Raw genomic sequence first — 68,672 nt, 5'->3', positions numbered from 1 at the left:
ATATGTATTTTTTATGTATGTCGCTTTGGATAAAAGCGTCTGCCAAATACTTAACATAAACATATATAAACACCTGAAAGTTTTTATGTCTTTAATTACCCCACTCTCCCTACACAATCTGGACTGTGGTCCTAACTTTTACCCCTGTTGGCTTATACAATCTTTATCTTCATCATTTATTTCAACTTTATGTTATTCAAGTATGACATTTTTAAATGTAATTAATTTCATTGACAATCAATTCTATTATGGTCATACTCTTGTTTGCTAGCGGCTACGATTTCAGTACTATTGAAGATCTTTGCTCCTTCTCAACTCTGTGGTAATATTCTTTTCACAAAATACAACCAATAGTTCGTTAATGTTGAATCTTACTTGTGAAAAGTAATCCCCCGATTCCTATTTTCAACAGTCCGCTCATTTGAGCAGGAAAACGCTGAACACCATCTTTGTTTTTTATCTGTCAACTGTCAGTTTAGGCTGCTCGCCGGCTCCTCATCACCACTTCAAGATGGCTGCCGAATTTCTCTCGTCACAGCAGCCAATGCTGCGTCTAATTGCAAGATGTCTATGTTTAAAATAGCTATGACGTCATAAGAAAGCGCCATGTTTACATTTTTATTTTGTAATTTTTTTAAATTTTATAAACTTTTAATTATAAATTGCAACATTTACAAACAGTTGAGAAATAATAGTCAAAATAAGTACAAAAACAGTACAAAACAGCGCCAGGGGGTTGTAAACTCAAAGTAACTAAAATAGAATGCAATATATACATATATATATATATATATATATATATATATATATATATATATATATATATATATATATATATATATATATATACTAAGTGCAAAGCCATAGGCTCACACAATTTCAGTAAATAATTTACATTTGGAACACAGCATCATCGTTTTCACAGCTTTTTGGTTGTTAGAGGTAGAGAGTGTTTTAACATATAGTTCCAATTCTTGTTTAATGTTTACATTTCTATGTCCTCACTTAGCCTCCTCAATCCACGCCAGAGCTGCCCGAACTGTTGCCTGTGAAACATGAGCCACAAGAGGTGGAGCATGGACACTCTGAAGAGCAGACATCTGAAAATAGTATGTTTTTAAGAAAAAACTATTATTCTACTTAGACGTTCCTCAGGGTATCCAAATGTTTAAACCAGATTTGATCCAGATTTAGTGGGAAGCCGTTTAAATGCGTGAGTAGGATCTGATCCAGATTGTGTTTTTGCAAAATAATTTGAGTGCATGCGTACAATGTCAAAAGATGTACTTTTAATCCAGGTCTAATCGAGACGTACAAGAAAGCTATTCAGATGTGTACATCTAAACCAGATTTAGTCCAGATTTGCAGGAATTATGTTTAAGAGTGTGTGTAATTGGGGTCAGGCTCTGTAAATATAACTGAGCTATTTGAGGTGTGTGTGCGGAGTCAGAAAATGAAAATGTAATCCAGAATTGACATAGATGTAGAAGAAAGCGATTTGGATTTGTACTTCCAAACCAGATTCGTTCCAGATTTGCAAGAAAATGTAAATTAAATGTAAATTTAATCTGGATCAGGTCTAGATTGTGTGAGTGATTTGACTTGTGTGTGTGCAGTGTCAGAAAATGTAAACGTAATCCATATCTGATCCAGATTAAAGAGGAAACTATTCAGATGTGTACAATTGTACATCTAAGCTAGATGTGTTGGGAAGTTGTTTGAACGTGGTGTCAGATGCTGTAAATTTACCTTGGATTATATCTAGATTTGACCTTGATCAGACTGTGTAAACATAATCTGGATTAGATCCAGATTGGGTTTTTGTAAAATAATTTGCGTGTGTGTGTGTGTGTACACACAATGTCAGAAAATGTACTTTTGATCCAGGTCTAATCGAGACGTACAAGAAAGCTATTCATATGTGTACATCTAAACCAGATTTAGTCCAGATTTGCAGGAAAGATGTTTGAGAGTGTGTGTGTGTATTTGGGCTCAGACGCTGTAAATATAATCTGGATCTCATGTAGATTATTTGAGAAATTTGACGTGTGTGTGTGTGTGCGGAAATGTAATCCGGAACTGATATCGATGTAGAAGAAAGCTATTTGGATTTGTACTTCCAAACCAGATTTGTTCCAGATTTGCAAAAAAACTGTTTAAGCATGTGTGTGGTTGTATGTGGGGGGGTCACACGCTATAAATTTAATCTGGATCAGATCTAGATTGTGTGCAGTGTCAGAAGATGTAAACGTAATCCATATCCGATCTAGATTAAAAAAGAAACTATTCAGATGTGTACAATTGTACAGCTAAACTGGGTTTGTTGGAATGTTGTTTCAATGTGGTGTCAGATGCTGTAAATTGAACTTGGATCATATTTGACCTTGATCAAACTGTGTCTGTGTAAACATAATCTGGATTAGATACAAATTGTGTTTTTGTCAAATTTGCGCTAGTGCGTACAATGTCAGAAGATGTACTTTTAATCCAGGTCTAATCTAAACGTACAAGAAAGCTATTCAGGTGTGTGGATCTAAACCAGATTTAGTCCAGATTTGCAGGGAAGACTATTGAGAGTGTGTGTATTTGGGGTCAAACGCTGTGCATATAATTGAGCAATTTGACGTGTGTGTGCGGAGTCAGAAGATGGAAATGTATTCTGGAACTGATATAGATGTAGAAGAAAGCGATTTGGATTTGTACTTCCAAACCAAATTTGCAAAAAAAATTAAATTACCGGTAAATGTAAATTTAATCAGGATCTGATCTAGATTGTGAGTGATTTGAATTGTGTGTGCAGTGTCAGAAGATGTAAAAGTAATCCATATCCGATGTAGATTAAAAAAGAAACTATTCAGATGTGTACAATTGTACATCTAAACTAGATGTGTTGGGAAGTTGTTTGAATGTGGTGTCTGATGCTGTAAATTTAACTTGGATCACATTTGACCTTGATCAAACTGTGTCTGTGTAAACATAATCTGGATTTCATCCAGATTGTGTTTTTGTTAAAATAATTTGTGTGTGTGCTTACAATGTCAGAAGATGTACCGTTAATCCACGTCTAATGTAGACGTACAAGAAAGCTATTCAGATGTGTACATCGAAACCAGATTTAGTCCAGATTTGCAGGAAAGATGCCCATGAGCTCACTTTTGAGTTTCATGGCAAAGGCTGTGATTTCTTAGTTTTTTATTTTTAATAAATTTGCAGTTGAGATGTTTCATGAGAACGGAGTGTGTGTACGTGCCTTTAAGAGGCAGTGCCTCTTATATATATATATATATATATATATATATATATATATATATATATATATATATATGTCTTAATAAGGTTATCCAAAAAATAGTGCTCGATACCGTAGTAGAGCGCAATATATGTATGTGTGGGAAAAAAATCACAAGACTATTTCATCTCTACAGGCCTGTTTCATGAGGGGGGGTACCCTCAATCATCAGGAGATTTTAATGGGAGCATTCGCATATCATGGTTTATATAGGGCACAGAGCCCACAGAGCACACAGCCCCTACGCCAGCCTGTACCCACCCACTCTGTGCCCTATATAAACCATGATATGCGAATGCTCCCATTAAAATCTCCTGATGATTGAGGGTACCCCCCCTCATGAAACAGGCCTGTAGAGATGAAATAGTCTTGTGATTTTTTTCCCCACACATACATATATATATATATATATATATATATATATATATATATATATATATATATATATATTTATTCACTGTAACATGCGGCCATCTTAGAGCAGCCAGAACTGCAATGTGGCCCTCAATGGGAAAAAACACCCCTGCCTTAAATCATTTAAAATAATTTACCTTCTTGTTTTTCTGCTAAAATCCTGTCAACAGACACCCAGAAAAGTCCAGGCGTGAGCCAGGATTCGGGCCATCGCCTTCAGTCGGTTTTCCCCGACTCCTTCGTAAACGCATCGCCATCCTTCCTGGCACCTGCAAGCAGAGGCGCACAGTGGCATCGGCATCTCACACCCGGACACGCGCACCAAGAACCTGCCAAAGTCCTACCCCAAAATGTCGCCCAGCCCCTCAGGAGCGTGAAGATGCACAACTTTAGGAATTCGGCCGCCAAGAGGTTCGGCTGCCTGCAGTGCGGCAAGAGCTTCCGGTGCTACAGCCAGCTCGAGATCCACCAGAGGAGTCACACGGGGGAGAAGCCTTTTAGATGCATGCTTTGCGGCAAGAGATACGCGCAAAAGGGACATTTGTACACTCACCAGCGCACTCACACGGGGGAGAAGCCCTACCGCTGTCCCATATGCGGAAAGGGCTTCATTCAGAAATGCACCCTGGACATGCACCAGCGAACCCACACCGGAGAGAAACCCTTTGTTTGCGTGCAATGCGGGAAGGGTTTCACAAAGAACTGCAACCTGAAAAAGCACCTTTTAGTGCACCTGGATCCAGATTTGCAAGTTTATGGCAATCCGTCAACGTGAGGGGAAGCTTTCCCTCTCCAGGTAAATGTACTGAAAACAAAAATGACAATAAGAAAGTTATCAGTACAACAATATAACATGATATGTGCAACAGTTTAAATGAAACTATTGTGTATGAAGAGTTATTTAGTATTTTTTTGTTTTGCTGTCAATAAAGGTACATTTTTAAAGCAAGTAAACGAACACATTCAATTATTACAATTTAACCCTCAAGAAACATTTAATTTGAATGATCTTCAAAGCCCAACAGGACATAAAAGGGCATAAAAACATTTTGGATTTCAATGTTTTTTTTGGTACTTTTCTTTTGCTATAATTTGTCCTAAACAAAATATCACACGTCATTTTTAATTGTTTTAACATTGATTTTTTTAGAAGGCGCTTTGATTCGAAAATTGGTATAATCAGTCATGTCATAAAAATGTGTATGCATCACAACTTTGAAATCATTTGACCGAAAGGCCTTCAAAGTGTTAAAATATATATTTTTTTGAATGCACATTTGGAATTTTTGTTTGGGCTTACCTCAAACAAGCCCATACAAAAACAACAAAAAAAGCACCAAAAAAATAATAATTTAAATCCAAAATGTTTTTATGCCTTTTGATAAATTAAGGATTTATATGTCCTGTTTGGCTTTGGGCTATTGTAGAATAACTGCCAGTGTATCGTAGACTAGTGAGAAAATTGGACATTGAAATGTTTTTTATTTTTTATTTTATATGAAAAAAACCCTCTTAGGAAAAATCAAGTATACTAATGGAGTAACACAACTAAAAATATGGACAAAATACATCACAAATTTACTAAAAAGACACAAAAGTTCAGTCTTTGTCATTTAAAAATAAAAATAAAAATAAACAACTACAGGGAATGTCATGTATTCAAAATATAAAGAGGAAAAAGTCAGTACAAAATAAGTAAATGGAAAAACAAAAGAAAAACTACATCCTTATTAATATGTATAGAGAAAATCAGTCATCTGATCCTAACTCTTTAGCGCCCCCAAGTGGCTCCCTGGAGCATTAAAAAAAAAAGCATTGAAATAGGAAAAAGATGGGAACAATAAATGTTATGTTTTAGTATGGTTTTTGTTTGAGGACAAACACGACACAAACCGTCACAATTTTTAGAACTACCTCTGTTGAATATGTTTGTGTGTATGCTTCACTGGTGGGAGTATTTGGTGAACATCGTGTTGTCCTACTAATTTTGGCGGTTCTTGAACTCACCATAGTGTGGACTGTGACACAACAGTTTGTTTACATGTCAAATCTTCCACTCCTTTTGTCTCATTTTGTCCACCAAACGTTTAATGCTGTGCGTGAATGCACAAAGGTGCGCTTTGTTGATGTTATTGACTTGTTGGAGTGCTAATCAGGCATATTTGGTCAAGCTAATCAATGCTAACATGCTATTTAGGCAAGCTGTATGTACATAATGCATCATTATGCCTCATGTTTTGATAGTAGGCTCTTACAGCTAATATAGGCACTTACATCATGTGTTGCCTTCATTATAACACTTATATAAGACTTTTAAAGTCATTTTGATAGTAGGCTAATATAGCTAATATAGACACTTACGTCATGTGTTGCCTTCATTATAACACTTATATACGGCTTTTAATTTTTTGTGGCTCCAGACAGATTTTTTTATTTAATTTTTGGTCCAATATGGCTCTTTCAACATTTTGGGCTGCCGACCCCTGACCCCTATCCTAACTGTATAAAGCATTTCCCACTCATTATTTCATTTTCATAATTCAAGAAGAGATAGCGTGCGTAATAAGAGTCTATCCCAGCTGCACACGGACGGAAGGCGGGGTAAACCCTGGACAAGTCGCCTCCTCATCACAAGGCCAATACAGATATATATATATATATATATATGGTCAGGAAAAAACAAGAGGCTATATCATCCCTGCAAGCCTGTTTTGCAGGTTTTAGTTAGTTAAGTTAAAGTTAAAGTACCAATGATTGTCACACACACTAGGTGTGGTGAAATTTGTTCACCCCCAGGGAGGTGAGGGGAGCAGTGAGCAGCAGCGGTGACCGCGCTCGGGAATCATTTTTGGTGATTTAAACCCCAATTCCAACCCTTGATGCTGAGTGCCAAGCAGGGATGATATAGCCTCTTGTGTTTTTTGCAACATTCACACTCACATTCAACACACAAGGGCCTATTTAGCGTTCTTGCATGTAAAAATGGCAGGTATTCAATAGAACCAGTAGGTGGCAGTAAAAGCCAACGATGCTGAAAACAAGTGCTTTTGGAAGGCTGTCGAAATAAAGTCATGGGTAAATGAGTGAATCATGTTCAGATAAAATAATTATGTATTTATAGGAGAAAAATTATGGTTTTAGAAGAATTAATAAGTTAATTCTCGACAATTATGTTTTTATACCACATTAACTAGGGATGTCCGATAATGGCTTTTTGCAGATATCCGATATTCCGATATTGTCCAACTCTTAATTACTGATATCGATATCAACCAATACCGATATATAGTCGTGGAATTAACACATTATGCCTAATTTGGACAACCAGGTATGGTGAAGATAAGGTCCTTTAAAAAAAAAAAAATAATAAGATAAATAAATTAAAAACATTTTCTTGAATAAAAAAATAAAGTAAAGCAATATAAAAACAGTTATATAGAAACTAGTAATTAATGAAAATGAGTAAAATTAACTGTTAAAGGTTAGTACTATTAGTGGACCAGCAGCACGCACAATCATGTGTGCTTACGGACTGTATCCCTTGCAGACTGTATTGATATATATTGATATATAATGTAGGAATCAGAATATTAATAACAGAAATAACCTTTTTGTGTGAATGGGGGAGGGTTTTTTTTGGGTTGGTGTACTAATTGTAAGTGTATCTTGTGTTTTTTATATTGATTTAATAAAAAAATAAAAAACCGATACTAATTAAAAAAAACGATACCGATAATTTCCGATATTACATTTTAAAGCATTTATCGGCCGATAATATCAGCATGCCGATATTATCGGACATATCGGACAAACAAATGTTTAGCCGAATTTAGTTTTTTCGCTGGTGTAAAAACGATTGTTAATGTCATTAAATGTCATTAAAAACGATTGTTAATGTCATTAACAATCGTTTTTACACCAGCGGGGAAAAAACGATTGTTAATGTCATTAACAATCGTTTTTACACGACCAAAAAAACAAAATTCGGCTAAACATTTGTTTTATTTTGATATTCTGTGCTGCCTTCAGCACGGCTCGGAAAGGGCAAAGTCGTCAATCCCACAATACACGGCGGCCCAAGAATATCACGGTTTTGAGGGAAGCATATTAAAAGATGGGACAATTATTGTTAAAATTATGACTACACCATAAATAGTGCTGATTTTAACACCAGAAGAAAATATAATGGATTCAAACATACAGTAAACTCGTGTTTTATTTTGATGTCCTTTGCTGCCTTCACGCCCCGCTCGGAAAGGGCAAAGCCAGCGCTCCCACAATGCACCGCGGCCCAGCTAACGGCTAACTGTCAGAGTGAGTATCCCACTCTCCTTGCTTTTGTCCGACACATGAGGGACGTGGCGGGGACAATTCCACTCGCCCAGCTCATCTCCGCCGACATGATGTGCAACACAACCAACCGGAGTTTCCGAATGCAGCTCGCGGCCATAATGGAGAAGCTGACCAAGACGGCCTTGGTGGAGATCGGAAACCTGGCGGACGAATGCTCCTCCGTCCTCCTGGGCGAGATCTCCCTGCACAAAAGCGAGAACGAGGCCCTGAAGAGGAGGTGTTACTCCCTGGAGGTGCAGCTGAGGGCCGCCCGGGAGGCGCACTACTACCCCGCACACGTCAACAGCGTCAGTCGGAGGATTCCGGAAAGTCAAGAGGCTCATAAATCTGGTGCGTCTATTTTCTCCTCTTCATTTGTGTGCCCATCCAGAAAGTGTCACAAAACTCAATTCAACCCTTAATCTGATTCTGCTGTAAAATAAATACGGATCTGATTCACTTTGTGTATTTGAAAGCAAGCTATTTTGAATGTAGGATCAGAATCTGTAAATGTAGTCTTTCTTCGAAAGCAATCTAAATGAAGAGTTAAAAACAATATGGCGTAAAATGTATACTGCGATATATGTATAAACATTTATATATACATACACACACACAGGTGTGTGTGTATATATATATATATATATATATATATATATATATATATACAATTGCTTGTGTTTGCAATTTTAGAACATTCACAGCAAGCTGCATTCAGGAGGTAAGATATATATATATATATATATATATATATAACACGTGTATGTGTGTGTATATATATATACACGTGTATGTATATATATATATATATATATATATATATATATATATAACACCTGTGTGTGTGTGTGTGTGTATATATATATATACACGTGTGTATATATATATATATACACACCCGTGTATATACACACACACACACACACGTATATATATAAACACCATGTGTGTGTATATATACATACACATTCTTTACTTCTTTACTTAGGCCTTAGTATTCCCTGAGGAACATAGGCCGCCCACGAAAGCCTTCCATATATATACATACATGTGTGTGTGTGTGTATATATATATATATATATATATATATATATATATATATATATATATATATATATATATATATATATATATATATATACATATACATACGTGATTACCTCATTGAATCACTGACCTCAACCGCATGACTCCCTCACTTATGATTTCATCCACATTGGAATGTTACTTGCTGTACGTCCTTTTAAATACCTCCTTCAAGGCCATTAAAGGTGGGGCTGCGAATCTTTGGGTGTCCCACGATTCGATTCATTATCGATTCTTGGGGTCAGGATTCGATTCAAAATCGATTTTTTTCGATTCAAGGCGATTCTCGATTCAAAAACGATAATTTCCCGATTCAAAACGATTCTCTATTCATTCAATACATAGGATTTCAGCAGGATCTACCCCAGTCTGCTGACATGCAAGCAGAGTAGTAGATTTTTAATTTTAACTATTAAATGAACCAAAAATATGACTTATTTTATCTTTGTGAAAATATTGGACACAGTGTGTTGTCAAGCTTATGAGATGCGATGCAAGTGTAAGATACTGTGACACTATTGTTCTTTTTTATTTTTTTTATAAATGTCTAATGATAATGTCAATGAGGGATTTTTAATTACTGCTATGTTGAAATTGTAACTAATATTGATACTGTTGTTGATTATATTAATTTGTGTTTCACTACTTTTAGTTTGTTCTGTGTCGTGTTTGTGTCTCCTCAATTGCTCTGAGTGTTGCTGGGTCGGGTTTGGTTTTGGAACTGGATTGCAATGTTATGGTATTGCTGTGTATTGTTTTGTTGGATTGGTTAATTAAAAAAAATAAAATCGATTTTTGAAAAATGAGAGTCCAGGGTGTACCCCGCCTTCCGCCCGATTGTAGCTGAGATAGGCTCCAGCGCCCCCCGCGACCCCAAAAGGGAATAAGCGGTAGAAAATGGATGGATGGATGGAATCGATACTGAATCGTACAACGTGAGAATGGCGATTTGAATTCAAATCGATTTTTTCCCACACCCCTAGTATATATATATATATAACACCTGTGTGTGTGTGTGTGTGTGTGTGTGTGTGTGTGTGTGTGTGTGTGTGTGTGTGTGTGAGTGTATATATACACGTGTATATATACAACGTGTATACACACACACACATATATATATATATATATATATATATATATGTATGTACACATACTTTACTTAGGCCTTAGTATTCCCTGAGGAACATAGGCCGCCGACGAAAGCCTTCCATATATATACATACATGTGTGTGTGTGTGTGAGTGTGTATATATATATATATATATATATATACACAGACGTAAATACCTTATTGAATCGCTGACCTCAACCGCATGGCCCCCTCACTTATGATTTCATCCACATGGCATGTTACTTGCTGTACGTCCTTTTAAATACCTCCTTCAAGGCCATTGAAGGTCTAGTTAGTAAAAGCTACAATTGTAAGATTCTTACTGAAACTACCTCGTCACATTTTATTTTTATTTTTTTACAACAAACAATACAGTGTGTTCTTTGTATTTGTGTACGTTTTAAATGCACGCTTGGTATTGTTTTTTCCTGACGAATGGTGCAATTTATTCCCTGCAATGAATGCCTTGTATGGATAAATGGTCAAAATGGGATTTAAAAATTGTCATTGTGAGATTTTTCTTTTCGATTGATCACCATAAACCACACTGATCACCATAAACCACAAACTACCTTGTCATCAACACATTGCCTGGGTTTTGTTGCATTTTACATAAGAGAATAGAGCCTCTTGTCTTCCTGCTGCCCCGCGCTTGCATGTTTAACACTAACGCCCCTAGTCACTACATTTTCATTGTGTGATGTTACAATTTGTGCAACCGTTTGATGAATTTTTCATTCTAAACAAAGCAGACTTGTTTTTTTGAGGGATGCTTTATTTAATAAATATCTTACCTCCTGAATGCAGCTTGTTGTGAATGTTCTAAAATTGCGCAAACAAGCAATTGTATACGTGTGTGTGTGTGTGTGTGTGTATATATATATATAAATGTATATATGTGTGTATACATGTGTGTGTGTGTGTATATATATATATTTATGTATGTGCGTGTGTATATATGTATGTACCGTATATGTCTCTCTCTCTCTCTCTCTATATATATATATATATATATATATATATATATATATATATATATATGTATGTGTATATATGTATGTGTGTGTGTGTCTATATATATATATGTGTGTGTGTCTATATATATATATATATATATATATATATATATATATATATATATATATATATATATATATATATATATATATATATATTCTACCGCTTGTCCTATCTCAGCTGCATTTGGGCGGAAGGCCCTGGACAAGTCGCCACCTCATATGTATGTTTTAATTGTACAGCAATTACAAAACCAATGTTTTGCATCCAATCTGATGAAGCTTGAGAGGTGCTGCAAAGAGGAATGGGCCAAACTGCCCTAAGATAGGTGTGCCAAGCTTGTGGCTTCTTATTCAAAAATACTTGAAATTGTAATTGCTGCCAAAGGTGCATTGACAAAGTATTGAGCAAAGGGCCTGAAAGGGTTTTTATTTTTAATACATTTGCAAACATTTCTAAATTTGTGTTTTTCTGTCAAGATGGGGCGCTGAAGGTACATAAATGAGAAATAAAAGTAATTTTTTGATGTTAGCAAATGGCGGCAATGAAACAAAGATTACAAAATTTAAAGGGGTCCTGGGAATTTTCACGGTCCTCGATACATATTCGATACCATAATAAGAAATCTAAACCCATCTGGTTTTAAATTCACTACTTTATTGAATATTGATATTTAAGGTCACTGTACTTGAACATCTTTTTGCACAGAATTCAAATTGCAGTATCTGTTTGCTAAGAGGTAAGTACACATTTAAAAAAGAACAGCAGTGGCCTATAGCTTCCCAGTTTATGAAACAAACCATACCGTGCTTATAAATATGCTCATGAATAACAACAATAGTCCACCAAAAACAATAGTATGTTGTAATAATTTATGATTTTTTAAATTGTATTTCTCCTATGTGCCTAGAAGAGCCTAATAAAAAGAGCTGCGTTTAGCAAATGTCCCTCAGGCCACACTTTGCCTCTCTAAAGAAAGAAGTCAACCTGTGGTTGCCAAACAAAGTGTCTCAAAGCTTTGTTTTCCTAGCACTAATAAAAATGACAAAGGCTGGTTTGCACACTTCTGGGCTTGTGGTGACGAATCTCCACTGACCACTTGTATTTGATTACCTAACAAATGCATGACACAAGATACACTTCTCCTTCATTTTTTAAAATTTACCTCTACTTGCTAACTATAGCGACCTAGTTGCTAAAGTGCATCACATATCATTTCTGGTTCGTCTTATTCTCTGGAAAACCATGTGCAGTTATGCTAAACTGCCACATTGCCATTATTTGTTTATGAGCAACGATGAAACGGGCGCACTAAATCTGCATTTGTGACGGGCTACCACGAATAAGTCAAATTCAGACCCCTTCCAAAAAATTAGAATATCATGGAAAAGTGTATACCGTATATTTCCATAAATCCATTCAAAACATTAATCTTCCGTAGATTATAGATTCAGGGCCAACAAGTATTTAGTTGTTTATTTGTACATAATTTGAGCCTCCAGCTCATAAAACCCACAAAAACAGGATTTAAAAAATACTTGAAAGCAGGTCCTATGTATGTTTTCCGTGTTGCTATTGAAGTATTATACTTTGGACAATCTCTACACCAGGCCTGGGCAATTATTTTGACTCGAGGGGCCACATTTAGAGGAAAAAATGTGTCTGGGAGCCAGTATATCTATTTTTAGGAACACTAATACAAAACCTCACAATAATGTCTGATTGAAAGCTAAAAACGGAACAGAATTTTACATTTTTCTACTGTATGAGACACCCAGATTATACTTGAAAATAAAGAATGTGGGATTTACAATATTACCTCTAAAGGCTTAGTGGCCACATGCGTGGACAGCACCTTTTAGCTCTTATTTCCAAAATTGTGTACACTACTGAATTGGGGTCTTATGGCCACTTATGTGGACACTTATACTGCCATCTGGTGGTGTCAGAAGAGTATAACATACAATGAAATTTGAAAAAAAAAAAGTGTAAAAATAAGAATTAGCATGTCACTAAACATGAAGTACACGTTTGTTACTTATGGACTAAGTACATCATATCAAAAGATGATTCTTAGTTTTTATTCTAATTAGGGTCCAATAAGTCCAAATAGCAAAGAGAAATAAAAAAAGCATGTAAACAAACAGCTTGGGCCTTAAGAAGTTAACTATGAACGATAAAACACTGAATATTGACAACATCATACCCCTTCTCGATCGACATATTTTACAATCAAGTGAAATGCAACAAACAGTGAAATATGAACGTGAAGGGTAAAAAAAACCCCACATACAATCTGATATATCTGATATATCACTAAGCTTTAGAACTTTGTTGTAAAAATCTCGAACCGCGTCTGTCCCTGACACCCACATTTCAGGCTGGCCGCTTCAAAAATGTTCAAAAAAATTAAAAAATGTTTAAAAATAATAATAAAATAAAATAAAAAATTACAAATTTAAATTTTTTACAAAAATTAAAACATTTTTACAAAAATTTAATTTTTTTTTACAAAAATTTAATTTTTTTTTACAAAAATAAAAAAAAAATTACAATTTTTTTTTTTTTTTTACAAAAATTATAAAAAAATTAGAAAAATTTTGAAAATTAAAAAAAATGTTTTAAGTTAAAACATGCTTTTCAAGGTAAAAAAATGTTTCAAGGCAAAACATTTTTTTCAAGGTTAAAAATGATTTTCAAGGTAAACAAATGATTTTCAACGTAAAAAAAAATTTTCAAGGTAAATTTTTTTTTTCAAGGTAAAAAATGATTTTCAAGGTAAAAAAAAATTTTCAAGGTAAATTTTTTTTTCAAGGTTAAAAATGATTTTCAAGGTAAACAAATGATTTTCAAGGTTAAAAAAAAATTTTCAAGGTAAATTTTTTTCAAGGTAAAATTTTTTTTTCAAGGTAAAAAATGATTTTCAAGGTAAAAAAAAATTTTCAAGGTACATTTTTTTTTTCAAGTTTAAAAATGATTTTCAAGGTAAACAAATTATTTTCAAGGCAAAAAAAAATTTTCAAGGTAAATTTTTTCAAGGTAAAAAATGATTTTCAAGGTAAAACAAATGTTTCAAGGTAAACATTTTTTTTCAAGTTAAAAATGATTTTTTTTAAATTTTTTTTTATTTAAAAAAAAAAACTAATTAAAAAAAATTGTTTTTTAATTTTTTTTAATTTTTAAAATTTCTTTTAAATTTTTTAAATTTTTTTGATTTTTAAAAAAAAAAATTGATTTTTTTTTTTTTTTTAATTAATTTTTTTTAATTTTTTAATTTTTTAAAAACTTTTTTTAAATTTTTTAAAAACTTTTTTTAATTTTTTAAAACAATTTTTAATTTTTTTAAACAATTTTAACAATTAACTTTTTTTTTTAGGGTTAGGGTTAGGGTTAAGATTAGGGTTAGGGTTAGGGTTAAGATTAGTTGCATTTATGACTTTTTAAAACGCCGCTGTGTACACGGACGTAGGGAGAAGTACAGAGCGCCAATAAACCTTAAAGGCACTGCCTTTACGTGCCGGCCCAGTCACATATCTACGGCTTTTCACACACACAAGTGAATGCAAAGCATACTTGGTCAACAGCCATACAGGTCACACTGAAGGTGGCAATATAAACAACTTTAACACTGTTACAAATATGCGCCACACTGTGAACCCACACCAAACAAGAATGACAAACACATTTTGGGAGAACTTCCGCACCGTAACACAACAGAACAAATATCCAGAACCCCTTGCAGCACTAACTCTTCCGGGACGCTACAATATACACCCCCGCGACCCTCTCAACCTCCTCATGCTCTCTCAGGGAGAGCATGTCCCAAATTCCAAGCTGCTGTTTTGAGGCATGTTAAAAAAAAATAATGCACTTTGTGAATTGAATAATAAATATGGCAGTGCCATGTTGGCATTTTTCAACTTGAGTTGATTTATTTTGGAAAACCTTGTTACATTGTTTAATGCATCCAGCGGGGCATCACAACAAAATTAGGCATAATAATGTGTTCATTCCACGACTTTATAAATCGGTATCCCTTGATATCGGTATCGGTAATTAAGAGTTGGACAATATCGGAATATCTGCAAAAAAGCCATTATCGGACATGTCTACTTTGTATAGTTTAAGACTTACAGTCATTAGAAAACATCACTGCAGCAGCTACACTTTCCATCTTAAAGATCTAAAAAAATAATTTGTGAATGTCCGGCGGGCCAGATTGAAAAGCTTAATATGCGGCCCTTGGGCCTTAATTTGCGCAGGTCTGCTCTACACTCATTGATTTTGCAGTCGACAAGTGAATGCCGTTTTAAGAAGAACAAGAAGGTCTCACTTTCATATTTGCTTCCATTAGCAGACCATCAGCAGGACGCCCCGTCCATCGATGGCGTCTTCGGGAAGGACTGGTGCATGGACCTTTGGCGAGACGACAAAAGAGTCACCCCTCAGAGGAAAGACCCGGTGGAGCCTGTCGCCATGTCCAGCATGGCACCAGAGGTGATTGATTAACCTGTGGACCAGTGAGCAGGCTGGTGACCAGTGTTGGGTTAGTTACTGAAAACCAGTAACTAGTTACAGTTACTAGTTACTATATTTCAAAAGTAACTCAGTTACTAACTCAGTTACTTACACCAAAAAGTAATGCGTTATTGTGAAAAGTAGCTATTTAGTTACTTCCCCCCCCCCCCCCCCCCCCCCCCTTTTTTTTTAAGGCTCCCATTAATGCCTTTTTAGCCTTCATTTCAGTACTGTTATTGCACTGGAGAATAATACAATCTGTTGATCAACTTGACTGAATTCTGCTAAGCAATGTGGTCTACATACAACACACGAATACAAAGATATGTTTCAAAGGGCCAATTTATTTCAGGCCAGAACAAATTGACTAAACTATTTTAAATAGCTGCAACATAATGGCACTTTAACTTTAAGTAGATAGGATCTTTGATCCAAGACACAACTTACATTTAACTAAAATGTTATTTTCTTTGTGCTCGACAAAAGAAAAGTATTGAGAATGTCTCCATGTTAAGAAACTCGACTTCTGGCTTCACCATGATGTCTTGTTAGTTGTTATGAGAGTAGCGTATGTGTGTGGCCCTTTAAGATATGACATAGTGACGTCAGTGAGTGAGTGGGCGAGAGAGGTGAGCGAGCGGCAACAGTGAGTGCGTGCAGGTGCTCTAGCTTGGTGGATGGCCGCGTCCAATAAAGTCACAAAGTTGCAACAAACCGCCGGCCTCGTCATTCACCCTCAGCTGTAAAGACCCACTTCCGGGTTAAGTGAAGGTTGTTAGCCCCGAAGTACATAGGCCCTGGAGGAACGTCTCCCCTGCGCTCCTCAACTACGGTATGGGAGCCCCCCCCCCAGCCCCCACCCACACAAAGCACACCTTTTCTTTTCCACCGCAGCGCTCCAATAAAACACACTCAGATTTTCTGTTTCTAGTCGATACTACTTACGTTATTTTTTTATGTAGTAACGCATCATGTAGTAACGGTAACTGAGTTACTGAATATAAAAAATAACGCGTTAGATTAGTGAAGTGAATTATATTTATATAGCGCTTTTCTCTAGTGACTCAAAGCGCTTTACATAGTGAAACCCAATATCTAAGTTACATTTAAACCAGTGTGGGTGGCACTGGGAGCAGGTGGGTAAAGTGTCTTGCCCAAGGACACAACAGCAGTGACTAGGATGGCGGAAGTGGGGATCGAACCTGCAACACTCAAGTTGCTGGCACGGCCGCTCTACCAACCGAGCTATACCGCCCCACATTTTAGATTACTAGTTACCACCGAAACTAACGGCGTTACAGTAACACTGCTGGTGACTGTCATGTCTTTGTCAGGTGTTGGATATCATAGACAGAGAACCCGATCTCATCTTCGTCAAGGAGGAAATTTATGACGATCATCCACTTGGGCAGCAGATGAGGGTGACGGAGAGCAGGAAAGGTGAATTGAGATGAAACATCATTGTTGTTGTTATTGTCGATGTGACATGTTGTTAATGTGTTGCAGATGTGGGGATGGTGGAGGCCCAAAGTTCTCTCCACCGATCCGTGAGTGAGCTGCAGCTTCATTCGGAGGATTTGTCCACCTTCCCCTTGATGGTGGACGCACAAGCGCAGCGCTCGCAGCCCAGCATTATGGACAAGCTGATCGAGGACGCGGCGATGAGCACGATGCTGGACAACACAAACCCTCCCGCCACGACCAGCGACTACGCCGACTACACAAACAGCGCCGTCGTCGCTGCCAAAGATCTCATCAGCTTTCCACTAAAACCCACAAGACCAATGAAGCACTTCCAGTGTCTTTTCTGCGGTAAAGTCTTCAACTATCTAAGCAGCCTAAAAGTCCACATCAGACGCCACTCGGGCGAAAAACCTTTCAGCTGCACGGTCTGCGGAAAGTGCTTCGCCCAGAAGACGTACCTGAAGCTTCACCAGCGCGTCCACTCCGGAGAGAAACCCTACAGCTGTCTCAGCTGCGGCAGAAGCTTCTCCCAGAAAAGCTCGCTGAACATTCATTTTCGGACGCACACGGGAGAGAAGCCGTACAGCTGCGTGGACTGCGGGAAATGTTACGCCTACAAGTACGGTTTGAACCACCATCAGTGTTTCACCCACGTCGACACCAACACCACCTAGACTGCAGCAGATGTTCTTCCATGGGATTTCCCGAGGAGTGTTAAGGCCACACTGAAAAAATAAATACATACAATTACAAGAATAAAGCCGTAATTTTACAAAGAGGAAGGAAGTATATTAGTAAGAATAAATTCAAACTGTAAATAAAATAATGTAAGAAAAAAATTGACTGGGGGTAAAAACGTGTAATTCCAATGAGAAAAAAGTGGTAATAGAATTATTTCCTCAGAATCAAAAACAATTTTACTATAACTACATTGAAAAAATATGTTAAAATGTCATACAAAAATAATGAACTTGTAATGTTAACAGAAAATCTCATAACATTTTTTTTTTTTTTTTACAAATTAATAATGTTTAAAAAATAATGAGAATTAAGAATGTTGTATGAAAATTTGAAAAAACATGAAAATAGTGATCATTTACAGTAAATTACTACATGGATTATAACATGAGTTTATTTTAAAAGAACAAAAACAACTTTGCAAGAATTTATATTACAACAATTGAAGAAGTCTGGATATTACTGGATTAAAAATACAAAAAATACATTTTTGCAAAAGCCAAACACACGTAAATGTACTGAGAAAAAAATTGACTGGGGAAAAAATGTGTAATTCCAATGAGAAAAAAGTGGTAATTGATTTATTTCCTCAGAATTAAAAACAATTTTACTGTAACTACATTGTAAAAATATGTTAAAATGTCATACAAAAAGAATAAAGTTGTAATGTTACCAGAAAAACTCATTAACATTTTTATTTTTATTTTTCAAATTAAGAATGTTTAAAAAATAATGAGAATTAAGTTGTATGAAAATGTGAAAAAACATGAAAATAGTGATCATTTACAGTAAATTACATGGATTATAACTTGAGTTTATTTTAAAAGAACAAAAACAAGTTTGCAAGAATAGTTATTATATAAAAACAATTTAAGAAGTCGGGATATGACTACATTAAAAATAATACAAAAAATATTTTTTTTCAAAAGCCAAACACGTAAATGTACTGAGAAAAAAACATTTGAGTACAAAGTCACTAAAGACTATCAATAAAATGTTTCAATAATTTTAATAGGAAAGAAAAGACAAAAATACAAAGTTCACTAGAATTTGTGAGAAAACAAAAAAGTGAAAATCCCTGTTAAAATAATTTTCCTAAAATATAATATTCTGCATTCTCACATGTTTTCCCAATTTTCAGTGTCACCTTAACACTCTCATGAAGTGAAGGGGGAAATTAATCTGTAAAGCTGCAAAAGTCAGACAAGTGGAGCACATTTTTGTTTTTGCTTAATTTTATTGTGTTTAAATGATTATTAGCCCCAACAGGCCTTTACAATGAAAGCTGTTCTTTCACCCTAATAGTGTTGTGTGAGAGTGCGTGTTCACAACACAGTTCGTAGGTCTATTTGGAACAATTGGTATGTTTATCACAGCATTTCACATATCTAAAAATGGGCTGAATCCAGATGTGGGGTACATTGGGGTGGTCATCGACATGGCACTTACCGTAATGTGAATACCTCATTGAACCGCTGACCTCATCCGCATGGCATGTTACTTGCTGTACGTCCTTTTAAATACCTCCTTCAAGGCCATCGAAGGTCTAGTAAAAGCTACAATAAGATTGTTACTGAAACTACCTCGTCACATTTTTTTTTTTACAACAATACACTGTGTTCTTTATATTTGTGTATATTTTAAAGGCACGCTTCACATTGTTTTTTTCTTGTCTAACGGTGCAATTTATTCCCTGCGCGGAATATCTTGTCAATATTTGAACAATGGTCAAAATGGGATTTAAAAATGTCATTGAGAGATTTTTCTTTTAGATTGATCACCGTAGACCACACAAACTGCCTTGTCATCAACACATTGCCTGAGTTTTGTTACATTTCTTAACTAGCTTGTTGTATTTTACATAAGAGAATAGAGCCCCTTGTCTTCCTGCTGCCCCGCCCACGCTTGCATGTTTAACTCTAACCCCCCTAGTCACTACATTTTCATTGTGTGATGTTACAATTTGTGCAACCGTTTGATGCATTCTTCATTCAAAACGAAGCACACTTGTATTTTTGAGGGATGCTTTATTTAATAAATATTTTACCTCCTGAATGCAGCTTGTTGTGAATGTTCTAAAGTTGCAAACAAGCTGAAAACCTGTGGCACATACACCATGTGATTTAGCCAACCTCCTATTTAAAATAAATATTGCATTAAAGGACCCGTGGTGTCCAGATGAGCAACATTTAATGTATGTTTTGTTCCTGAAGTGATCTGTCCTCAAATCAATTAATTTTTGAGTAACTGGTAGATAACTACACACCCCGTTTCCATATGAGTTGGGAAATTGTGTTAAGATGTAAATATAAACGGAATACAATGATTTGCAAATCATTTTCAACCCATATTCAGTTGAATATGCTACAAAGACAACATATTTGATGTACAAACTGATACTTTTTTTTTTTTTTGCAAATAATCATTAACTTTAGAATTTGATGCCAGCAACACGTGACAAAGAAGTTGGGAGAGGTGGCAATAAATATTGATAAAGTTGAGGAATGCTCATCAAACACTTATTTGGAACATCCCACAGGTGTGCAGGCTAATTGGGAACAGGTGGGTGCCATGATTGGGTATAAAAACAGCTTCCCAAAAAATGCTCAGTCTTTCACAAGAAAGGATGGGGCGAGGTACACCCCTTTGTCCACAACTGCGTGAGCAAATAGTCAAACAGTTTAAGAACAATGTTTCTCAAAGTGGAATTGCAAGAAATTTAGGGATTTCAACATCTACGGTCCATAATGAAAAAGTTCAGAGAATCTGGAGAAATCACTCCACGTAAGCGGCATGGCCGGAAACCAACATTGAATGACCGTGACCTTCGATCCCTCAGACGGCACTGTATCAAAAACCGACATCAATCTCTAAAGGATATCACCACATGGGCTCAGGAACACTTCAGAAAACCACTGTCACTAAATACAGTTTGTCGCTACATCTGTAAGTGCAAGTTAAAGCTCTACTATGCAAAGCGAAAGCCATTTATCAACAACATCCAGAAACGCCGCCGGCTTCTCTGGGCCCGAGATCATCTAAGATGGACTCATGCAAAGTGGAAACGTGTTCTGTGGTCTGATGAGTCCACATTTCAAATTGTTTTTGGAAATATTCGACATCGGACCAAAGGGGAAGCGAACCATCCAGACTGTTATCGACGCAAAGTTCAAAAGCCAGCATCTGTGATGGTACGGGGGTGCATTAGTGCCCAAGACATGGGTAACTTACACATCTGTGAAGGCACCATTAATGCTGAAAGGTACATACGGGTTTTGGAACAACATATGCTGCCATCTAAGCGCCGTCTTTTTCATGGACGCCCCTGCTTATTTCAGCAAGACAATGCCAAGCCACATTCAGCACGTGTTACAACAGCGTGGCTTCGTAAAAAAAAAAAAAGAGTGCGGGTACTTTCCTGAGACGCCTGCAGTCCAGACCTGTCTCCCATCGAAAATGTGTGGCGCATTATGAAGCGTAAAATACGACAGCGGAGACCCTGGACTTTTGAACGACTGAAACTCTACATAAAACAAGAATGGGAAAGAATTCCACTTTCAAAGCTTCAACAATTAGTTTTCTCAGTTCCCAATCGTTTATTGAGTGTTGTTAAAAGAAAAGGTGATGTAACACAGTGGTGAACATGCCCTTTCCCAACTACTTTGGCACGTGTTGCAGCCATGAAATTCTAAGTTAATTATTATTTGCAAAAAAAAAAAATGTTTATGAGTTGAACATCAAATATTTTGTCTTTGTAGTGCATTCAATTGAATATGGGTTGAAAAGGATTTGCAAATCATTGTATTCCGTTTATATTTACATCTAACTCAATTTCCCAACTCATATGGAAACAGGGTTTGTATGTTTTGTTCTTGAAGTGATCTGTCCTCAAATCAATTATTTTTTGAGTAATTGGTAGATAACTACTTTCAATCACCAGACTTAATATGCTATCACCCACAGAACTGGATTCCATTTCCCGGCATAGACCGTGTAGATAAAAGCATGTAAAACAAGTATTTCGATCACTTAATTGCGTATTTTTGTTGCTCTGATCCATGATTATTTCAAAACTTACACAGTTAACATGAGCAAAAACATTTACCTGCTCTTTCAGTGTTTCCTCGGGTATCTTCAGGAAAACATCAGTAGAAGAGGACGCAAAATAGAAGATTAACGGCTTACCTTATATCTTCTCTGTTCCTCTTTCTGTGTTTTTACATGTTCTGACTTGTCTTTACACCTGATTTTCAGGATTGCATTTCTTTTTTACCCAAACTTCGACCAAAACCCTTCTTCTTTGAAGTCAGAATAATTCAGATGGCTGCAAATTCCACTACTCTCGCTTGGTCCGTCCCATTTTGCGCGAGTCAATTTGACTGGAGAGAGCCACACTTTGCTCATATTCCCATCATTTTGAAATGTATGCAGGCTCACCCCTTCTTTAGTTGTATTGCTACAACCTGCAACAATGCATCTGGCAGCCATATTTGATCATTTCCTCCATATTCTGCAAGCAAATAACATGATTCGGGATGAAGATGCAACCAAAACATATGAAATCGCCTCTTGTCTACTGTAGGTGATGTCAGCAGGCCTGCATTTGGACGCCCCTGCTTATTTCAGAAAAACGACGCCAAGCCACATTCTGCACGTGTGACAACAGCGTGTCCATCCATCCATCCATTTTCTACCGCTTGTCCCTTTTGGGGTCGCGGGGGGTGCTGGAGCCTATCTCAGCTGCATTTGGGCGGAAGGCGGGGTACACCCTGGACAAGTCGCCACCTCATCACGGGGCCAACACAAATAGACAGACAACATTCAGACACTAGTGTCTTCATAGTAAGAGTGCGGGTACTAGACTGGCCTGCCTGTAGTCCATACCTGTCTCCCATTGAAAATGTGGGGCGCATTATGAAGTGTCAAATACCACAACGGAGACCCCGGACTGTTGAACAACTTAAGCTGTACATCAAGCAAGAATGGGAAATAATTCCACCTGAAAAACTTCAAAAATTGGTCTCCTCAGTTCCCAAACTCTACTATGCAAAGCCAAAGTCATTTATCAACAACACCCAGAAACGCTGCCGGCTTCGCTGGGCCTGAGCTCATCTAAGATGTACTGATGCAAAGTGGAAAAGTGTTCTGTGGTCTGAAGAGTCTACATTTCTAATTGTTTTTGGAAACTGTGGACGTCGTGTCCTTCGGACCAAAGAGGAAAAGAACCATCCGGACTGTTATAGGCGCAAAGTTGAAAAGCCAGCATCTGTGATGGTATGGGGGTGTATTAGTGCCCAAGGCATGGGTAACTTACACATCTGTGAAGGCACCATTAATGCTGAAAGGTACATACAGGTTTTGGAGCAACATATGTTGCCATCCAAGCAATGTCTTTTTCATGGACGCCCCTGCTTATTTCAGCAAGACGATGCCAAGCCACATTCTGCACGTGTGACAACAGCGTGGCTTCATAGTAAAAGAGTGCGGGTACTAGACTGGCCTGCCTGTAGTCCAGACCTGTCTCACATTGAACATGTGGGGCGCATTATGAAGCCTAAAATACGACAACGGAGACTGTTGAACAACTTAAGCTGTACATCAAGCAAGTATGGGAAATAATTCCACCTGAAAAACTTCAAAAATGTGTCTTCTCAGTTGCCAAACGTTTACTGAGTGTTGTTAAAAGGAAAGGCCATGTAACACAGTGGTAAAATGTGTGTGCCAACTTTTTTGCAATGTGTTGCTCCCATTAAATTCTAAGTTAATGATTATTTGCCAAAAAAATTAAGTTTCTCAGTTCCAACATTAAATATCTTGTCTTTGCAGTCTATTCAATTGAATATAAGTTAAAAAGGATTTGCATATCATTGTATTCTGTTTTTATTTACGAATTACACAAAATGCCAACTTTACTGGTTTTGTATACAATAAGTGGCAATGTTGTGGGCGTATACCAGGCAGGCTCATGTCAGTATAGTCTTTTACGTGGTTTTATGTGCATTCAATGATCATTTCTTGAAAAGAGAAACACTGAGCATGTCCGTTGAAATAGTGACAAATAGTAAAATACTTACATTGCCAATTTTGTTCAAGAGCTCTTGGTCCCACACCATAATGTAACAGGTTATTCCTTTGTGGGTCATGTCTTCCATACATTGTGTAAAGAAAGCAGAAGAGTTATTATAAACAATACAGCGTATTACTGCTCATACTTTCGATTATTGGAGCCTCCTCTTGAACAACTTACTTCTATGACACGGGTACACAATATTTGAAAACAACAGGAGAGGATTTGCGATACTATAAATAAGCAGCATGGTTCAGTTCGGCTTCACCTTGGAATGTAAAACCCTGAAAAAGCCCTGGTTGACGGCGGCCGACTGCTCCAGATTCTGCCTGAAGTTCTGTTCGTGCAGCTCCTCCAGCTTTTGCGCTGGCGCGGACATTTCGTCCAGCTCCACGGTCACGCTGCAGTCCTCGCTCTTCCTCTTTGTAGAAGGTACATGAAGGCGAGGGGCACACTGGGTTGATGGTCCCGGTTCTGCCGGGGCTCTCATGGGCGAACCACCCGGCGAGGTGATCTGCTCGCCGTTGTCGCAGCTGGAGTCCAGATTTTCAACTGGAAAAAAGTTAGACAAATGTAAGCCCATTCGCTGAAGAAAAACATGTTTAAGACATGTAGTGAAGCCTGCTTTTTTTTTTTTTTTACCACAAAGTCCCCTGTGAAATGATATGGCATGATTTAGGGATCGGCAGCCCGATATTATCGGCCGATAAATGCTTTAAAATATAATATCGGAAATTATCGGTATTGGTTTCAAAATTATCGGTATCGGTTTCAAAAAGTAAAATGTATGTCTTTTTAGCCGCTGTGTACACGTACGTAGGGAGAAGTAGAGCGCCTATAAACCTTAAAGGCACTGCCTTTGCGTGCCGGCCCAGTCACATAAAATCTACGGCTTTTCACACACACACACAAGTGAATGCAATGAAATATGAAATACATTTCATAAAATACATTTCTAGAATAACAATAATAATTGTTATTATTAGAAGAGAAGAAAGAAAAAAATTACCCCTGTGGAGCCCATCAAAATCCATGGCCGGGAGGTGGCAGTACAAATACCTGGGAGTCCACTTGAACAGCAGACTGGACTGGAAGGACAACAGCAAAGTTGTATACTCATACTTGCCAACCCTCCCGATTTTCCCGGGAGACTCCCGAATTTCAGTGCCCTTCCCAAAAATCTCCCGGGTCAACCATTCTCCCGAATTTCTCCCAATTTCCACCCGGATAACGATATTGGGGGCGTGCCTTAAAGGCACTGCCTTTAGCATCCTCTACAACCTGTCGTCACGTCCGATTTTTCTCTATACAAACAGCAGTCACATAATATATGCGGCTATGACACACACATAAGTGAATGCAAGCGGACTTGGTCAACAGCCATACAGGTCACACTGAGGGTGGCCATATAAACAACTTTAACACTGTTACAAATATGCGCCACACTGTGAACCCACACCAAACAAGAATGACAAACACATTTCGGGAGAACATCCGCACCGTAACACAACATAAACACAACAGAACAAATACCCAGAATCCCTTTGCAGCACTAACTCTTCCGGGACGCTACAATATACACCCCCACTACCCCCTAAAACCCCGCCCACCTCAACCTCCTCATGCTCTCTCAGGGAGAACATGTCCTAAATTCCAAGCTGCTGTTTTGAGGCATGTTAAAAAAAATAATGCACTTTGTGACATCAATAATAAATATGGCAGTGCCATGTTGGCATTTTTTTTCCATTTCTTGAGTTGATTTATTTTGGAAAACCTTGTTACATTGTTTAATGCATCCAGCGGGGCATCACAACAAAATTAGGCATAATGATGTGTTAATTCCACGACTGTATATATCGGTATCGGTTGATATCGGAATCGGTAATTAAGAGTTGGACAATATCAAAATATCGGATATCGGCAAAAAAGCCATTATCGGACATCTCTAGTATGATCAACAAATTGCATCACATATTCAATCCAACCATTTCTTTATGTCTTTTCTTATTATTCATTCACACCATAACATGTACACCTTTACATTTTCTTCACTTCCTGTGTGAAGGACAGAAAGGAAGGTGTTGAAAAAAATAGAACTCTCAGACCCCGCTGTTGAAGCAACACTCTTATGTCCTTCTCTGACAATATGACAGTGTGCAATCTGGAGCCCGGTCACAATCACATTCAAGAAAACCAGTAGAGATAACAAAATACATGAAATACAGAGTAAACAGACGCTTAAGCGAGCTAACCGTTTGTTGCACATTTTGGACTTTGATTACAGGTACATTTTCAGGAGGGCTATTTAATTACCGTATTTTTCGGACTATAAGTCGCAGTTTTTTTTCATAGTTTGGCCGGGGGTGCGACTTATACTCAGGAGCGACTTATGTGTGAAATGATTAACACATTAGCGTAAAATATCAAATAATATTATTTAGCTCATTCCCGTATAAGATTTCATGGGATTTAGCGATGAGGAGTGACAGATTGTTTTGGTAAACGTATAGCATGTTCTATATCTACTCAGTGGCCTAGTGGTTAGAGTGTCCGCCCTGAGATCGGTAGGTTGTGAGTTCAAACCCCGGCCGAGTCATACCAAAGACTATAAAAATGGGACCCAATGCTTCCCTGCTTGGCACTCAGCATCAAGGGTTGGAATTGGGGGTTAAATCACCAAAAATGATTCCCGGGCGCGGCCACCGCTGCTGCTCACTGCTCCCCTCACCTCCCAGGGGGTGATCAAGGGTGATGGGTCAAATGCAGAGAATAATCTCACCACACGTCGTGTGTGTGTGACAATCATTGGTACTTTAACTTTAAAACTTTATATGTTATAGTTACGGTATTTGAATGACTCTTACCATAATATGTTACGTTAACATACCAGGCACGTTCTCAGTTGGTTATTTATGCCTCATATAACGTACACTTATTCAGCCTGTTGTTCACTATTCTTTATTTATTTTAAATTGCCTTTCAAATGTCTATTCTTGGTGTTGGCTTTTATCAAATACATTTCCCCAAAAAATGCGACTTATACTCCAGTGCGACTTATATGTTTTTTTCCTTCTTTATTATCTCTGATAATATCGGCCGATAAATGATTTAAAATGTAATATCGGAAATTATCGATATCGTTTTTTATTATCGGTATCGTTTTTATTTTTTTTTTTGATTAAATCAACATAAAAAACACAAGATACTCTTACAATTAGTGCACCAACCCAAAAAAACTCCTTCCCCCATTCACACTCATTCACACAAAAGGGTTGTTTCTTTCTGTTATTAATAGTCTGGTTCCTACATTATATATCAATATATATCAATACAGTCTGCAAGGGATACAGTCCGTAAGCACACATGATTGTGCGTGCTGCTTGTCCACTAATACAGTGGTTCTCAAATGGGGGTACGCGTACCCCTGAGGGTACTTGAAGGTATGCCAAGGGGTACGTGAGATTTTTTTTTAATATTCTAAAAATAGCAACAATTCAAAAATCCTTTATAAATATATTTATTGAATAATACTTCAACAAAATATGAATGTAAGTTCGTAAACTCAGTGAAGCACAAGCTCAGGTTTCTCACTAAAATGTCTGTCAAAAAGAACTGTGAAAAGAAATGCAACAATGCAATATTCAGTGTTGACAGCTAGATTTTTTGTGGACATGTTCCATAAATATTGATGTTAAAGATTTCTTTTTTTGTGAAGAAATGTTTAGAATTAAGTTCATGAATCCAGATGGATCTCTATTACAATCCCCGAAGAGGGCTTACTTCTATGTGTAGAAATCTTTATTTATAATTGAATCACTTGTTTATTTTTCAACAAGTTTTTAGTTATTTGTATATCTTTTTTTCCAAATAGTTCAAGAAAGACCACTACAAATGAGCAGTATTTTGCACTGTTATACAATTTAATAAATCAGAAACTGATGACACAGTGCTGTATTTTACTTCTTTATCTCTTTTTTTCAACCAAAAATGCTTTTCTCTGATTAGGGGGTACTTGAATTAAAAAAATGTTCACAGGGGGTACATCACTGAAAAAAGGTTGAGAACCACTGCACTAATAGTACTAACCTTTATCAGTTCATTTTACTCATTTTCATTAATTACTAGTTTCTGTGTAACTGTTTTTATATTGTTTTGCTTTCTTTTTTATTCAAGAAAATGTTTTTAATTTATTTATCTTATTTTTTTTTTTTTTTTAAAAAGGACCTTATCTTCACCATACCTGGTTGTCCAAATTAGGCATAATTATGTGTTAATTCCACGACTGCATATATCAGCAGTGTTGGGTTAGTTACTGAAAAACAGTAACTAGTTATAGTTACTAGTTACTTCATTTCAAAAGTAACTCAGTTACTAACTCAGTTACTTACACCAAAAAGTAATGCGTTACTGTGAAAAGTAACTATTTAGTTACTTCTTTTTTTTTTTAAAGCTCCAATTAATGCCCTTTTAGCCTTTATTTCAGTACTGTTATTGCACTGGAGAATAATACAATCTGTTGATCAACTTGACATACATTTGTATCACTGAACTCTGCTAAGCAATGTGGTCGACATACAACACACAAAGACAAAGATATGTTACAAAGGCCAATTTGTTTCTGGCCAGAACAAATTGACAAAACTATTTTAAATAGCTGCAACATAACATACATAAGTAACAAACAGCATAATAACAGCATAGCTGTAAAGCAAGAAAGGCACACACTACATACACAAAGCCTAACCAGGCATTTTTTCCTCAAGAAATTCTGACACAAAATCATGTCTGAAGCCCAGAACACTCTACACATTTCCCCAGTTTTAGTTTAGAGATAAGGAAAGATTGGCCTGGCCCACTAGCATCCCTCTTTATGATTGACAGAGTGTGTGTACCTTCAGTTCTGAAAGATGAGCAGAGGCAGAGTAAATCCTTACGTGGTGAAGTGTCATTGGAGTCTCTGTCTCTCTTTACTAGCTTCGTCGAAGCATGTTGCTATGTAGTTTGTTTCAGCAGATTTGAATTGCTGTTTTGGGCAGTAGATGGGATCTTTGATCCAAAGCACAATTTACATTTAACTAAATTGTTATTTTCTTTGTGCTCGACAAAAGAAAAGTAGTGAAAATATCTCCATGTTAGCAAACTCGACTTCTGGCTCCGCCATGATCAGAAACGCCCCCCTCCCCCCTCTCCTCCCTCCACACACTCACACTCACACTCAGAGCGCGTGTCTCTCTCTCTTCTCCGGCTTGTGACACAAGAAGAATCAGAACGATGACACAGCAGCCCTCCGATAAAACACACTTTATACTACAAAAAAAGTAATGTAAAATAACGCAGTAACGCATCATGTAGTAACGGTAACTGAATTACTGAATATAAAAAAATAACGCGTTAGATTACTAGTTACCGCCGAATCTAACGGCGTTACAGTACAGTTACAGTCCCAACACTGTATATCAGTATCGGTTGATATCGGTATCGGTAATTAAGAGTTGGACAATATCGGCAAAAAAAGCCATTATCGGACATCCCTATTTATTATGCATTTTCGGACTTATACTCCAAAAAATACGGTAATTGAATTACCGACCTGACGCCATGCGACACAGGGAAGTTATACACTCATCTCTGTCCTGGTTGCTTAGTGCAATACAATAGGGCTCAGTAACAAGGATGAAAGAATAAAGATTGATGAAATTTGCATTTTTTTGTAGGGGAAAATCTAAATTACATTTATCAGAAGTAAAAACATTTCTACATTCATTGAAGTTTAATTTTGGATGTTGATTACCGTGCTAGAAGACAAAATGTTTAAGTCAAAACATTGAGAGTGCAGGTAGAATACTTACCTTCAGATTCCACCATGGCCTGCAGCAAAGAATTCGTCGTGTGCATGTGTCCCGCGCTCTTCTCAATAGCCGGCCTGCGGCCATAAACGGCGTCCACCAGATCGAACCACCTCCACGCCTTTCGCCGGTTCTGCTGTTTTATCTTTCTGTAGTCGGACCGCAGCTTTTTGCATTTCAATTGGCACTGCCCGCATGTCCTGTGGAAGCCCTCGGCGGCCATTCTTTGCGAGACCAGCTGGAAGACTTTCTTGTTGCGCACCGCGCCCACCAGATCCTGCTGCACCTTGTCTTCGGCGAGGATGCCAAGTAAGGTCTGCACCTCCCGGATAGTCCACGGTGTACTGTTGTGAGCTGATATTTTATGGAAGAAAGAAACATGAACTACATTTTTTAAATTTGCTCTTGGTTATCTACAAACCCCGTTTCCATATGAGTTGGGAAATTGTGTTAGATGTAAATATAAACGGAATACAATGATTTGCAAATCCTTTTCAACCCATTGATGTTCAAACTGATAAACATTTTTTTTTTGGCAAATAATCATTAACTTTAGAATTTGATGCCAGCAACACGTGACAAAGAAGTTGGGAAAGGTGGCAACAAATACTGATAAAGTTGAGGAATGCTCATCAAACACTTATTTGGAACATCCCACAGGTGTGCAGGCTAATTGGGAACAGGTGGGTGCCATGATTGGGTATAAAAGTAGATTCCATGAAATGCTCAGTCATTCACAAACAAGGATGGGGCGAGGGTCCCCACTTTGTCAACAAATGCGTGAGCAAATTGTTGAACAGTTTAAGAAAAACCTTTCTCAACCAGCTATTGCAAGGAATTTAGGGATTTCACCATCTACGGTCCGTAATATCATCAAAGGGTTCAGAGAATCTGGATAAATCACTGCACGTAAGCAGCTAAGCCCGTGACCTTCGATCCCTCAGGCTGTACTGCATCAACAAGCGACATCAGTGTGTAAAGGATATCACCACATGGGCTCAGGAACACTTCAGAAACCCACTGTCAGTAACTACAGTTGGTTGCTACATCTGTAAGTGCAAGTTAAAACTCTACTATGCAAGGCGAAAACCGTTTATCAACAACACCCAAAAACGCCGTCGGCTTCGCTGGGCCTGAGCTCATCTAAGATGGACTGATACAAAGTGGAAAAGTGTTCTGTGGTCTGACGAGTCCACATTTCAAATTGTTTTTGGAAACAGTGGACGTCGTGTCCTCCGGACCAAAGAGGAAAAGAACTATCCGGATTGTTATAGGCGCAAAGTTGAAAAGCCAGCATCTGTGATGGTATGGGGGTGTATTAGTGCCCAAGACGTGGGTAACTTACACATCTGTGAAGGCGCCATTAATTCTGAAAGGTACATACAGGTTTTGGAGCAACATATGTTGCCATCCAAGCAACGTTACCATGGACGCCCCTGCTTATTTCAGCAAGACAATGCCAAGCCACGTGTTGCATCAACGTGGCTTCATAGTAAAAGAGTGCGGGTACCAGACTGGCCTGCCTGTAGTCCAGACCTGTCTCCCATTGAAAATGTGTGGCGCATTATGAAGCCTAAAATACCACAACGGAGACCCCTGGACTGTTGAACAACTTAAGCTGTACATCAAGCAAGAATGGGAAAGAATTCCACCTGAGAAGCTTAAAAAATGTGTCTCCTCAGTTCCCAAACGTTTACTGAGTGTTGTTAAAAGGAAAGGCCATGTAACACAGTGGTGAACATGCCCTTTCCCAACTACTTTGGCACGTGTTGCAGCCATGAAATTTTAAGTTAATTATTATTTGCAAAAAAAAAAAAAAAAAGTTTATGAGTTTGAACATCAAATATCTTGTTTTGTAGTGCATTCAATTGAATATGGGTTGAAAGGGATTTGCAAATCATTGTATTCCGTTTATATTTACATCTAACACAATTTCCCAACTCATATGGAAACGGGGTTTGTAGATAGATAACATGTAAATACATAGACGCGCACACAACTGCTTGGATTGATGCCAAATTTTAGCGGAGTTAAAACTGCCCAATTTGCAGTCAACTAATACAAGTGAAATGACTACATAGCTTATCTGGGTACATGTATCCATAGTTTTGTTTTTAGTACTTACTAATAATTGTATTTTTCCTAAAGCACACCCTGTCAAACTGAATTGGAGTCGTTCACTTACTTTCATGACCAAACATTTCTTGATGGAAGCTGCCGGCAGCACCCTGCATATAATCTTCTACTTTGACTTGAATCACGTCCAATTGATCAGGCCCGGTCATTAAAACCTGCAAAAATGTGCAAAACAGGTGTGAAGAAAATGATTCCTCTCCACGTCAAGTCGCAGCAGAGTGTGCTTTCTTACTTGAGACAGGCCGTGGTTGTGGCAATCCACACTACTAATGTCCTTCACAAACAGCTTCCTTCCATCAGGTGTAACTCGCACTTTGATGGTGAATGGACACCGTTTTAAAGCGGGGCTAAAAAACAAACAAACAAACAACAATGTTATTTTGGGAGAGTTCATTGACAATCATGATATAATCAATTTAATTGTAGTACTCGGTAAAAGGTTTATTTTTAAGGCCAAAAACAGATATTCACTTAGTATTACTTTCTTTAAAACATTTATTCAGTATTTTTTAACTTTAGAAAGTTACATGGTTGAAAATGATAATGATGCCAAAAAACATAAAAAAAGATGGGAAGTCCTCAAAGGCTTATGTTGAAAGTGTAATTATGTTTATAGATTATATGCTATCTGTTGTTGTATTCCCTAATTTTTAGTGACCTGAACATAATCTGGACTGTACATACATTTTTTTTTTTTTGTTTTGAAAATGTAATTTTGTTTATAGATTATATGCAATCTGTTGTGTTCCAAAATTTTCTATTTTTCTATTTTTTTTTTCTTTATTTTTTTTTCTCAGTGTACATGAATGAAGGTGTGTGTTGCTGGACCCGACTTGGACATTATCTGGACTGGACCTGGTTTAAAAAAAAAAAAAAACCTTAAACGAAGCTAATTTCATTTACAACCAGGTCTGGTGAAGATAAGGTCCTTTCTTTCCTTTTTTTTAATTTTTTTTTTAATAGATAAGATAAATAAATATTTTCTTGGATAAAAAGGAAAGTAAAACAATATAAAAATAATTACATAAGGGAGAAAAAGGAAAAAAAAAAAAAAAAGTAATTACCGTATTTCCACACTATAAGGCGCACCTAAAAACCACAAATTTTCTCAAAAGCTGACAGTGCGCCTTATAACCCGGTGCGCTTTATATATGGATAAATATTAAGATTCATTTTCATAAAGTTTCGGTCTCGCAACTTCGGTAAACAGCCGCCATCTTTTTTCCCGGTAGAACAGGAAGCGCTTCTTCTTCTACGCAAGCAACCGCCAAGGTAAGCACCCGCCCCCATAGAACAGGAAGCGCTTCTTCTTCTACTGTAAGCAACCACCCGCCCGCGTAGAAGAAGAAAAAGCGCGCGGATATCACCGTACGTTTCATTTCCTTTGTGTGTTTACATCTGTAAAGACCACAAAATGGCTCCTACTAAGCGACAGGTATCCGGTTCATGAAAAGATGCTATCTCTCCATCCGCACACGGATTACTATTTCACAGCAACTGATATTCCTGTGAACCGCACTGTGGATACAACGGGAGCACGTACGGTGAATATTCGCACCACAGGGAATGAGAAGTCATCCTTCACTGTGGTTCTAGCTTGCCATGCTAATGGCCAGAAACTTCCACCCATGGTGATATTCAAAAGGAAGACCTTGCCAAAAGAGACCTTTCCAGCCGGCGTCATCATAAAAGCTAACTCGAAGGGATGGATGAAGAAAAGATGAGCGAGTGGTTAAGGTAAGTTTAAGTTTACGCGAAGAGGCCGGGTGGCTTTTTTCACGCAGCTCTGTCCATGTTGATATACGATTCCATGCGCGCCCACATCACGCTGGTTTTAATATATTATTAAAGTTTGACTGACCTATCTGACTGTTTTTTTGACATTCCTTTAGCGCAGTTAGATGCGGCTTACAACACGGGGCGGCTTATAGGTGGACAAAGTTTTGAAATATGCCGTTCATTGAAGGCGCGGCTTATAACCCAGGGCGCCTTATGGTGCGGAAAATACGGTAAATGAAAATGTTAGTGGACCAGCAGCACAAACAATCAAGTGTGCTTCAGGGACTGTGTTGTGTCCCTTGCAGAAGTGTTGTCCATGTTGTGGGAACCAGAATATTGATAGCAGAAAGAAACAACCCCTTTTGTGTGAGTGGGTGTGTATGAGTGTGAATGGGGGAGGGAGTTTTTTTTTTTGGGGGTTGATGCACTAGTTGAAAGTGTATCGTGTGTTTTTTTCTATGTTGATTTAATAATAAAAAATAATTAATAAATAAATAAAATAAAAAAAAGGAACAACGCAGCTTTCCAGAAAACCCAGCCACAGATCACAATTGTGTTTGCTAAATCCACCATTCTTTCATGGACAACTTACCCTCTGCTGCCGTGAACGCAGGCAAAGTCCAGCTCGGCGAAAACTAAATCCCGGCTGTACATTTTCTTCCTCGCCCGCTTTGAGGCATTTTCCACGCTCCTGGAACTACGCTTGTAGAGCTCCACCAAATTAGACTTCTGCCAGCGTTCCACCGCCTCTGAAAGAGACTCAAAACTCCAAAACTCTGCGCCTTTTTCCAGCTCCGTTGAGTCGCTTGGAGAAAAACTGTCTAGAGGTATGGACATATCCGTAGTCTGCAGAGGGTAACAAAATAGTTGTTTGATTATATACAACAAATATATACATCAAAGCCCCACTGACTACTTTATGCACTAAATTAGTCTGATTTCTCATGTAGTTCTATTTATTTCTATTTTCACACCTAGATTTGAAGTCTCAAGTGTCCATGCACTCTTTCTAATGCGACTATATGTCATATGTCGTGCGCCTCCCGAACACTTTTAGCGTGGATTAATTGCTTGTCCAGATGATCTATAACGCCACTCCAAAACAAGGCATATTTGCGGCTCCAGGAAAGCAGACCGCTTTGTTCTTGTACCTGATGTCCGCTGTAATTTTGGCACAGATTACAAAATAGGACGTCCGTGATGTTAAATAGCAGACAGCATCAAAAAAATATCTTAGATTGGGCTACGAACATGACACTACTACCAAAAAGAGACACACGGCAGGCTTACACAGACACACATGCATCCACATAAAATATTTGCCACAAACACTTACCCCAACCCCCATCCAACTCCCTTGACGCAAATTCCTTAGGGGTGATGGACGGCGAGACAGCGCCTGAAGAGCTGCAGCCTGCCACCGTAGCCCCACTCCCTCCCCTCTATTGCACGTCTCAAGATGTATGTTGTAATATGTATACCGTATTTTTCGGACTATAAGTCGCAGTTTTTTTCATAGTTTGGCCGGGGGTGCGACTTATACTCAGGAGCGACTTATGTGTGAAATTATTAACACATTACCGTAAAATATCAAACAATATTATTTAGCTCATTCACATAAGAGACTAGACGTATAAGATTTCATGGGATTTAGCGATTAGGAGTGACAGATTGTTTGGTAAACGTATAGCATGTTCTATATGTTATAGTTATTTGAATGACTCTTACCATAATATGTTACGTTAACATACCAGGCACCTTCTCAGTTGGTTATTTATGCCTCATATAACGTACACTTATTCAGCCTGCTGTTCACTATTCTTTATTTATTTTAAATTGCCTTTCAAATGTCTATTCTTGATGTTGGGTTTTATCAAATAAATTAATAATAAATGTTTTTTTCCTTCTTTATTATGCATTTTCGGCCGGTGCGACTTATACTCCGGAGCGACTTATACTCCAAAAAATACGGTATGTACTTTGCTATGGAGGTTTTTTTTTACTCCAGACTGGGCCCCCTGGGAGCCCAGTCTAGATTGTATTTTTTTACTCATCCTCCCACAGCGTTTATCTTTTTCCCATCTTTTACGGGGTGCCTTGTGGCGACCCATCAGCGTTCCTGTTCTGTAACCCTGTACACTGTTTGTCTAATCTTGATTGATTGAGACTTGTATTAGTAGATTGCACAGTACAGTACATATTCCGTACAATTGACCACTAAATGGTAACACCCGAATAAGTTTTTCAACTTGCTTAAGTCGGGGTCCACGTTAATCAATTCATGGTAGTTGAACGGGTTTGTGCTGAAAACAAAGTTCTGTTGTACTTGTGCAATGACGATAAAGACCTACATACCTAAAAAGGTCTCAGAATTGCTGAATTTGATGCGGGTCTGAAGCAAAGAATGGGGGAACAGAGTTGTTGTGAAGGAATTTTTGGACAGAGAATAGGAAAAAACAACAACTTTTGAATGTCTTGAAGTTCAATCAGTAAGCTCTGGATTGATGGAAGGAGTTGACGGTTTGTTTGTGCCCCATACCGCTTCAAATGAGGGTAGCTATTGTTGTGTAGAAGCTTGCCAGTTGTGCAGGAATATTACTGCTAACCAACGTGGCGAGGTTTGTGTACGCTTTTATTTTGCCTAATATACCTGCTTTTTTTCCATCTCACTCATATTTGTTTAGGAGTCCATTACCTTGGCTACCTGGGAAAATAACCAAATAAATCAAGGCCTAAAAAAGAATGACTGTGCATGTGAGCTGTGTGCTTTGTATTTTATGTATTTATTTGTATCTATTTATCTTAGTAACAATGTTCTTATGTTTTTTTATCTGTCATCTATGAATTTGCACTAAGTGAGTTTGCTTGCAATTTTGTTGTACAATGTACAATGACAATAAAGATCTATTCTAGTCTATTCTGATCGTGTTTGGCTTTTGAAAAGTGGGACTAAGGTAGTTTCCGTGGGTTGTAGAATGCTCCTTTTGATATGAATTATTTGAGAAATCAGACTCCTTTAGTGCATGGAAATGTACTGCTGCTGTGTGTAGAAACCCACATCGTCCACGTGCTGAGATGTTGTGTTGTCTTTCCTTTGACCGCCATGAAATCTGTCTTTCCACAGGTTTAGGCACCAGTCTTGTCCAAAGACTCCCTCTATGACAGGAGACTGGGATTCTGGAAATATAAGGACAGAATTAGACAATAGTTCTCCAGGTCACACTATTAGGTACACGTCGAGCACACAGCAACGAAACTGAGCATTTGTACATACAGTTAGGTCCATAAATATTTGGACATTGACACAATTTTCAGTATTCCAGCTCTGTACAACACCACAATGGATTTGAAAAGAAACAATCAAGGTGTGCTTTAAGTGCAGACTTTGAGCTTTAATTTGAGGGTATTTACATCCAAATCAGGTGAATGGTGTAGGAATTACAACACATTTTATATGTGCCTTCCACCTTTTAAGGGACCAAAAGTAATTGGACAAACTAACATAATCATAAATCAAATTGTCACTTTTTAATACTTTGCTGCAAACCCTTTGCAGTCAATGACAGCCTGAAGTCTGGAACCCATAGACCTTTACCTCTCAAAGAGCCATTTTGACCCGTTTCACAAAATAAAGAAAACAATGGGAGCCACAAAACTCTTTTGAAATTTAAAATGAAATAACACTGCATACAAAGTTTTTTTTTGCTTTGTGCTATGTATAAACCAGGGGTCCAGACACGCGGCCCGCACCTTAATACGAAAATGTAATGTTAGTGCGGCCCGCAAGTTTTATATGAATGCCGCTTGACAGCATCACACTTGCCAACCCTCCCAATTTTTCCGGGAGACTCCCGAATTTCAGAGCAACTATTCTCTCAAATGTCTGCTGATTTTCACCCAAACAACAATAATAAGGGCTTGCTATGATGACACTGCCTTTAGCGCCCTCTACAACCTGTACAAACAGCTTGCCAGCCCAGTCACATGTTGTATGCGGCTTCTGCAGACACACATAAGTGACTGCAAGGCATACTTGTTCAACAGCCATACAGGTCACACTGAGGGTGCCCGTTTAAACAACTTTAACACTCTTGCAAATATGCGCCACACTGTGAATCCACACCAAACAAGAATGTCAAACACATTTTGGGAGAACATCCACACCGTAACACAACAGAACAAATACCCAGAATCCCATGTATCCCTAACTCTTCCGGGCTACATTATCTCCCCGCTACCACCAACCCACCCCCCTGCCCCCCTCTGTGCATCGGTTGAGGTGGGCGGGGTTTGGCGGGGGTGTATAATGTAGCCCGAAGAGTTAGGGATGCATGGGATTCTGCCATAGACATCACCAGATGCTGGGTTTGGTCCCTGGTGATGCTCTGCCAGGTCTCTGCTGCAGCTGTCTTCGGTTCCTGCTTATTCTTTGGGCATTTTCCCTTCAGTTTTGTCTTCAGCAAGTGAAATGCATGCTCAATAGGATTCGGGTCAGGTGATTGACTTGGCCATTACAGAACATTCCACTTCTTTGCCTTAAAAAACTCTTGGGTTGCTTTTGCAGTATGCTTCGGGCTAGAGATGTCCGATAAATGCGTTAAAATGTAACATCGGAAATTATCGGTATCGTTTTTTTTTTTATTATCGGTATCGTTTTTTTTTTGTTTTTTTTTATTAAATCAACATAAAAAACACAAGATACACTTACAATTAGTGCACCAACCAAAAAAACCTTCCTCCCCCATTTACACTCATTTACACTCATTCACACAAAAGGGTTGTTTCTTTCTGTTATTAATATTCTGGTTCTTACATAATATATCAATACAGTCTGCAAGGGATACAATCTGTAAGCACACATGATTGTGCGTGCTGCTGGTCCACTAATAGTACTAACCTTCAACAGTTAATTTTACTCATTTTCATTAATTACTAGTTTCTATGTAACTGTTTTTATATTGTTTTACTTTCTTTTTTATTCAAGAAAATGTTTTTAATTTATTTATCTTATTTAATTGTATTAATTTTTTTCAAAAGTACCTTATCTTCACCATAACTGGTTGTCCAAATTAAGCATAATAATGTGTTAGTTCCACGACTGTATATATCGGTTGATATCGGTATCGGTTGATATCGGTATCGGTAATTAAAGAGTTGGACAATATCGGCAAAAAGCCATTATCGGACATCCCTACTTCGGGGCATTGTCCACCTGCATTGTGAAGCGCCGTCCAATGAGTTTTGAAGCATTTGGCTGAATATGAGCAGATAATATTGCCCCAAACACTTCAGAATTAATTCTGCTGTTTTTGTCAGCGGTCTCATCGTCAATAAATATAAGAGATCCCAGTTCCACTGGCAGACATGCATGCCCAAGCCATTACACTGCCACCACCATGCTTCACTAATGAGGTGGTATGCTTTGGATCTTGAGCAGTTCCTTCCCTTCTCCATACTCTTCTCTTTCCATCATTCTGGTACAAGTTGATATTTGTCACATCTGTTCATAAGATGTTGTACCAGAACTGCACAGGCTCTTTTAGATGTTTCTTGGCAAACTCTAATCTGGCCTTCCCGTTTTTGAGGCTCACCAATGGTTTACACCTTGTGACGAAGCCGCTGTATTTCCTCTGGTGAAGTCTTCTCTTAATTGTTGACTTGACACAGTTACACCTACTGTACCTCCTGGAGACTTTTCTTCATCTGGCCAACTGTTGTGAAGGGCATTTTCTTGACAAGGGAAATGACTCGTCTAGGGTTGTACGGTATACCGTTATTAGTATAGTACCGCGATACTAATGAATCATTTTCGTATTTATTCTGTTCATTAATACAGTTTTGGTTAATTGACTTAGTTGTCTGCATCCACGTTTAAAGGCCTACTGAAACCCACTACTACTGACCACGCAGTCTGATAGTTTATATATCAATGATGAAATCTTAACATTGCAACACATGCCAATACGGCCGGGTTAGCTTACTAAAGTGCAATTTTAAATTTTGCGTGAAATATCCTGCTGAAAATGTCTCGGTATGATGACGCCTGCGCGTGACGTCACGGATTGTAGAGGACATTTTGGGACAGCATGGTGGCCAGCTATTAAGTCGTCTGTTTTCATCGCAAAATTCCACTGTATTCTGGACATCTGTGTTGGTGAATCGTTTGCAATTTGTTCAATGAACAATGGAGACAGCAAAGAAGAAAGCTGTAGGTGGGAAGCGGTGTATTGCGGCAGGTGTTGTGACGGATAACGCACCCCCGCCGTAGAATGCACCCCCTGACTGTTGTGCCGGATAACACAGCCGGTGTTTCATTGTTTACATTCCCGAAAGATGACAGTCAAGCTTTACTATTGGCCTGTGGAGAACTGGGACAACAGAGACTCTTACCAGGAGGACTTTGAGTTGGATGCGCAGACGCGGTACCGTGAGTACGCATGCAGCTGCGGCTTCCAAACATTTGATCGCTTGCCCCTTTGGGGACTTTGGGGAAATATATGTGCTGTATGAACTTTGGGGAGGTGAACGGTACTTTGGGCTGTGGGATTGAGTGTGTTGTGCAGGTGTTTGAGTTGTATTGGTTGGTTATATGGACGGGAGGGGGGAGGTGTTTGTTATGCGGGATTAATTTGTGGCATATTAAATATAAGCCTTGTTGTGTTGTGGCTAATTGTGTTTATTTACTGTTTTAGTCATTCCCAGCTGAATATCAGGTCCCACCCGCCTCTCACAGCATCTTCCCTATCTGAATCGCTCCCACTGCCCTCTAGTCCTTCACTCTCACTTTCCTCATCCATAAATCTTTCATCCTCGCTCAAATTAATGGGGAAATCGTCGCTTTCTCGGTCCGAATCGCTCTCGCTGCTGGTGGCCATGATTGTAAACAATGTGCGGATGTGAGGAGCTCCACAACCTGTGACGTCACGCGCATATCGTCTGCTACTTCCGGTACAGGCAAGGCTTTTTTATCAGCGACCAAAAGTTGGGAACTTTATCGTCGATGTTCTCTACTAAATCCTTTCAGCAAAAATATGGCAATATCGCGAAATGATCAAGTATGACACATAGAATGGACCTGCTATCCCCGTTTAAATAAGAAAATCGCATTTCAGTAGGCCTTTAAAATGAGCATATATTAATGCAGTATGAACAAGAATGTTTTAATGTAGACACATAGAATCATCATACTGTTGTGATTATATGCATCAAGTGTTGATTCAAGGCTGAGGCAAAATATCGAGATATATTATCGTGTATCGTGACATGGACTAAAAATATCGAGATATTAATAAAAGGCCATATCGCCCAGCCCTATGTCAATGTCCAAATATTTATGGAGCTAACTGTACGTACACGTTGTATGATTTGTTGATCATTTAAGTGAAGCTGATACGGTCTGGCGTGTGCAGGAATGTACCGTCAGAATCGGCGTCTGTCTGGATCGCGACGGTTCGGTGACTTTTACCCAGCTTGGGGGCGTCATCTCTGGCGGCCGTCAGCTCGTACTCCAGCTCGTCGACCTTCTCCGCCAGGGCCGAGTTGAGAGTCTGGAGCCGAGACACTTCCAGGCGCAGCTCCACCGCGTCTTCGTCCACCGCCTGGAGGACCTGAGCCAGGGCGGATGTGGCCATCGCCTCCATGACGGAGGAGAGCTTCGACTGGAGGGACAGCTTATACGCCATTGTGACTGTCGGCCCGCACACGCTTGTCTCCGCCGAACTTATGCGTATATCATAACATAAAGTACAAAAATGGCGCTTTATTTAAAAATAAAAGTGACAATGCCAATGACGACAAAACTGTGTGGCTAATGAAGCTAACAAATACAAAACGTTAGCCGAGAGAATGTAGCCACTGTTGTGTACTTCCGGCGATTGAACCAATCACATGGCCTGTATCTACTTGGCACTTCCTGTTTATCTTTTTTTTTTTTTTTTTAAATAAACCTTTATTTATAATATACACATTTACATATAATCAAATAAACAATAATGATCAAAACATGTAGATAAACAGTACAAAACAGTAAAGTAATTAAAATTGAATGCAATATATACACTATATTGTCAAAAGTATTTGGCCACCTGCCAGGGTTGAAATCACGTGACCAGAGGCACATCCGGGCACTTCTGGGTTTCAGACTCGAGCCCCGTTAGGCTACTGTTTATTTATCTGAATCAGTCAAGAGGCAAATATAAAAGCGACCATGAAAATATGTTTTAAATGGGATGGAGTGGATGTATACACTCTTTAGAAAAATATATTTTTGAAAGATTTAAATCACATGTGTCAAACTCAAGGCCCACCACCTCATTCTATGTGGCCTGCAAAGGCCTGCAATTACCATGCATCTATTTGTTTCTAAATGTAATCAACTTTCCATTTTGACAGAAAAAAATACACTGTACTGTATGCAATTTCATATTTTAAACTAATTCTAATATTGCAACAAATATTATACAATCACACATTCCAAACATCAAAATAAGTACTTAAATATCTGCTTGATTCATGATTTTGAAACAACCTATCCATCAAGTTGTACAAACCCCGTTTCCATATGAGTTGGGAAATTGTGTTTGATGTAAATATAAACGGAATACAATGATTTGCAAATCATTTTCAACCCATATTCAGTTGAGTATGCTACAAAGACAAGATATTTGATGTTCAAACTCATAAACTTTATTTTTTTTGCCAATAATAATTAACTTAGAATTTCATGGTTGCAGCACGTGCCAAAGTAGTTGGGAAAGGGCATGTTCACCACTGTGTTACATGGCCTTTCTTTTTAACAACACTCTGTAAACGTTTGGGAACTGAGGAGACACATTTTTGAAGCTTCTCAGGTGGAATTCTTTCCCATTCTTGCTTGATGTACAGCTTAAGTTGTTCAACAGTCCGGGGGTCTCCGTTGTGGTATATTAGGCTTCATAATGCACCACACATTTTCAATGGGAGACAGGTCTGGACTACAGGCAGGCCAGTCTAGAACCCGCACTCTTTTACTATGAAGCCACGTTGATGTAACACGTGGCATGGCATTGTCTTGCTGAAATAAGCAGGGGCGTCCATGGTAACGTTGCTTGGATGGCAACATATGTTGCTCCAAAACCTGCATGTACCTTTCAGCATTAATGGCGCCTTCACAGATGTGTAAGTTACCCATGTCTTGGGCACTAATACACCCCCATACCATCACACATGCTGGCTTTTCAACTTTGCGCCTATAACAATCCGGATTGTTCTTTTCCTCTTTGGTCCGGAGGACACGACGTCCACAGTTTCCAAAAACAATTTGAAATGTGGACTCGTCAGACCACAGAACACTTTTCCACTTTGTATCAGTCCATCTTAGATGAGCTCAGGCCCAGCGAAGCCGACTGCGTTTCTGGGTGTTGTTGATAAACGGTTTTCGCCTTGCATAGGAGAGTTTTAACTTACACTTACAGATGTAGCGACCAACTGTAGTTACTGACAGTGGGTTTCTGAAGTGTTCCTGAGCCCATGTGGTGATATCCTTTACACACTGATGTCGCTTGTTGATGCAGTACAGCCTGAGGGATCGAAGGTCACGGGATTTCTCCAGATTCTCTGAACCCTTTGATGATATTACGGACAGTAGATGGTGAAATCCCTAAATTCCTTGCAATAGCTGCTTGAGAAAGGTTTTTCTTAAACTGTTCAACAATTTGCTCACGCATTTGTTGACAAAGTGGTGACCCTCACCCCATCCTTGTTTGTGAATGACTGAGCATTTCATGGAATCTACTTTTATACCCAATCATGGCACCCACCTGTTCCCAATGTGCCTGTTCACCTGTGGGATGTTCCAAATAAGTGTTTGATGAGCATTCCTCAACTTTATCAGTATTTGTTGCCACCTTTCCCAACTTCTTTGTCACGTGTTGCTGGCATCAAATTCTAAAGTTAATGATTATTTGCAAAAAAAAAAAAAATGTTTATCAGTTTGAACATCAAATATGTTGTCTTTGTAGCATATTCAACTGAATATGGGTTGAAAATGATTTGCAAATCATTGTATTCCGTTTATATTTACATCTAACACAATTTTCCAACTCATATGGAAACGGGGTTTGTACAATGCCATCCATCCATCCATCTTCTTCCGCTTATCCGAGGTCGGGTCGCGGGGGCAGCAGCCTAAGCCCAGACTTCCCTCTCCCCAGCCACTTCGTCCAGCTCTTCCTGTGGGACCCCGAGGCGTTCCCAGGCCAGCCGGGAGACATAGTCTTCCCAACGTGTCCTGGGTCTTCCCCGCGGCCTCCTACCGGTCGGACGTGCCCTAAACACCTCCCTAGGGAGGCACTCGGGTGGCATCCTGACCAGATGCCCGAACCACCTCATCTGGCTCCTCTCGATGTGGAGGAGCAGCGGCTTTACTTTGAGCTCCTCCCGGATGGCAGAGCTTCTCACCCTATCTCTAAGGGAGAGCCCCGCCACCCGGCGGAGGAAACTCATTTCGGCCGCTTGTACCCGTGATCTTGTCCTTTCGGTCATAACCCAAAGCTCATGACCATAGGTGAGGATGGGAACGTAGATCGACCGGTAAATTGAGAGCTTTGCCTTCCGGCTCAGCTCCTTCTTCACCACAACGGACCGATACAGCGTCCGCATTACTGAAGACGCCGCACCGATCCGCCTGTCGATCTCACGATTCACTCTTCCCTCACTCGTGAACAAGACTCCGAGGTACTTGAACTCCTCCACTTGGGGCAAGATCTCCTCCCCAACCCGGAGATGGCACTCCACCCTTTTCCGGGCGAGAACCATGGACTCGGATTTGGAGGTGCTGATTCTCATCCCAGTCGCTTCACACTCGGCTGCGAACCGATCCAGTGAGAGCTGAAGGTCTTGGCCAGATGAAGCCATCAGGACCACATCATCTGCAAAAAGCAGAGACCTAATCCTGCAGCCACCAAACCAGATCCCCTCAACGCCTTGACTGCGCCTAGAAATTCTGTCCATAAAAGTTATGAACAGAATCGGTGACAAAGGGCAGCCTTGGCGGAGTCCAACCCTCACTGGAAACGTGTCCGACTTACTGCCGGCAATGCGGACCAAGCTCTGACACTGATCATACAGGGAGCGGACTGCCAAAATCAGACAGTCTGATACCCCATACTCTCTGAGCACTTCCCGAGGGACACGGTCGAATGCCTTCTCCAAGTCCACAAAACACATGTAGACTGGTTGGGCAAACTCCCATGCACCCTCAAGGACCCTGCCGAGAGTATAGAGCTGGTCCACAGTTCCACGACCAGGACGAAAACCACACTGTTCCTCCTGAATCCGAGGTTCGACTATCCGGCGTAGCCTCCTCTCCAGTACACCTGAATAGACCTTACCGGGAAGGCTGAGGAGTGTGATCCCACGATAGTTAGAACACACCCTCCTTTGTACAATGTAAAAATTATTTTTCGGTAAAAAACTAGTAGCTCAGTTGCCAGAATTTTACCGTAAAAACACGAAACCAAAAAATGGTGTAATATTGTTTTTCCTTTTACAGTAATACACGTGAAAACAACGACCGTAGGTTTTACAGTGAAACAGTGGTACTATTTACCCGTTTACATTTACAGTATGCATTGCACCTTTGAGTTGAACTTTGCTTACATTGCATGGTTAGCGGCTCCAGGCCTATAGACACAACATCACAACACCCTGGACAATGGGCATATGCACACACCCCCACCCCACGCCTTCACCACAGCTTGATTCCCCTTTCGGGTGATGGACGGCTGAGTAGCGCTTTTTAGCCTCCGTGGCTCCCACTCCCTCCCCTCTGTTGCAAGTTTTTGTGATTATATGTAACATGTTTACGTGTGCTATGGCTACGAGCAAAACACTTCGTCCACACTTCCCCATTTTTGCCGCATTTTAGTCGTTTGATATTTCTGATTGATTACAAAAGTTTAAGGAGACTGTCACGCAAAGAAACAAGGTAGGAGTCAACCTTTTACATACGCTTAATAGTCAATATTTTATCGTTTATACTTCATATTGCATTGTCGTCAGGGTCTGATGTGGGGCTGGGGGGGTTGTTAAAGTTGAAGTTATGCATTGTTTTAGTCTGTGATAGCTTCCTTAAATCAATGCAAACGGAAGTGGTATTTTGGATGCAAAAGATGATGTCACAATCTACGCTCTCTGCCTCGAAAATGTGGCTTTATCGCAGTTTGTACTTACTGTATTCTCAGGTGTTGGCAAACTACCCTCTTCAATTTAGCATGAAATTAATAAGGAGACTTAAACATTGCGATCGGCAATTACGTGTAGAAATAACTGCGTAAACGTATAGTTGGAAATTAGTGTAGTGATTTCGATATCAAATTGATTTAGATCCTTATTTAAATACATTATGTATATATTTTATTTATGTATATATATGTATATATATATATATATACTGTGTATAATAAAATAAATACAAACCCCGTTTCCATATGAGTTGGGAAATTGTGTTAGATGTAAATATTAACGGAATTTGCAAATCATTTTCAACCCATATTCAGTTGAATATGCTACAAAGACAACATATTTGATGTTCAAACTGATAACAGGCAAATTGGGAACAGGTGGGTGCCATGATTGGGTATAAAAGTAGATTCCATGAAATGCTCAGTCATTCACAAACAAGGATGGGGCGAGGGTCACCACTTTGTCAACAAATGTGTGAGCAAATTGTTGAACAGTTTAAGAAAAACCTTTCTCAAGCAGCTATTGTAAGGAATTTAGGGATTTCACCATCTACGGTCCATTATATCATCAAAGGGTTCAGAGAATCTGGAGAAATCACTGCACGTAAGCAGCTAAGCCCGTGACCTTCGATCCCTCAGGCTGTACTGCATCAACAAGCGACATCAGTGTGTAAAGGATATCACCACATGGGCTCAGGAACAATTCAGAAACCCACTGTCAGTAACTACAGTTGGTCGCTACATCTGTAAGTGCAAGTTGAAACTCTCCTGTGCAAGGCGAAAACCGTTTATCAACAACACCCAGAAACGTCGTCGGCTTCGCTGGGCCTGAGCTCATCTAAGATGGACTGATATAAAGTGGAAAAGTGTTCTGTGGTCTGACGAGTCCACATTTCAAATTGTTTTTGGAAACTGTGGACGTCGTGTCCTATGGACCAAAGAGGAAAAGAACCATCCGGATTGTTATAGGCGCAAAGTTGAAATGCCAGCATCTGTGATGGTATGGGGGTGTATTAGTGCCCAAGACATGGGTAACTTACACATCTGTGAAGGCGCCATTAATGCTGAAAGGTACATACAGGTTTTGGAGCAACACATGTTGCCATCCAAGCAACGTTACCATGGACGCCCCTGCTTATTTCAGCAAGACAATGCCAAGCCACGTGTTACATCAACGTGGCTTCATAGTAAAAAAGTGCGGGTACTAGACTGGCCTGCCTGTAGTCCAGACCTGTCTCCCATTGAAAATGTGTGGCGCATTATGAAGCCTAAAATACCACAACAGAGACCCCCGGACTGTTGAACAACTTAAGCTGTACATCAAGCAAGAATGGGAAAGAATTCCACCTGAGAAGCTTAAAAAATGTGTCTCCTCAGTTCCCAAACGTTTACTGAGTGTTGTTAAAAGGAAAGGCCATGTAACACAGTGGTGAACATGCCCTTTCTCAACTACTTTGGCACGTGTTGCAGCCATGAAATTCTAAGTTAATTATTATTTGCAAAAAAAAAAAGTTTATGAGTTTGAACATCAAATATCTTGTCTTTGTAGCATATTCAATTGAATATGGGTTGAAAAGGATTTGCAAATCATTGTATTCCGTTTATATTTACATCTAACACAATTTCCCAACTCATATGGAAACGGGGTTTGTATATATGCATCTGTACATTTTTCCTGTAATCCCAATTTTAATTTTATCAGCAGCCCCTGTTTCCACAACATGCTTTCTATACGTCAAAACTTATTGCAATGATACCTTATTTATTTGTTCTTTTCTAATTTCCTCTTCCAGCTGCACTGCTGGGTCGTTTGTGTTTATATGCTTTTCGAATTCCACTTTGGTAGTTTTTTATTATTTAATTTGACTCTAAATAAAAGACTGGCTTAATCATTGTTTCCATAACTTTGCCCAAATTTGAAGTCAATGCTATCGGCCGATAATCACCTGCCTCTTCTGGGTCTTTTCCGGGTTTGTACCAAATACAAATGTCTACTACAGAGGACACCGATTCCCAAATTAATTGTAATGGAAGAGTCAACTCCGAGGTCCTTAGCGCGCAGTAAATGTAGCATCTAAAACTTGATTTTACTTCTCATTTTACTTCTCATTAGTTGAATAACCATGCTGATACAATATTTTAGCTTTTTTACGTAGTAAATGATACCAAAAAAAGTCAGGACTGGCGGGCATATTCGCAAAAGGTAGTTCCCTGACCGGGAATCGAACCCGGGCCGCGGCGGTGAGAGCGCCGAATCCTAACCACTAGACCACCAGGGAGATGAAGTATTCGAACGATATATAAGTATATAATTTATTAATCTATGAGTGATTACCAATAATTATTACATAACAATGTAACAATAATAAACTTCAATAATAGTATTATCGAATGGATGGATGGGTTTATTTTACAAAGTACCGTACCTATTTGTCTCAACGTGCTGTTCTCATTGTGAACACAAGAGGGCGACAAATACCCGTATAGACGCCCTTTAAGAAGAGCAATATTTTTAGGTTTGATTTTGCTTTTGCTTTTGGATGCGAGTGTTTGAGTTTGAGTTTGAGTTTATTTCGAACATGCATGCATGCATACAACATGATACATCACAATTTCCAGTTTCTATATTCAACATGTTGATCTAAAATGTCAAAAGACACTTGAAATAGTTAAACTTGAAAGGGTTAATTTTCTTATCATAATATGCACAAAATTGAAATATTTTCTGATACAATACACTCATAGTTACAACTTCAGTAATAGCCTTTTATAGAAAAATTAAGCTCATAGTATTACCGTTTATTATTCAAAGTACCCTACTTACTTATATTAAAATGCTGTTCTCATTATAAACACAAGAGGGCGACAAATCACCGTATAGACGCCATTTAAAAAGAGCAATATTTAGGCTGGGCTTCACGGTGGCCAGGCCCGGCCCTAACCAATCTGGCGCCCTAGGCAAGATTTTAGGTGGCGCCCCCCCACATCGGCAGTGAAGTGTATATACTCACAAGAAACCGAATAGCTTTGTCTTTGACCTTTTTTTTTTTACTTAAAGAAAGCAAATTAACAATCAGAATAGTTAACAAGATAAAAAAAAATATGAATAAATAAATGAATGCAAAAATAAAAAATGAATATATGAAATACAATATTTTTTACATACATATTGCTTAATTAACATTAATGATGTGCACTTTAACAACTAGGCTTACAACTATACCTAATATATAAAGGGGTGGAAAAGTGACTATTACCTGCAGGGCAAACATTAGCTAACCAGAAGGCAATAACAATGTAAACAAAAACCCCCTGCTTAAAAGATCTAATACAAATGTCCCTGAGGTATGTATGGTGGGAGTACTGTAATTACCTAACGTTACATTATTATTTTCCATAACAATTTAGCCCCCTCCACAATATTAACCCGACGTTAAAACAGAACTAGCTATTTATTGATTAGCAATTGCCGAATCATGTAACATTAGCTTAATGCTAAAAAGCCAGGTTACTATCACATTCTGTAACGGCCAAATAATTTCATGTAGGCTAACGTTACCTACCTGCTACCTCTGTCTTTTCTCGTTACTCCTCCTCTTCTTTTCTTTTTTTTCTTCCCTGGGCACCTGACAGTTTTGGCCGTTTTGACATCTTCTGTTGATTTTTTGATGTGGTGACGTCCAAAAAGAGTCATGATACGGGAAGGGAGGGGGCGCACCGTGCGGGGGGAAAGGGGGGTCGGGGAGGGGGGCGTAATGTTGTAACAAATAATATTTCTATTATACAGGCTTTACTTTGCATTTTAATTAACGTGGGATTATTTTTTGTATTTAGAAATAATAGTACCAACTTTTTTTTTTTTTCTCCAACATTTGTGGCACTGGCGTGGCGACCCCTGATGGACGGCGCCCTTAGCATTTGCCTATACGGCCTATGCCACGGGCCGGCCCTGACTGTGGCAGAAGGGTTAGTGCATCTGCCTCACAATACGAAGGTCCTGAGTAGTCTTGGGTTCAATCCCGGGCTCGGGATCTTTCTGTGTGGAGTTTGCATGTCCTCCCCGTGACTGCGTGGGTTCCCTCCGGGTACTCCGGCTTCCTCCCACTTCCAAAGACATGCACCTGGGGATAAGTTGATTGGCAACACTAAATTGGCCCTAGTGTGTGGATGTGAGTGTGCATGTTGTCTGTCTATCTGTGTTGGCCCTGCGATGAGGTGGCGACTTGTCCAGGGTGTACGCCGCCTTCCGCCCGATTGTAGCTGAGATAGGCTCCAGCGCCCCCCGCGACCCCAAAGAGAATAAGCGGTAGAAAATGGATGGATGGATGGAATATTTAGGCTTGATTGTGCTTCTGATTTTGCTGCGAGAGTTGATCTGAAATGTCAAAAGAAAGTTGAAATAGCCATTAGGGTTAATTTGCTTATCATAATGACAAAACTGAGGTATTTTCTGATATAATACACTCATAATTACAACTTTAGTAATAACCTATTATACAAAAATAAAGCTCATAGTATTATCGTTTATTACGTAGTTACTTGTATTAAAATACTGTTCTCATTATAAACACCAGAGGGTGACATATATATATATACCGTATATACGCCCTTTAAGAAAAGCAATATTTAGGTTTGATTTTGCTTCTGATTTTGAATGCGAGTGTTTGAGTTTGAGTTTATTTGGAACATGCATGCATACAACATGATACATCACAATTGCCAGTTTCTCTATTCAACATGTTGATCCAAAATGTCAAAAGAAAGTTGAAATAGTCATTAGGGTTAATTTGCTTATCATAATATTTACACAACTGAGGTATTTTCTGATACAATACACTCACAATTACAACTTCAGTAGTAGCCTACTATACAAAAATAAAGCTCATAGTATTATCGTGTATTATTCAAAGTACTCTATTTACTTATATTAATATTTTTTGATTGAGACATTTATTGACATCTTAAATAATTGAATCCATGCAATGCTTTAAAAAGGCAAATGGATGGCACAAAAACCCAAAAGGCCAATATGCTGTTCTCATTATACACACAAGAGGGCGACAAATCACCATATATACGCTCTTTTACAAAAAAGGCACTGATTTGGCCCTGATTTCTCATTTTGGATGCTTGCGCTACTCTGATATTTTAAATGAAAGTTGAAATAGTCTCATGGTTAACTTGCTTATCATAATATTTACAAAAGGGAGGTCTTGTCTGATATGATTTATTAATAATTACTATTTCAGTAGTATTCTATTATACAAAAATAAAGCTCAGTATTATCGTTTATTATTCAAAGTATCCTACTTACTTATATTAATATGCTGTTCTCATTATAAACACAAGAGGGCGACAAATCACTGTATAGACGCCCTTTAAGAAGAGCAATATTTAAGCTTGATTTTGCTGCGAGAGTTGATCTGAAATGTCAAAAGAAAGTTGAAATAAACATTAGGGTTAATTTTCTTATAAAAATTTCAAAATTGAAGTATTTTCTGATATTATACACTCAGAATTACTACTTCAGTAATAGCCTATTATACAAAAATAAAGCTCAAAATATTTTTGTTTATTATTCAGAGTACCCTACTTACTCATATTAATATGCTGTTCTCACTATAAACACAAGAGGGCGACAAATCACCCTATAGACGCCCTTTAAGAAGAGCAATATTTAGGCTTGATTTTGCTGCGAGAGTTGATCTGAAATGTCAAAAGAAAGTTGAAATAAACATTAGGGTTAATGTTCTTATAATATTTACAAAACTGAGGTATTTTCTGATACAATACACTCATAATTACAACTTCAGTAATAGCCTATTATACAAAAATAAAGCTAAAAATATTTTCGTTTATTATTCAAAGTACCCTACTTACTATATTAATATGCTGTTCTCACTATAAACACAAGAGGGCGACAAATCACCCTATAGACGCCCTTTAAGAAGAGCAATATTTAGGCTTGATTTTGCTGCGAGAGCTGATCTGAAATGTCAAAAGAAAGTTGAAATAGCCATTAGGGTTAATGTTCTTATAATATTTACAAAACTGAGGTATTTTCTGATACAATACACTCATAATTACAACTTCAGTAATAGCCTATTATACAAAAATAAAGCTAAAAATGTTTTCGTTTATTATTCAAAGTATCCTACTTACTATATTAATATGCTGTTCTCACTATAAACACAAGAGGGCGACAAATCACCGTATAGACGCCCTTTAAGAAGAGCAATATTTAGGCTTGATTTTGCTGCGAGAGTTGATCTGAAATGTCAAAAGAAAGTTGAAATAACCATTAAGGTTAATGTTCTTATAATATTTACAAAACTGAGGTATTTTCTGATACAATACACTCATAATTACAACTTCAGTAATAGACTAATATACAAAAATAAAGCTCATAGTATTATCGTTTATTATTCAGAGTACCCTACTTACTTATATTAATATGCTGTTCTCATTATAAACACAAGAGGGCGACAAATCACTGTATAGACGCCCTTTAAGAAGAGCAATATTTAAGCTTGATTTTGCTGCGAGAGTTGATCTGAAATGTCAAAAGAAAGTTGAAATAAACATTAGGGTTAATTTTCTTATAAAAATTTCAAAATTGAAGTATTTTCTGATATTATACACTCAGAATTACTACTTCAGTAATAGCCTATTATACAAAAATAAAGCTCAAAATATTTTTGTTTATTATTCAGAGTACCCTACTTACTCATATTAATATGCTGTTCTCACTATAAACAGAAGAGGGCGACAAATCACCCTATAGACGCCCTTTAAGAAGAGCAATATTTAGGCTTGATTTTGCTGCGAGAGTTGATCTGAAATGTCAAAAGAAAGTTGAAATAAACATTAGGGTTAATGTTCTTATAATATTTACAAAACTGAGGTATTTTCTGATACAATACACTCATAATTACAACTTCAGTAATAGCCTATTATACAAAAATAAAGCTAAAAATATTTTCGTTTATTATTCAAAGTACCCTACTTACTATATTAATATGCTGTTCTCACTATAAACACAAGAGGGCGACAAATCACCCTATAGACGCCCTTTAAGAAGAGCAATATTTAGGCTTGATTTTGCTGCGAGAGCTGATCTGAAATGTCAAAAGAAAGTTGAAATAGCCATTAGGGTTAATGTTCTTATAATATTTACAAAACTGAGGTATTTTCTGATACAATACACTCATAATTACAACTTCAGTAATAGCTTATTATACAAAAATAAAGCTAAAAATGTTTTCGTTTATTATTCAAAGTATCCTACTTACTATATTAATATGCTGTTCTCACTATAAACACAAGAGGGCGACAAATCACCGTATGGACGCCCTTTAAGAACAGAAATATTTAGGCTTGATTTTGCTGTGAGAGACGATTGATTGATTGATTGAGACTTTTATTAGTAGGTTGCACAGTTCAGTACATATTCCGTACAATTGACCACTAAATGGTAACACCCCAATAAGTTTTTCAACTTGTTTAAGTCGGGGTCCACTTAAATTGATTCATGATACAGATATATACTATCATCATAATAAAGTCATCACACAAGATAATCACATTGAATTATTTACATTATTTACAATCCGAGTTGATCTGAAATGTCAAAGGAAAGTTGAAATAGCCATTAAGGTTAATTTTCTTGTAAAATTTACAAAATTGAAGTATTTTCTGATATTATACACTCATAATTACTACTTCGGTAATAGACTACTATGTTTGTCGTTTAAATTAAAGTAAGGCGCTTACTTATTGTAACGTGCTTTACTCATTATGGACACAAGAGGGCGACAATTTACCGTTTTTTTTTAGACAATTCACGTTTTGACAATGGCACTGAATTGGGCTTGATTTTACTTCTCATTTTTAATGTGTGTTGTGGTGATCTGACATTTTAAACAAAAAGTTGATATGATCATGAGATTTACAAAATAGAGCACAGAGTCGTTAATGCACGTGTTGTTTAGTGCATAATGAGTCATGTGACCTCGTTCCTATTGTACGCTGCAGAGCTGAGGCCCAATGTTGTCTGAGGCTCAGACAAACACTTTACATGTCACAATAGGCAACACATGTCATTTGCATACGGCCTTATTAATGCTAAGCCATGATGACACACTCTTAATAGGACTAATAAACCTCCTGTTGTCCACTTTATGGTAATGATACACAAATAAAGTGTTTGAGCTCAACTGTGTAAGCACTTTTCTCTTAATGTTGCACTTGCAACTTTATTCTGAAAAATGTTTTCCTGCTTTCCTGGAGTTTGCTCTCACAATGGGCAAGAGCGGGAGGCTGTTCTCCAAATAACAGACACCCCAGGGAGTCGTACAGCCCACAGACTGTTTTCTCGGGGGCAGAGGTCTCATCCTGCTCGCTCCCCCAGACCAGAAAATGTCCACAACGCCCTCGGTCTTGTGACCGCAAGCTTTGCTTTTGCATATTTCAACGACAAAAGATGAACATGCAAAACTACAAAACTACAAAACCAGTAAAATTGGTAAATAAAAACAGAATACAATGATTTGCAAATCCTTTTCAACTTATATTCAATTGAATAGACTGCAAAGACAAGATATTTATGTTCAAACTGAGAAACTTCCTTTTTTTTTTTGCAAATAATAATTAACTTAGAATTTAATGGCAGCAACACATTGCAAAAAAGTTGTCACAGGGGCATTTTTACCACTGTGTTACATGGCCTTTCCTTTTAACAACACTCAGTAAACGTTTGGGAACTTTTTAAGCTTCTCAGGTGGAATTCTTTCCCATTCTTGCTTGATGTACAGCTTAAGTTGTTCAACAGTCCGGGGGTCTCCGTTGTGGTATTTTAGGCTTCATAATGCGCCACACATTTTCAATGGGAGACAGGTCTGGACTACAGGCAGGCCAGTCTAGTACCCACACTCTTTTACTAAGAAGCCACGCTGTTTTAACACGTGGCTTGGCATTGTCTTGCTGAAATAAGCAGGGGCGTCCATGACAACATTGCTTGGATGGCAACATATGTTGCTCCAAAACCTGTATGTACCTTTCAGCATTAATGGTGCCTTCACAGATGTGTAAGTTACCCATGTCTTGGGCACTAATACACCCCCATACCATCACACATGCTGGCTTTTCAACTTTGCGCCTAGAACAATCCGGGTGGTTCTTTTCCTCTTTGGTCCGGAGGACACGACTTCCACAGTTTCCAAAAACAATTTGAAATGTGGACTCGTCAGACCACAGAACACTTTTCCACTTTGCATCAGTCCATCGTAGATTAGCTCGGGCCCAGTGAAGCCGGCGGCGTTTCTGGGTGTTGTTGATAAATGGCTTTGGTTTTGCATAGTAAGAGTTTTAACTTACAGATGTAGCAACCAACTGCAGTTACTGACAGTGGGTTTCTGAAGTGTTCCTGAGCCCATGTGGTGATATCCTTTACACACTGATGTCGCTTTTTGATGCGGTACCGCCTGAGGGATCGAAGGTCCGTAATATCATCGCTTACGTGCAGTGATTTCTCCAGATTCTCTGAACCTTTTGATGATATTACGGACCGTAGATGGTGAAATCCCTAAATTCCTTGCAAAAGCTGGTTGAGAAATGTTGTTCTTAAACTGTTCAACAATTTGCTCACGCAATTTATCAGTCAACAATAGATCTTAATTTGAAGAAAAATATCATTATATGCAAGGAAAGTGAAAGTGTTCTTTGCGATGCTAATCCAATCGCATTGCCTATAGCAGTGTTTTTCAACCACTGTGCCGCGGCACACTAGACACAGTCTGGTGTGCCGTGGGAGATTATCTAATTACACATATTTGGGTTAAAAACATTTTTTGCAAAGCAGTAATTATAGTCTGCAAATGATGTGTTGTTGTTGAGTGTCGTGCTGTCTAGAGCTCGGCAGAATAACCGTGTAATACTCTTCCATATCAGTAGGTGGCAGCCGGTAGCTAATTGCTTTGTAAAGGCAGGTAAAAAGGTGTTTTATGCTTAAACCAAAAATAAACAAAAGGTGAGTGCCGCTAAGAAAAGGCATTGAAGCTTAGGGAAGGCTATGCAGAACGAAAGTAAAACTGAACTGGCTACAAAGTAAACAAAAACAGAATGCTGGACGACAGCAAAGACTTACTGTGGAGCAAAGACGGCGTCCACAATGTACATCCATACATGACATGACTATCAACAATGTCCCCACAAAGAAGGATAAAAACAACTGAAATATTCTTGATTGCTAAAACAAAGTAGATGCGGGAATTATAAGACATGAAACTGCTACAGGAAAATACCAAAAAAAGAGAAAAAGCCACCAAAATAGGAGCGCAAGACAAGAACTAAAACACTACACACAGGAAAACAGCAAAAAAGTCCAAATAAGTCAGGGTGTGATGTGACAGGTGGTGACAGTACATCTACTTTGAGACAAGAGCTATAGTGATGCATGCTTGGTTATGCTTTAAATTAATATCCAACAATTGCGACAACGACTTTTTACTGTCAACTGAGTTTATGATTTCTGCGGGTGGTGTGCCTCCGGATTTTTTCAATGCAAATGGGGCGGGGCTAAGAGGGGAAGAGTATATTTACAGCTAGAATTCACCAAGTCAAGTATTTCTCATATATATATATATATATATATATATATATATATATATATATATATAAGAAATACTTGACTTTCAGTGAATTCTAGCTATATATATATATTTTATTATATATATATATATATATATATATATATATATATATATATATATATATATATATATATATACATACATACATACATATATATATATATATATATATATATATATATATATATATATATAAATAAAAGAAATACTTGAATTTCAGTGTTCATTTATTTACACATATACACACACATAACACTCATCTACTCATTGTTGAGTTAAGGGTTGAAATCCTTGTTCTATTCTCTGTCACTATTTTTCTAGCCATGCCGAACACCCTTTCGCAGGTACCCAGAAAGGTTTCGAGTACCACCAAAAAAACTGAATCTCTGAAGACAGTATACAAATCTGTGTTAAAGATGTACAAATACTGTTTGTATAATAAGCATGTTATTTTTTTTTTTTACAAATGAGGGTTAAGAGTTCAGTACTAAAAAAAAAAGAGAAAAGAATGTGGCTTAAGTACCGTTTTTTAATTGAGCTGCTGCATTTTTTGGTTGGGTTGTTTATTTATTTTGAGTAACTTCTATACATTTCTAAAAGGGGAGGAATGTAATAGTGATCTATGTTTGTCTGTTGCCATCTCCTGGTGAATGTTGGCTATAGCGTACCGGGGTTACTTTTTGGTTGGCCAACGATTTACGTGGTGTTGCGCACCTGATGGGCGTGGCTTCCAGCTCCGCCTGAATTTCGGGAGATTTTCGGGAGAAAATTTGTCCCGGGAGGTTTTCGGGAGAGGCGCTGAATTTCGGGAGTCTCCCGGAAAATCCGGGAGGGTTGGCAAGTATGATATGTGTAAATAAATGAACACTGAAATTCAAGTATTTCTTTTATTCATATATATATATATATATATATATATATATATATATATATATATATATATATAAAATAAATATATATTTATAGCTAGAATTCACTGAAAGTCAAGTATTTCTTATATATATATATATATATATATATATATATATATAAAATCTCCTGATGATTGAGGGTACCCCCCCTCATGAAACAGGCCTGTAGAGATGAAATAGTCTTGTGATTTTTTCCCCACACATACATATATATATATATATATATATATATATATATATATATATATATATATATATATATATATATATATATATATATATATATATCCATCCATCCATCCACCCATTTTCTACCGCTTATTCCCTTCGGGGTCGCGGGTATATATATATATATATATATATATATGAAATACTTGACTTGGTGAATTCTAGCTGTAAATATACTCCTCCCCTCTTAACTCAAAACCGAACTCATGCATATCGGCGATGGACCAGACCCACCACCCTTCTTATTTGAGGATACCCCTGTCCACTTTGTCCCTACCATCAGATACCTCGGCTCGACAGTCACCAACACCGGCGACCTCAAACGAGAGGTGGACCGCCGTCGCGCCCTTGCAGCCTCCGTCATGCAGTCCCTGTGGAGACCGTTGTGGCGACACCGGCACATATCTCGGGACACCAAGTTGAGGGTCTACAATTCCTCTGTCATCTCTGTCCTTCTGTACAGCTCGGAAACATGGCCGCTGAATAACATCCTAGCGGCCAGGCTAGATGGCTTTGATTCCAGAGCCCTCAGGAGGATAGAAGGCATCACGTGGAGCCAGCATGTCACCAACAAGACCCTAAGAGAGCTAACCCAACAGCTCCCAGCCTCTCGCCTCGCAGCAATGCGGCGAGTGCGCTGGTATGGCCATGTCATCCGCCTGCCGGGGGAACACCCCACGCGCAAAATCCTGGACTTCAACCCGCAGCGAGCTGGCTGGAGACGCCCTAGAGGCGCCCCCAGGACTCGCTGGCTGGATGTATTAGCCCAGGACCTTAAGGCCTGCAATGTGACTATGGCACAAGCTCAACACCTTGCCCACAACAGACCCAGATGGAGAGACCTGGTTGCTATGGTCGGCTCTACGCGCCCTGAAGTGCAAGAGGACTAAGTAAGTAAGTACCACCAACCCCCACCCCAACCACGCCCCCCGCCCCCACCCCCAGCTCCCGAAATTGGAGGTCTCAAGGTTGGCAAGTATGCTATAGTATCATAGTACAGACCTTCTGTTGGGTTGTAACCTGTGCTATGCTAGCGGCGTTCAGGCAGTTGAAGGGTGAACAGATGGAGACCAGCAGGAAAAAAAACAAAAACTTACCGACTAACTTTCACTGCTTAAAGTGAGAGACTGTGGGGTCAGAAACTCCACATCTGGACTTGTCATCAACTTCTGATGACGCCTGAATAATATGCACGTTTGCTATTTGAAGTGCTGCATGTAAGTGATATGTGAGATATGTTAAATAAGCGTGTCAAGATGTATGCGTTGAAAGGTCAAAGGTGCTGGTCACAGTTGTCGGTGTCATAAGTGATTGGAAGTACTTCACCAGATGTCAACAAAACAACCTTTGCTGGACGCTCCTTCACCTGAATCAACTAGCAACCATTCAGCATTTCCACGGTCAAGCGAGCTGATGCTTACATCAAAACTGTGTTTAATCTCAATTTGACTGACGACCTCAGTTTCCAGCAAGGTCTGGAAAGCAGCTCTGACGAGTGTTCTAGAACTTTATGATGGATGGCAGTAGACTAGACAAGACTTCTGAAAAACTAACCCTAACATGAATCCAGCCCAGAACCCCTAAACCTAATCAATACCCCGCACAAACGCTAAACCCAGACTAATAAGTATTCAATATCAATGCATGCCAGTGACGTGCGGTGAGGTTGATGGCTGGTGAGGCACTGACTTCATCACAGTCAGATTTACAAACATATGAACCCTAAAGAGTATCTTATTCACCATTTGATTGGCAGCAGTTAACGGGTTATGTTTAAAAGCTCATACCAGCATTCTTCCCTGCTTGGCACTCAGCATCAAGGGTTGGAATTGGGGGTTAAATCACCAAAAATGATTTCTCGGGCGCGGCGCCGCTGCTGCCCACTGCTCCCCTCACCTCCCAGGGGGTGACCAAGGGGATGGGTCAAATGCAGAGGACAAATTTCACCACACCTAGTGTGTGTGTGACAATCATTGCTACTTTAACTTAACTTTAACTTTACACATACAAACTGTAGCACACAAAAAAGCACATTTAATTAAAAAAAAACGTTATTATGGTCTTACCTTTACTTATAAATGAAGTCCACAACTAAAGCCCTCACTTGAACTTTCCACGTGCAAGATTGAATCTATTTTAAAAAAGTGTAACCGAGGGTTTATAAATGTCGCCTATACTGTATGAAACTACAAAATAACAAACACGGAGGCTCCAGTTTACACGAGGACCACTTTATTTACCTTCTTTCAAAAACCTCCGCAACGTGTCGTCACTTCCGCTCTTAGCGCCTTCAAAATAAGAGCTCAAGGCATATACTGTATAACAGCGCATAACAGGAACTTAACATCACAAAGAGGAAAGCCCATGAAAATAGGTTACAAAAGTTATTTAATAAGAAGCCAAAAAGTGCAAAAACACTAATGTTCGTGTTGGAGGAGTTGTGAATTAGGTACACCTGCAGTCTGCAGGTGTACTTAATGTTGTGGCCCTGCAGCCATTCACAACTCCTCCAACACGAACATTATTGTTTTTGCACTTTTTGGCTTCTTATGAAATAACTTTTTTAAATAGATTCAATCTTGCACGTGGAAAGTTTAAGTGTTTATCACTGAAGTCAACATGTCCTCCTAAAGCATGTTTAACTATTCCTTGTCCTCCAGTGATAATAATGAGCTAAATTTAACTCTGTCTCTGCATGATTCCTTGTTTCTAGTCTGTTTAATAAATGTCAGTGTTTGAACCTGACATCTTCCCATCTTTGTTCACATTCAATGACTCTCTTAGAAGTCAACATGTCCTCCTAAAGCATGTTTAACTATTCCTTGTCCTCCAGTGATAATAATGAGCAAAATTTAACTATGTCTCTGCATGATTCCTTGCTTCTAGTCTGTTTAATAAATGTCTGTAATTGAACCTGACATCTTCCCATCTTTGTTCACATTCAATGGCTCTCTTAGAAGTTAACATGTCCTCCTAATGTGTGCATTGTAGCATGTTTAACTATTCCTTGTCCTCCAGTGATAATAATGAGCAAAATGTAACTCTGTCTCTGCATGATTCCTTGCTTCTAGTCTGTTTAATATATGTCTGTGTTTGAAACTGACATCTTCCCATATTTGTTCACATTCAATGGCTCTCTTAGAAGTCAACATGTCCTCCTAAAGCATGTTTAACTATTCCTTGTCCTCCAGTGATAATAATGAGCAAAATTTAACTATGTCTCTGCATGATTCCTTGCTTCTAGTCTGTTTAATATATGTCAGTGTTTGAACCTGACATCTTCCCATCTTTGTTCACATTCAATGGCTCTCTTAGAAGTTAACATGTCCTCCCAATGTGTGCATTGTAGCATGTTTAACTATTCCTTGTCCTCCAGTGATAATAATGAGCAAAATGTAACTCTGTCTCTGCATGATTCCTTGCTTCTAGTCTGTTTAATATATGTCAGTGTTTAAACCTGACATCTTCCCATCTTTGTTCACATTCAATGACTCGCTTAGAAGTTAACATATCCTCCTAATGTGTGTATTGTAGCAGGTTTAAAAAATGTAACTCTGTCTCTGCATGATTCCTTGCTTCTAGTCTGTTTAATATATGTCAGTGTTTGAACCTGACATCTTGCCATCTTTGTTCACATTCAATGGCTCTCTTAGAAGTTAACATGTCCTCCTAAAGTGTGCATTGTAGCATGTTTAACTATTCCTTGTCCTCCAGTGATAACAATGAGCAAAATTTAACTCTGTCTCTGCATGATTCCTTGCTTCTAGTCTGTTTAATATATGTCAGTGTTTGAACCTGACATCTTCCCATCTTTGTTCATGTTCAATGGCTCTCTTAGAAGTTAACATATCCTCCTAATGTGTGTATTGTAGCAGGTTTAAAAAATGTAACTCTGTCTCTGCATGATTCCTTGCTTCTAGCCTGTTTAATAAATGTCACTGTTTGAACCTGACATCTTCCCATCTTTGTTCACATTCGATGGCTCTCTTAGAAGTTAACATGTCCTCCTAAAGTGTGCATTGTAGCATATTTAACTGTTCCTTGTCCACCAGTGATAATAAAACATGTAAGAAGCATAGTTTGTTTGCTCCCATGGAGGCGATGCTTGCTGACTTTGAAGTGGCTTTGCACTGTTGAGGGATGTTAGCTGCTAGCTCGCTAATGAGAATGCTACTTTGACAATGGGAGTCGCTTAATAATAAGTCTTTCTTGGCGTCTTTCATCCTTTGAGCTGGCGTTTAAAGTTGTGACAAAGGCGCAGTAAACTGTAACACTTCAGTGCCTGAAAAGGTAACAGGAGAAACTCCAAGGAAACGCCCCCGAGTCAACACAGCAACAGTTTGTGTCGCCGCCGAGGCAGAATTCACCACGGCAGATGGCGGGGCCCGGGTCCCCCCCCCCCGGGGGCCCTGAGGCAATGCTACACCCTGAGACCCAGATACCTAATCACACCCATTGAGTCTCTCACCTGCTGCTCAGGCTCGCTCACAATGTTATCTCATCTCCCTGACCTATTGTGGCTCCCATCGCTGATAATGACAGTGGAGGAAAGCCACCCAACGCCGGAGCGAGAGCTCCCCGGAGAGAGAGGCGGGATCATGGGAAACCTCGGAGTAATCCATCCCCGCTTCTTTGCCTCCTCTGATGGATCGCCTTTCTCATGGCAGGCCGCGTAGGTGTACACACCGCTTTGATTTTAGAAGGGTTACGTCTACTTTGCATGACAACAGTGAAGGTGTGATTCAAAACAGGGCTACCCAAACCTTTTTTTTTAATTGAGGGCCACAGACTGGGGGCCATTTTGGTAGTTTTCACCTTTAAAACCGTTACAATATACAAACCCTGTTTCCATATGAGTTGGGAAATTATGTAAGATGTAAATATAAACGGAATACAATGATTTGCAAATCCTTTTCAACCCATATTCAGTTGAATGCACTACAAAGACAAGATATTTGATGTTCAAACTCATAAACTTTATTTAAAAAAAAACAAAAAAAAAAACTTAGAATTTCATGGCTGCAACACGTGCCAAAGTAGTTGGGAAAGGGCATGTTCACCACTGTGTTACATCACCTTTTCTTTTAACAACACTCAATAAACGATTGGGAACTGAGGAAACTAATTGTTGAAGCTTTGAAAGTGGAATTCTCTCCCATTCTTGTTTTATGTAGAGCTTCAGTCGTTCAACAGTCCGGGGGTCGTATTTTACGCTTCATAATGCGCCACACATTTTCGATGGGAGACAGGTCTGGACTGCAGGCGGACCAGGAAAGTACGCGCACTCTTTTTTTACGAAGCCACGCTGTTGTAACAGGTGCTGAATGTGGCTTGGCATTGTCTTGCTGCAATAAGCAGGGGCGTCCAAGAAAAAGACGGCAGCATATGTTGTTCCAAAACCTGTATGTAAATTTCAGCATTAATGGTGCCTTCACAGATGTGTAAGTTACCCATGCCTTGGGCACTAATGCACCCCCATACCATCACAGATGCTGGATTTTCAACTTTGCATCGATAACAGTCTGGATGGTTCGCTTCCCCTTTGGTCCGGATGACACGATGTCGAATATTTCCAAAAACAATTTGAAATGTGGACTCGTCAGACCACAGAACACTTTTCCACTTTGCATGAGTCCATCTTAGATGATCTCGGGCCCAGAGAAGCCAGCGGCGTTCCTGGGTGTTGTTGATAAATGGCTTTCGCTTTGCATAGTAGAGCTTTAACTTGCACTTACAGATGTAGCGACAAACTGTATTTAGTGACAGTGGTTTTCTGAAGTGTTTCTGAGCCCATGTGGTGATATCCTTTAGAGATTGATGTCGGTTTTTGATACAGTGCCGTCTGAGGGATCGAAGGTCAGGGGCATTCAATGTTGGTTTCCGGCCATGCCGCTTATGTGGAGTGATTTCTCCAGATTCTCTGAACCTTTTGATGATATTATGGACCGTAATTGTTGAAATCCCTAAATTTCTTGCAATTGCACTTTGAGAAACGTTGTTCTTAAACTGTTCAACTATTTGCTCACACAGTTGTGGACAAAGGGGTGTACCTCGCCCCATCCTTTCTTGTGAAAGACTGAGCACTTTTTGGGAAGCTGTTTTTATACCCAATCATGGCACCCACCTGTTCCCAATTAGCCTGCACACCTGTGGGATGTTCCAAATAAGTGTTTGATGAGCATTCCTCAACTTTATCAGTATTTATTGCCACCTTTCCCAACTTCTTTGTCACGTGTTGCTGGCATCAAATTCTAAAGTTAATGATTATTTGCAAAAAAAAAAAAAAAAAATTATATGTTGTCTTTGTAGCACATTCAACTGAATATGGGTTGAAAATGTTTTGCAAATCATTGTATTCCGTTTATATTTACATCTAACACAATTTCCCAACTCATATGGAAACGGGGTTTGTACTAGTGTGGCCTGAATAGCCCTGCTGTAGTGTGTAGCATGCTGGGAATTATCTGTGCATGTGATGGAGGAATGCACAGTGCAGGGTTGAAATTCTACTGAATTTGCAATAAATCAGGTTGTTTTTGCTAATAATCATGCTGCAAGATCCAGCATGTTGCATTCAATGTTTATTCCCATTCATTCCCATGGAAAGTTTCCAACTTTGAATATTCCCGGAATTTGGCAACCCTACTCCTAACATTAGTATTCTAACAGCCATTATTTGTCAAGCAACAAAATATTTAACACCTGCAAAATCAACAAAAAAAGCTAGGATGCTAATATTTGAACGCTAATGATTGTGCCGTGGACCGCTACAGGCTGTAAATGCCCCCCCCCCAGACCAGACTTTGGACACCTCTGATCTAAACTGAAGATCATAAACCTTTGAGGATTTTTGCATGCAAGCATGTCTTCCAAAGCATTCTGAACACATCCTATAGGGGGCGCCACAAATGTCACTTACAGTCCCGTGACTCTTGTATTAGTTTATGTTTCATGCTCCATTGTTCTTATTGTGTGTAACACAGACACAAAAGGGGAGGAAGTGAACAGAAGTGTACACTGAATGGTTTCTGCGTGCAAAGAAACAAAAAAAAAAGTATTTTCCGGCCCTAAAGAGAGAACAATGAGATGAAAAACACCTCGTCACTGTCACTTTCCTTTGTAGTCACACTACGAGCATGGAAGTGTTATTTCACTACAGTCAGTCCAGATCTGGGCTGCATTTAAAGAAAGCTAAGGACCGGGGGCCTGACTTCTCACTTTACTATTATTTTTACTTATTTTATATAACTTCCGGAGAACCAGCAGGAGACGATGTATTCATTTTGTCAGAGTTACAGCTGTTTTTAAAGGACCTTCTGCAAAAAAAGCTATTCAAAGGTCATCTTAATGCATACTTGCCAACCTTGAGACCTCCGATTTCGGGAGGTGGGGGGAGGGGTGTGGGCGTGGTCGGGGTGGGACGGGGGCGTGGTCGGGGGCGTGGCTAAACGGGGAGGAGTATATTTACAGCTAGAATTCACCAAGTCAAGTATTTCATATACATATATATATATATATATATATATATATATATATATATATATATATATATATATATATAAGAAATACTTGACGTTCAGTGAATTCTAGCTATATATATATATATATATATATATATATATATATATATATAAGAAATACTTGACGTTCAGTGAATTCTAGCTATATATATATATATATATATATATATATATATATATGTATATATATAGATATGTATATGTATATATATATATATATTTTATTATTTATATATATAATATGTGTGTATATATATATATATATATATATTTATTTATTTTATTATTTATATATATATATATATATATATATATATATATATATATATATATATATAAAATAAATACTTGAATTTCAGTGTTCATTTATTTACACATATACACACACATAACACTCATCTACTCATTGTTGAGTTAAGGGTTGAATTGTCCATCCTTGTTCTATTCTCTGTCACTATTTTTCGAACCATGCTGAACACCCTCTCTGCTGATGCATTGCTGTGTGGCACGCACAAAAGTGCTTTCATCAAATGCACTAGATGGCAGTATTGTCCTGTTTAAGGGTGTCACAACATTGCTGTTTACGGCAGACAAACTGCTTTAAGGTATACAAAAAAGTGACTGCTGTTGTTGTGTGTTGTTGCCACGCTGGGAGGACGTTAATGAAACTGCCTAACAATAAACCCACATAAGAAACCAAGAACTCGCCCTCCATCATTCTATAGTTATAACATGATTGGGCAGGTATGCTTTTTTATATCGTGGAGGACCTGAGTCCGCCTGAATTTCGGGAGATTTTCGGGAGAAAATTTGTCCCGGGAGGTTTTCGGGAGAGGCGCTGAATTTCGGGAGTCTCCCGGAAAATCCGGGAGGGTTGGCAAGTATGTCTTAATGAGAGCGCTCTTGTGTTTTTAAGAATCTGCTTAAAACTAGGCCTAATCAACCAGTAGTTAATTTGCCCAAATGACGAAAAAAAGGGGAACCTAAAATCGAACCTCGAGGAACACCGATAGTATAAGTAAATACGTTGAACAAATGCCTGCATATGAAGTAAACAAGCTACAGCAAAATACCTTATTTACATAAATCACATCACGGAAAAATGTGTATGTGGAGTGGGGGCGTGGCCTGCGGGCCTGCCGCGGAGCGAAGTGTGCCAGGACCGGCCTCGAAGACAGCGACAGGTGAGTGGATGACCCAGGTGGGCCTTGTTATCTAATCACCTGTCGCCTTTATTAGCAGCAGCCGGAGCGAGACACGTTGTTGGAGTTGGAGTGGGAGCCAGAGAGAGAGAGACACAAACAAAGAGAAAGACATTTTGCTGGAAGCCACTGGGAACTGATTTTCAATGGTTTTAACAATTCTGAAATTGTGATAATGTTCCCCTTTAACTTCTTGCGGCTCCAGACAGATTTGTTTTTGTATTTTTGGTCCAATATGGCTCGTTCAACATTTTGGGTTGCCGACCCCTGCCCTATACATCCATCCATCCATCCATCCATCTTCTTCCGCTTATCCGAGGTCGGGTCGCGGGGGCAGCAGCCTAAGCAGGGAAGCCCAGACTTCCCTCTCCCCAGCCACTTCGTCCAGCTCCTCCCGGTGGATCCCGAGGCGTTCCCAGGCCAGCCGGGAGACATAGTCTTCCCAACGTGTCCTGGGTCTTCCCCGTGGCCTCCTACCGGTCGGACGTGCCCGAAACACCTCCCGAGGGAGGCGTTCGGGTGGCATCCTGACCAGATGCCCGAACCACCTCATCTGGCTGCCCTATACATAACAGTCTTTTTCAAAACTGAAAATTTGAACAGATGTGATTAATTTATGATGTCTCGGGTGTGATTCACTACAATAGGACCCACAACTCACTGGATTCCAGTGAGTTGTGGGGGGGGGGGGGGGGGGGGGTTTACTGGGGGGGGGGGGGGGGGGGGGGGGGGGGGGTTTACTGATAACCTCGTGCCATTGTGTGCCTGGCGGCCTCAATATGTCTCAAACACGATGGAGATAACAGCCATTTCACAAACATTCCCATAAGTAGGCAGATAAATATTGGATCTGTGAAGGAATCTAACAGGCCAAATTTGATCTAAGTTTAAAAAAAAGATAACATATGTAGGACCATGATTCAAGGCCAAGTCATTACTTCTTTGACAAATATGTATTTAAGTTTATTAAAATTGTTTGGATAGAAAAAAGACAGAATAAATTAAAGCTGCAAGCAGCATTGGTCGGGCCCGCGTATTTGGCAGGTGCTAGTCCTAACTGTCCCAATACTTTTGTCCAGTGATAGTCATAAGTGTCCCAATACTTTTGTCTACTTTTAGTCTGAAGTGTCCCAAGACTTTTGTCTAGTGTACCTACCTTGTCTGCATTGTGTGGGCACGTTGGTGCTTCCTGCTATTAAGCAGCCATCTTAAAAAAACAGCAGCGCAGCAGCATCAGCGCAGCGGGTCTTTGAAGGGTCATAAAATCAAAACCGGAGCAGTTAGAAAAAAAGCGCTTCTGTCATTGTAATCACAAGGGTTCAATCTCTCTCCTGTGTTAGTTTGAAGGCAAAACGACAAACGCGCTCAGAGGAGATCGTTTTTGAAGGAAGGTGACCGGTTTTTACAAAAAAATTGTTTTGAAGGGGGAATAGCAAACTTCCTGTTGATTTTTGCTGGGGGTTGTCAATTTATGAAATGTAGGTCTAAGTGAGACCTACATAGAGGTTTTTGTTTCATGTCTCTCCGACCTTCCCAGTGGGAGTTACAGGCAGTTTTGTCATTTTTTTCTTCCGAGGAGCAGTTTTTTTTGCGTTTTATTAAAAAATTGCAGTAGAGCGCAATTTTGAGATTTGGGGTTAGTTTTTTTTTTTAGATCGCAATGTTTGCCAGTCCTGATGTGTGCGTTCAGTTTGGTGAGTTTTGAAGCGTGCTAAGGGGGTCAAATTACAGCTCAAAGAGGCAAAAGTTACCGTTTTTAGTACTTTTTTGTCTTGAAGGGGGAATAGCCAACTTCCTGTTGATTTTTGCCCGAGAATATACTATTATGAAATCTAGGTGTAAGTCAGACCTACATAAAGGTTTTTGTTTCATGTCTCTCCGACCTTCCTAGTGGGAGTTACAGGCAGTCTAGTTTTTTTTTTCCTAGGGGGCGCTAGAGCGCAATTTTGAGTTTTGTGGTTCGTTTTTTTAAAAAAAAGGCAATTTTCGCAAGTCCTGATGTGTGGGTCAAATATGGTGACTTTTGAAGCATGTTAAGTGGGTCAAATTACAGTTTAATGTGGCGGCGGAAGAATAAAGAATAAAGAATAAAACCTTACAAATTCAATAGGTCCTTATGTCCCATGGGAGTCCTTATGCAATGG

The 68,672-nt window shown here is 38.8% G+C and overlaps 2 protein-coding genes and 1 non-coding gene across 4 annotated transcripts; 1 reads left to right on the top strand and 2 right to left on the bottom strand.

The window, feature by feature from the left end:
* The first annotated feature begins 7,960 nt into the window (after positions 1 to 7,960).
* On the top strand, positions 7,961 to 20,024 carry LOC133620668 (uncharacterized). Its single transcript, XM_061982262.2, has 4 exons — positions 7,961 to 8,386; positions 15,604 to 15,746; positions 17,102 to 17,207; positions 17,274 to 20,024. Exons 1-4 carry the CDS (start codon positions 8,053 to 8,055, stop codon positions 17,903 to 17,905), a joined length of 1,215 nt encoding a protein of 404 aa, XP_061838246.2. The 5' UTR covers positions 7,961 to 8,052; the 3' UTR covers positions 17,906 to 20,024.
* Positions 20,025 to 23,941: 3,917 nt separating this feature from the next.
* LOC133620475 (uncharacterized) lies at positions 23,942 to 41,666 on the bottom strand. Of its 2 annotated transcripts, none has more exons than XM_061982029.2 (7): positions 41,215 to 41,666; positions 36,856 to 36,974; positions 34,390 to 34,643; positions 32,251 to 32,365; positions 32,068 to 32,173; positions 29,886 to 30,236; positions 23,942 to 24,588 (listed from the first exon to the last, which is right to left on the bottom strand). In XM_061982029.2, exons 1-7 carry the CDS (start codon positions 41,477 to 41,479, stop codon positions 24,290 to 24,292), a joined length of 1,509 nt encoding a protein of 502 aa, XP_061838013.2. In that variant the 5' UTR covers positions 41,480 to 41,666; the 3' UTR covers positions 23,942 to 24,289. The 2 variants fall into 2 exon arrangements, with proteins under 2 accessions (XP_061838013.2, XP_061838014.2); XM_061982030.2 differs by having other exon boundaries at positions 41,263 to 41,666.
* A 6,559-nt stretch (positions 41,667 to 48,225) lies between these two features.
* trnae-cuc (transfer RNA glutamic acid (anticodon CUC)) lies at positions 48,226 to 48,297 on the bottom strand. The gene has a single exon. It is a non-coding gene; the product is annotated as a tRNA-Glu (tRNA).
* Between the last annotated feature and the right edge of the window lie 20,375 nt (positions 48,298 to 68,672).

Source organism: Nerophis lumbriciformis, linkage group LG24 (genome assembly GCF_033978685.3).
Source record: "Nerophis lumbriciformis linkage group LG24, RoL_Nlum_v2.1, whole genome shotgun sequence".
NCBI lineage: Eukaryota > Metazoa > Chordata > Actinopteri > Syngnathiformes > Syngnathidae > Nerophis > Nerophis lumbriciformis.
Note: the sequence above shows the minus strand (reverse complement) of the source record. Positions and strands in the feature narration are given on the sequence as shown.

Bases quoted from the DNA above. Each gene is read 5' to 3' on its own strand.
- LOC133620668 (XM_061982262.2), top strand. From the start codon at position 8,053: ATGAGGGACGTGGCGGGGACAATTCCACTCGCCCAGCTCATCTCCGCC. The intron at 8,387-15,603 runs GTGCGTCTATTT...TGCTTCCATTAG, and splicing joins TCAAGAGGCTCATAAATCTG to CAGACCATCAGCAGGACGCC. The intron at 15,747-17,101 runs GTGATTGATTAA...TGTCTTTGTCAG, and splicing joins TGTCCAGCATGGCACCAGAG to GTGTTGGATATCATAGACAG.
- LOC133620475 (XM_061982029.2), bottom strand. From the start codon at position 41,479: ATGGCGTATAAGCTGTCCCTCCAGTCGAAGCTCTCCTCCGTCATGGAG. The intron at 34,644-36,855 runs GTGGGTTTCTAC...TACCCTCTGCAG, and splicing joins CATCTCAGCACGTGGACGAT to ACTACGGATATGTCCATACC. The intron at 32,366-34,389 runs GTAAGTTGTCCA...TTTGTTTTTTAG, and splicing joins TGCGTTCACGGCAGCAGAGG to CCCCGCTTTAAAACGGTGTC.